The sequence below is a fragment of the Tamandua tetradactyla genome, chromosome 15 (assembly GCF_023851605.1).
Source record: "Tamandua tetradactyla isolate mTamTet1 chromosome 15, mTamTet1.pri, whole genome shotgun sequence".
Classification (NCBI taxonomy): domain Eukaryota; kingdom Metazoa; phylum Chordata; class Mammalia; order Pilosa; family Myrmecophagidae; genus Tamandua; species Tamandua tetradactyla.
Window position 1 is genome coordinate 65,938,283 of NC_135341.1, and position 72,089 is coordinate 66,010,371.

General features: G+C 36.3%; 1 long non-coding RNA gene across 1 annotated transcript; it reads left to right on the plus strand.

Moving 5' to 3' along the window:
- The first annotated feature begins 26,465 nt into the window (after positions 1 to 26,465).
- On the plus strand, positions 26,466 to 29,774 carry LOC143658025 (uncharacterized). The gene is made up of 4 exons (XR_013163075.1): positions 26,466 to 26,564; positions 28,167 to 28,265; positions 28,983 to 29,209; positions 29,327 to 29,774. It is a non-coding gene; the product is annotated as an uncharacterized LOC143658025 (long non-coding RNA).
- The last annotated feature ends 42,315 nt before the right edge of the window (positions 29,775 to 72,089 follow it).

Genomic DNA, 72,089 nt, shown 5'->3' on the forward strand with positions numbered 1-72,089 from the left:
CTGTCTTTAATATTTAGGACTCTTCGGAAATATCTGTTGATTCCTGTTTTTTCATTGATATTTAAGAGAGAGGTAGTATAATGCTGATTGAAAACTCTGTGTGTGACCATTAAGTTCTTGCCAAATGACTGCATCAGAACCAGGTTATTTTATTTAAGACATATTAATGGCCATATACCTTTTCCTTGGAATTAATCAGTTTGTCCAGAGATGGATCCTCATTTATTTTTTTGGTGATTACACATTTAACTGCTAGAATTCTGAAAGTATGGTTGGGGAAGTGAACCACATATCACAGTTGAGTTCACAGATCTTCAGAAATGCACCTTCTGTCTTATGCAATGCATCTGTATCCCTCTGTCCACAGTCCGTCTGGTTCAGCTTCTCAAAGAATAAAGTTCCTTCTTTCTTCCCAGGTGGGAAGGTCTCATCACTTGGCTTAGCTGGGAGAGGAGAACTTGCAGACTCTCATCGTTACTTATAGAAATCACAAAAAAAAAAATCTTGTTTTTAACTTAATCACTCATCCCTGCCTTTGAATGCTTCAAATAGTGGAAAATTTCTGAGGTTCTTACTGGTATCTACCTCCTACAACCCTTAGATTTTAGTATTCTATGCTCTGAATATCACTCCTGAACATCAGATGTCATTCCATCCTCAATTTCTCAGTTCCCCCAAACTGCTAGACATCTAACCTCTGCTCTTTTTCCCTCCTGTTTTCATCATCCTTGCTGGTTATATTTTTTGAAATCTTTTTACTGCCATTTTACTGGTATTTCAGAAAGTGATTGAAATAAACACATGTATTCAATTTGCCAAGTTTAACTGGAAATCATCTCTGTAATATTTGATTAAAGGAGTGAAATGGAAAATGTTTGGAAAAATTATTTTGGCAGCCATGTGTGAAAAATGGAATGGATTAGATCAGGTACCAAAGACAGGACATCAAGGAAGCCTTAAAACAATGCAAATAAAATGTAAGGCCATGAGAATAGGGGTTTGCTGATGAGAACAGTTCGAATCAGAAAGTCATATTTGGAGGAAGAGTAAAGTAGGATGTAATGACTTTTAAGATGCTGAATAGCCAGGAGTAAAGGGGGAAAAAATTGAAGTAAACTCTGTGATTTAGAGCTGGTTGAGTGCTCTTGATTGAAATCGGACTGCATTGGTGTCAAAATGAAGGCAGGCTTATGTGAATTGTTGAAAAGTTTAACTCTGGAAAGTAAAAGCACTAGGGCAGAAATTAAAGGCATAAGAGTTAAGAGTAGGATTTTACTTTTATTTTAAAGTAGGTGAAACCTGAGCATGAAACCAGTGAAGTGCTTGAAGGTTTGGAATAAGGGAGGAGGTAGATCTGTGTGGGAGGACTCCTAAGAAGGCAACACAGAGCTCTTCCCAAAGAGTGTATTGGTGCAGTGGGGGATGGTTTGCCTACAGGATTCTTTCTGAATTTGATGGGTGCATGCTTATAAAGGCTTGACATAAAAGCTGATGTAAACACTTGTCACCTTCTCACTTCTTCGGTGACTGGTCTCCTTTGGGTTTGCCCTAAAGGTTTTTCCAAACCATTTCACTGTGTCCCCTACCCTTAGCCCAGCAATTGACACTTACTGTTAAAATGATCAGAGCTGCCTAATTAAGTGCTCACAATTAGTTATAGATTATCTAACCTATATTTCTTACACATGAACTCTGGCCCTGTCTATACATTTTGACAGGACGTGTACTGGTTTTCCTTAATTCTTAATGAATCCAAATTCAGGAACTATGCAGTGTAGAACTCATCCCTAATCATGTTAGTTCGCACATTACTCTTATTTTTGACCGGATTGATGCCACAACCCTCACCTCTTCTGAGCAATTGAGTGATTCTTCTTACAGACCCACGTAGACCTTTATAGTCTGCGATCTACATATATTTGACACTTCATTTTGTGACTAGGCACTTCATTCATCTCTTAGGCTCTTGTTTTATTCTTTTAAAAACAACTTGGACACGTTTTCATAAAATCAGAGCATTTCTGATGTGGTTATAGTTGCATTCTGGCTGCTCTCAGCCTTCGCCATCAATCTTTTGCTCTTTTTCCTGATTCCTGTAAAAAAAATCCTGTATTTTCACTGTATTCTAACTTTAGAGGAGGATTTTTTTTCAAGGCTATGTCTCAGATGTTTCAGTGCAAGCAAGGTGTTTTGGTTAGTGTCATTCTTATTATTTTGAGATTCTTCACACTTTACAGAACACTGCTTTGTCAGCTGCGGTTGTGTGGATATTCACAAGAGCAGGATCGGCAAATTGGCATAAAAGAAATAAGGAAATAATAAATTCTGTAGGGATATTCTGGAAAACATGGGAGATCCAAATAGAAAATTACTATTGAGAGTCTTTTTTTTAAGAATAAAAAAATATTATCAATCTTAGAGAGAAAAGTTGGGCAGCAGGTATAGATTACCAAAAAGTGTTTATGGTACTGATGGGAAAAATATCAATAGCTTGTGATGGAGAGGTTGGAAAGAGGGACTGAAGGGAAAACACATTTCAACCAAGGAACTGATTATGGAAAAATACATAAATAAAATACAAGAGAGTGTGCTTTGTCATTTGAACCGAATAGATTATTAATACAGATAGGGAGTAGCTGACTCAGTCTAATAGAAATGGGGTGAAATGGCTAGCATATTGATTCATATGCTATTGCTGTCTTTTTCCTTTAGAATTTCTAAGACGTGAATTTGTTTTAATTGACAGGTAGTTACAACTACAGAATATTGAATTCTGGAGTGTTCGCATAAGGGCTAGTAAAGGGAAGTATTAATATATTATTTGCTGAATTTGGGAGAAACTATATATGATATGGTAAGAGAACAAACCAAGAAATTTCTGGGGCATATGTTAAATGTGTATAATTGAAGAAACTTCAGATTAAGATTTAATGACCAGCCTCTCAGGGAATAATCATTTTCCAAATTTTCTATCAATCAAGAAATCTTGAATTATTTTTTTCTGAATAGGCATAATATTTTGAAAAATGGTTCCTATAGAGCAAAATATGTTAGGAAATAGTAATTCATTTCTCTTCTCTTTATGTCTAATCCATAGACAAAAGGTCATCAGTCAGTTTCTGATGACCTTGAGGAAACCTGACTAATCTCTTTGGGTTAATGTATTACAGTCAATGGCAGTTTTAATCAGTCTGTATATTCCCATCTTGAAAATATTTAGCAATTTTCATTAAGTTCTCTGAAATATTGAAAAGGTGTTCTTGGACCCTTATACTTCTCTTTAAAGCCATCTGGTTATCTGAGAGCCAGGCTCAGATTCATGGCCTTTCCTGTTATACTGAATAGGAACATGCTTTGGAAATGATATGGAATTGAAATGAAAATAATCTCTCCTTCTTCTGCATTTCTGATTGTTCTTACAGTCAATTAGAAAATTTTAAAAGAGGTTTTACAAACAGAAGCTTGGAAGAAATCCAAGTCGTTGGCTGTACTGTCTCTGAGATCACAGTAGCTGTTTTCTTTCTTAACCTAATTCCAAGAGTGTATGGGCTCTGACAGGGCTTTTGAAGCCCTCGGCTCTTATTACAAGGTTTATTTTGATAATGCATCCTGTTAAACTAGAAGTACCAAAGAGAAGAGGTGGAGAAATTTTTTTTCTTTTAATAATAAAATGCCTCTGCTGGATATGTTGATTGAAGAAAATTATAGGAAAGCCAATGGGTCAGAAATAAGCACAAAAGGAATCTTTGAAAATAAAACATCAAATATAATTTGAAAGGGAACTTGATTGTCAGATAAAGAAAGTATGCAGAAATGATGTGATGAACAGAGATACTTGCTATAAGTGGACCTCTGGAATGTCTTATTTTACCCTTGCTATGATACAGTAACAGGTATGTGGGTCTGTATATGCTTGTGTAAGTGTGTGTGTATGTGTTTAAAGTTACAAAATAAGTGGATACAACAGGCTTGATTTTATCCTAAGGAAAAAAAATAACATCAGGATATGATTCCTTTCAAGTGAAAAATTATTTACAAAATAATAACAAGATATGATTCCTTTGAAGGGAAATTTTTTTTTTAAGCCAGCAAAAGGATATAAGAAATCTTCGGAGATTAAACTTAATACAAGTACCTGCAAAAGAAATAAACTTGTGACACTTAAAATTGAGTTTATTTTGCCATTAAAGAATGTATGGTTCTCCCTAATTAAATTCTAGTAGTTAGTGTAAGCCAGTTTGTACAGTTGTTTATAACTTTTGCTTTTGTGGCCAAGATTTCATTTCCCACCTGGACCAGTTAGCTTTAACATATGGACTACTTTAGTACACAGCTTGGTAGCATGGCTTCATGCTTACAGCCAGACATGAGTTCTGGGTAATGCCAATGAGAGTCTAGATGGGCTGCCACTACTGGACAAGGAAACCCATCTCTGCCCTGCTGAAGTGCCTTGCCACCTTGAAGCTCTGGAGTGTAGACAATGATCCTGTCATATATTTAAGAATATAATGTCCTGTCTTTGGATAATGATACAGATAAAATTGCATTGCAATCTATACATTGTTTAGCCCTGTTAAAAAATTACTTTCAACATACTATATATATAACTTGTGGCAGAAGCAGTCAGTGCTAAGCCTTGATAATAAGCTGCTCTGCAGGAGATGCCCTGCTGCTTGCTAATGCAGTTAGTTTGGCATTTGCAACTGTCACTGAGAATCCACATCATCCATCTATCTATCTTTCATAAAATCAGGACTTGATAATGAGTCACTAACCTCCACTAAGGATTAAAGGCCTTATAAACTTTCTAAGAAATTAATGTAAGCATACACAAAGATGTATCTTATCAAATACCAGAGAATTGTCAGTTTCTGAAAAGTCTAATTTTAACTAGTCCTCAACATCTGCGTGATTACAATTTGAGCTATTGTGAAGATGTGTATTTCTAGAATTTAAGAAGAGTCTGTCTTCAATGTGCTATTTAAAATGCCTGCCACAGTTGCTGATAACTTTGTGAAGAGGCTCGCTGTTTGAGTGGCTTCTCAGCTCTTTGACCTTCTCTAATCTTGGCAACATCTGTACTGCACCTCTTCGATTTAGATTGGGATAGCTTTGGAAAGCTTCAATGTTACATACGTAGGGACCCTGGATTGAGTAGATAACTAAGGACCTTACACCACCCCTCTATTGCATGCCATTCTCACATTGGGTAAATATGCTTTTTCCCTAATGGATTCATCCACTCCTGTTTTTCCAGGCGGAATACACCCTCTCAAACAGGAGCTCTCCGTGCCTTTTTTAAAATCCCACCCTGGGTGGCACCCAGGTGTGTAAAGACCATTCATTCAGTGATTGTGTTTTCTGCAGTAATGCCCAAGTGTCATTACATCACATTAATGTTCTTGTGATGAAGCCTCTATATTTCTGGAAGAAAAAAAAAAAGACAAGGAAGAGGTAGAGAAAAAAATAGCTATCTCTTATATTTGTTTTACACTTTATAGCACCTGTGTTTGATTTTTTGGGTCTTCTCAACAGCTATATGAAATAAACAGACAATTGTTATTGGCCTTATTTAACTTGGTAAAAAAACCAAGACTCAGAGACCACCTATATTAGTAAGAAATGAAAGCAAGAACTTAAAATCCATTTCTCCTTTCATGATATCCCCATAAACCATCTTGCCAAAGGTTGCTTTCTTAGGAAGCTTTCTTTTTCTGACTTTAAATAGGATACCTGCCTTTACCACTGACAGGTAAGTGTAATCGCTTTAAGAGGGGTGTTCTAGTTTGCTAGCTGCCGGAATGCACCACACCAGAGATGGATTGGCTTTTAATCAAAGGGGACTTATTTTGTTAGTTCTTCAGAGGAAAGGCAGCTAAGTTTCCACTGAGGTTCTTTCTTACGTGGGAAGGCTCAGGGTAATCTCTGCTGGCCTCTCCAGGCCTCTGGATTCCAACAACTTTCCCCAGGGTGATTCCTTTCTGCATGTCCAAAGGCCTGGGCTGAGCTGTGAGGGCTGAGATGAGGTATGCAGAGCTGCTTGGGCTATGCTACATTGCCCTCTCTCATTTAAGCACCAGCCAATTAAGTCAAACGTCATTAATTGTAGCAGGCACACCTCCTAGCCGACTGCAGATATAATTAGCAACTGATGAGGTTTATGTACCATTGGATCATGTCCACAGCAACAGAACTAGGTGCCTTCACCTGGCCCAGTTGACAACTGACTCTAACTACCACAAGGGGAGGGGAGAATGATTTGGGTTTAGAAACCATTGGTCATAATTTCCTATGAGGGATCATGCAAGGCTGAGAAGATGAGGACTGCAATTATGCCTCTGTAGGAATTATAACATTTTCAAGTGTTAATTATCTCAGTGTTCCTGAGGCCCTGAGTTATAGAGCTTGGCACATTTGAAGCTGTAGAGTGTAGACAGTAAACCTAACATATATTTAAGAGTGCGAGGTCTTGTCTTTGGGTTGTGGTGCAGATAAAATCACATTGCAATTTGTACATTCTTTAGATGGTTATGAAGTTACTTCCCACAGGGCATAATTTTCTCTTTGCAGCAGAAAAATATCTATGATAATTTCTTAGGCTCCCAAACTGGACTAGATGTGATTTACAGGAAGGAAGGAGAGACTTGGAAAAGATAGTACATATTTATGCACCCATAGTAAATAAATGCTTAGCAAATAAAAAAAGGCATTCAAATAATAACAATAAGGAGGCCACAGATTTAAGGCATCTGCTTGGATGTCCCAGCATGTTTTTTTTTCTATGCTCTATGGCGGGGGTTACGTTTCATTCTTTTTCTATGTGAGTTTCCCCTCATTGCAGCACCATTTGTTGATTTTTTTTATGTGTTTGTTTGTTTTGTTTGTTTGTTTGGAAAGTGCATGGGCCGGGAATCGAATCTGGGTCTCCTGCATGGCAGATGAGAATTCTACCACTGAACTACCCCCACACTTCTTATTCTAGCATGTTTATAACAAAATACTACAGACTCTGTACCATGACTTCCAGCATGTGTTAAGATGCTAGTTGGGACATGAAAACAGAGTCCTTCAATGAAACTTAGTCCAATAAAATGTCACCTGCTACATGAGCATTTCATATGGGATGTATACCTATTCAAGGACATGATATTTACTCATCTCTGGCATCTTAAAGCCAGGAGAACTTCATGCTTTTTGTTGCACAGTTTGCTTTTTTATTTTTGTAGGCTGAAGGCTTACCACATATCAAGCATGTGAGCTTAATATCCATAAAAGAGGAAACCATCTCTGAGATAATGATAAATGCACACTCATGTTTAGGTATAATCCTGAAATGATACATTGGGTCGTATGTAGACATAAGTCATCATTAATATGTCATTTTTTTATCCTTTGTGCTATGTCACCATTGTCACCCACCTCCTCATCTCTCACCTGGTATCTTCAGCTATATTAGTAGAATGTTCGAAGGATTCAAAATGGACTTCAGATAACCATCCCAAGCACATGTAACCTGCACATCATCAGCAGAGAGAATGCAGCATTTAAATCAAATTGATTTTTTATAAATCATGAGTGACTCAGTGGTAACTAGTGAAAAATAGGGAATGAATATAACTAGAATCTTTATCTTTTATTAAGATGGGTAGCATAATTCTTTTCTAGAAATGTTTTTTTTTTTTTGAAGATAACAACCCTGTAGTGACTTAAACACTATCTGCCAGATAAACAAACAGGTAGTGTAATATTTATTATTGTTACCTTAGTAATGGTAATCATTTGTAAAAAAAAAAAAAAAGGCATGTTCTCTCCTTAGTTACTACTCCATTTCCTTACACTTACACAAGACAGTGCTTTGCAAAATCCTTTCATTGTATTATTTCATTTAATCTAAAGGGGATGTTTTTCCATCTCTCAAAAAAAAAACAACAATAACAACAAAACCTTTCCATTTAAAAGTAAATAAATACAAAGCTCTGTAAATGAGAGTATGAGAACTTGTGTAAACAAACCTCTGCTTTCCAGCCACCGCTGGGTGTGCGTTACCCTAACAGGTCACTCCTGGAGATTTATTGGGCCTTCGCCACCTGTGTGACAAAGACCATCATCACACCTGGTCAGCTTCCTGCAGACAAAAAGGGGGTCCAAGCACAGCACCACAATCAGTGGTAGAACGTATTTCAGACTTTGGCATGGGTTCTAATTTCACAATTTTAGGTGTTTACTTCTAGCTGCTCTAAAATACTGGAGACTAAAAGAGATATCAATTTAATGATTCAGTATTCATATTCATTTGTTAAATCCTTTCTTTTATGTATAATTCCACTATCCCTTTGATCTTTCCATACCTCTCCCTGGGGTTGTTTGGACTATGGCAATTCTAAATTTTTGCTACTGGAAGAGCCTATCACTAATATGGGGTAGGGAGATGGAACTATGTGATGTTCTGGAGAGGCTGAGCTAGGTTTCAGGATTTATCTGATCTAGGGACCCATCTGTAGGTTGTAGGTTTCTGGCAAATTGCTCTAGTGCCTGGATTCCTTGTGGAATCTTATAAATTGCCCTAAGTGTTCTTTAGGATTGGCTGGAATGGTCCTGGTTGGGGGTTGGCAGATTATGGCAAGGTCTACCTGAAGACCAGATTATGGTTGCTCTACCTTTGTGTAAGAGCCACCTCCAGAGTAGCCTCTCGACTCTATTTGAACTCTCTCTGCCACTGATACTTTATTAATTGCACTTCTTTCCCCCCATTTGGTCAGCATGTAATTGTCGATCCCATGATGCCAGGTCTGGATTCATTCCTGGAAGTCCTTTCCCACATTGCCAGGGAGACTTACACCTGATTAACAGAATTTGATTTGGGGTAGAGGAAGATTCATCCTTGAAAAACTTGACTCAAATACTGAAAATATACTTGTTCTCATCTAACTTTAATCTTTCTTTCCAGTCCTGTCTCCTCTAAGCAGCCCTGTTGAATGTTAATGAGCTTATATTTTATTCAACCTCAGTCAGTCATTTGGGGGTAATTAATCTGCGTTTTACACATCCTGTCTCTATTTTAATGAGTAAACTTTGAGCAAAGCAGGCTTCCACCACTGGGTATTTGCTTCTGCTTGTAGAGGCAAATGAGCAGTGTGTATTTGGTTCCTGTTTTGCTGTCCTTGTTATTGGATTCAGTAGTAAAGAGGAATGTGGAAATCATTAATCAGAGTGTAAAGACTGGTTTTCATGGTAACTGCAAAACACAGAGACACCCAAACCCATCCACAAAAGAAAAACAGAGCCAGTCATTTTGCTCAACTGACATGTATATGCTAATCATTCTACAACACAGGGATAGTCAAATAGAAAACAGTCAGCAAACCACATTTGCTCTTTTAGGAAAGACCAGCATAAGTATTAAATGTAAAAGCAGAAGCAGATTCTTTTTCCATCTCCATTAGTTATGTTCCCCTTGTTACTTTTTTACTTTGCGTGAGAATTTAGGCACCCTTAAATTTTGTCTCATAACATGGTGTGTCCAAGGTATCGCACGTTCCTGGTAGATGCGATTTTAGTTTATTAAGATTTTCCCATATCTGCCTTTAAATTCACATCCATAAGGGCAGTTACTACCATTTTTTATCAGCCTGTCCTAAAATAATTATTTTAAAAATTAATACTCAGCCTCCTCTAAATTCATTTTCTCAGTGTCTTTTAATAGTCTCTGCCAAATGGCTTTGAGAACTATTTTAATCTGAAGTTTAGAGTATTACCTGTTAGCCTTTATAAAATGCTTAGAAAAATGTCTCCAAACCTGCTATCATATTTGTTATGACTGAAGGAACCCTTCATTTAAATTAAAATAGGGTTTTTTGAACCAGGAAACATGTTTTTCTTTATTCTTTTGTTCCAAAGACTATACTAATAGATCTATAAATGAAGGAGGTTGTTTCAAGTGCATTACATTTGTCTATAACTTTATTACCAGGTATAGAAATCATATGGAAACCAAGTGGATTTATTAAAAGCACCTGAATAGGGGCATAATGATGTGCATAATTTAATAATAGCCAAGATTATATCAGATCTGAGAGTTAAAAAAAAAGTCTATATCATGGAGAAAGGTTCAGATAGAAATTATATAAAGGGATGGTAAAGAAAAAAAGACTTGCTTGTGGTCAGGCAGAGGACCCAAAACAATTGGTGTGAATCAAGAGAAGGAGTTTTCTTGGGTTGCCCAAGTTGTGAGAAGAAAAGAGAGTGTGGAGCCCAAGGAGGGTGATGAGAAGAGTGAGAAGATCTGGTTTTCAAAATGGGCTATGGCCCTCACTTCTTGTATGGTATGGACAAACCATTTAACTTTAGTGGCCTTCAGTAAATGTCATCAGTGGAGAGAGAAGATTTGACTTGGTGACCTCCAATATCCATTCCAGCACTAAAATTTGTATCGCGTTACTCTCGCTGCTGGAACCTGGCATCCCTCTTCCTGCCCCCCCTTCCCTGGGCCTCAGTTGCACTTTGCATGTTACCACTTGAGTTATGTTTTTCACACCACCACCACTTTGCGTGATTTATGAAGTGTTGTTTTTAAGGAGAATTTTGGTATTTAAATGACCTAATTTCCCAGAGAATGTGCTATTTAAGATATTGGCATCAACAAAATTACAGAATCATAGAATATTAGCGTGTAAATGACCCTTAGAGGAAACTGTTGTTTATGAAATTTTTTTAAAAATTTTGATCAACACTTACTCAAATGTGATACAAGCTCTAAAATAGAAATAGCTAAACAAGTAATTACTGAGTCGAAAATGGAAATGTCAATTTATGTGCAGTTGAACTAATTGATTGTTAGTGGAGGGTAGCCAGTCATAATTGCCAGCAGCTCCACTTTTAACATAAGACCTGTCCTACGCTGTCAGAGAACATAATTAAGCAAACAGTTTCAACACGTTTAACACTGACCTCATCAAAGTGAAACATTGAAATTCATGTTTCTACCACTTCATTCATCTTCATAATCATCACAACCTTACTATATAACTGTCTTGGGTTGGGTTTCTCTGGAAATAGACTTTAAGGTGGAGATTTGTGTGCAGAAAGTTTATTGGAAATGGTCTTGTGAGCAATCCTATAAGAGAGTGAGGCAAGCAGTATTGAACAAAAGGAGAAGGTGGGCATCAGTATAGCCACAGGAGTGGTTTCAGCCCATCCCGTGGGCATCCCTGGACCTGCTTTTCTTTTTTCCATGAAGGCTATGACTTCATACTCTCTCACTGACCAGCATTGGATGTTGAAGGAATAGGCAACTCTCTTAGGCTGAAAACAGTTCTCTGAATGTGACTTAAACCTAGGGCTATAAAGCTCCAGTGGCAGAGGGTGGCATGAGTACCTCAGCCTTGAAGGAGAGACCCCTTTTCAGGCACTGGGCTATGCCCCTTCTATGGTGTATCTTGTAAAATCATAGCAATAACTCTGAGTTAGCTATTACAATTATCCCTTTATTACTAAGAGGAAATGGAGGCTTAGAGAATTTAAGTAACTTGTTTAAGGTTATACAGCAGGTAATAGGGTGTGACAGATTCCAACTTAGTTCACTGACTGCAGCCTGAGCTCCTCCTCTTTCTAGCTTTTAAGGATTTGGCCATCCAGATAATGTCCCCTTGAAATTATCATGATGTCTTTAACTAGATAATGGCCTTGCAGTGCAGTTTAAATTCATGTCAATAGTGCTATATAGTTCCACTTAAACTTAAAAGAAATATGGAAATCTTTTTATCCATATTAAAATGGATATGATATGGCACATTATTTATACTATCCCATAAGATGTTAGGTCATATCTAATACTCAGCTTACATACACGCTTTGTGGAAATTTGCTGCTTCTGTAGAGCTCCATAACCTGTGATTATCAGCATCTACAAGTATAGACTTTGGGAGGTAAGGTTTGGGTAGATTGGTGGAGAGTTGGTGTCGAGTGTATGTACTGTCTATCTCTTATTTTTATAAACAAGTCTCAGACAATGTAACATAATAAAACATCTTGATTAATAATAATAGCTATTGGATGTAATATATTAATGCAAATTTAAAAGGATAATTGTGAGAGCCAGTTTTCAAAAAGTTGAAACCAACCCAATTTTCCTTTTAATTATAAGTAAAATTATACTATGGAACAGCCTATTTTTCAACTGTAATCTTCCTACAAAAATATCTTTATATATTGTGTGTTAATGTGCCTTCTACACAATTCATTTTCAGGCATTCAAACATATGGCTAAATTACACAGAAAATTATCTTAACTTCTAAATAAGTAATTTACGAGATCTTTGGCCAAGAGAGATAAAACCATAAAAAGGAGTAGTAGTTGTAGATAATTTTATTATTTTTCCATATTCTCTGCCCACTGGTAATTGAGGATTTTGTTTAGGTTTCTTGCATGATGAGAAAAGGTTATATTTCTTAAGTATTCTCAATCTCTCCATTTTAGGCTCCACTTGACCTATTGTATTAGTATTTCTCTTGATGGCATGTGGCAGAACCCCAACTCAATCTGGCTTAAACAAAAATGGAATTTATTGATCCGGGTAATTAAAAAGTCAGTTATAAGGCTTGCCATGGGTCAGAAGGCCAGGCTACTCTCAAGCTCCTGCCCTCTTTTTCACTTCCATTTTGTCTTTTGTCGAATTCTCAGAATTGACCTCCTGTCTGAGGCTGGATGGCTGCAGTACTTCTGGCCTGTTCCTCCCATGTTTAAGAATCGGAACAGACACCTGCCTCTCTCCCAATAGGCCAGCAAAAGCCTCATTTTATTTTCCTCAATGGCTCTGAACATATCACTGTGGCCAGGTGAGGCCTGAACCAAGTGTGCATCCCTGGAAACAGGAAGGGATTCAGTACCAACTAGGCTCCTTTATGTCTCCATGGGAAGGGTCAGGGCAGAACATCCCCAGAATGTTATTGGGAATTTTTTCCCTCAAAAGAATATGAGGAATGTTATATAGCCAAAAGCCAGCAAATACCCACTGCTGTTACTTAAATCTGTAAACTTTTCTTCTCAGAAAGCAGTTGCCAACAAATTTACAGCCTAAATCATGTGATATTCTGCATGCCCTCGGGGTCTGAGATAAAAATACAACCAGACCACAAATAATAATACATTCCAACAATAACGTGATGCTTCATGAGAAGAAACCTACATAAGTCCTAAAAGCAGGTGCAAGTTATATGCAAAGCCCATCTAACTATTCATGATCATGAGTTTCCATGGACCTTGAGAGACTGTATTATTAGGACGAAAAACTTCCCTTCAAGTTCACTGTGAGTTGATAATTTTGCAAACTGTCTTTTAATGTTCCTGGAAAGATAAGGAATAGCCCTATCATTTTGGAAAGAACTGGTCGGTGGCAACTTGTCAAGGTTACTCCTGTGAAATGGGAAAGTCATGTTTAAACATGAGTGCATTATTTTCAATGTTTGATTTTGTCGTGATTTTTAATAGCTTTTGTGATTGTTCCTGGAGGGATGGAAAATGTATATAGCAGATGACTCTTTCCATTAACCTTGCCAGAATATAATCTTAGAATCTAACTACAAGTATTAGAATGAACGGATTTCTTTTCTAGGCAAGGGTTCAGAATTCGTACATCTAACTCATCTAAAGCTTACAAGGGTGATTATAATTGGTGGGTTAGAAAAAAATAATTCTAAACCTTGTTATAGAGTTCTGCATCAAACCAGCTTATGTAAATTTCATGTTCACACATTGAAGACAACTTTCTGGTAAAACATTTGCTTATTTATTGAACACATTACTGACTGTATACCACTGATGGGGTTAAATACTTTCCTCCACTTGCAGTATTGAAATTTTCTCTCTTGCCCAGATGGGTGTAAAAGCAGTTGCTTCAGGGAAGTAATGGTGAGGAGGGTACATTAGTTACCTAGGGCTGCTATAACAAAGTATCACAAACTGGCTGGCTTAAGAACTGGGTCTTCTCTCATAGTTCTGGAGCTTAGATGTCTGAAATCAAGGTGTTGGCAGGTCCATACGCCCTCTGAAAATTCTAGGGAAAAATTCTTTCCTGCTTTTTCCTTGTTTCTGGTGGCCCTAGGCATTCCTTGGCTGTAGCATTAACTCCAGGTTCTGCCTCCACCTTCACATGATCATCTCCTTCCTGTGTTTATCTGCTTCACAGTGTATTCTCCTCTCTGTGCCTATCCTGTGTCTCTTCTCTTCTCTTGTTGTGTGGGACAAGCCCCATCCTAATTCAGTATGACCTCCTTTTTATTTGATTGCATCTGCAAAGACCCTATTTCCAAATAAGGTCTCATCACAAGTACTAGGGGTTTGAGCTTGAACGTATCTTTTGGGGGACACAATTCAACCCATAATGAGGTGGTTAAGAAGAGGTATGGACCTAAAATAACCCACTCTGGTTGAGAAATGTTGAAGGGACAGATCCCGATGTAGGTAAATGACAGATGTCCCACTGGGAAAGTATACACTGTGCTGAAATAGGCAGTCAGTGCTCTCCAGGTAAATAGTTGGTATCCAGTTCAGCCTAAGAAAGATAGGTGCAGCTAGGGGTAATAAAGGTCCCTGCAGGCAATCAGAGGGAACACATAAATGATGGACTTAAATGCACACATTTCTCTGGGATCCATGCAGGCACAAGACTTTAGACCCTGAAGGTTACTGGGAGCTTGTCAGAACCTCCCATCCTAGGGACTGCAGTTCTGGGGAATTTATCTAGCCAGGGACTCAGAGCAGGGAAATAAGACAGAAATCCAACAATCAGAAGAGAATATTATTGGAAACTTAGTCCCAAGAATTAAGCAAAGGTCAGGCTTATTTCCCGTAGTGTGAAGCAAGCAACTTCAGCATCACCTGAACAAGCTTATTGGAAATGCAAACTCATGGGCCTGGTTATGATCAACTGAAGAGGAATCTGCATTTAAACAGTCTCTAGGTATTTCATATTTGTATTTAAGGATAGAGAAGGTCTAGGACCCATGACGAGGGCTTAGATGGTTCAGTAGTTTGCTGTAGTGCTGGGGCCTTAAAAATTGGACTTTAGGAGAAGTAGGCTCTGTTGAGCTCTCTTTCTGTGTTATTCCATGTACTCAGTTCTTTTCCTGTATCTTTTCATTTTATCTTTACTCCAACTCTGTGAGTTGGGTATTTTTCTCATTTATAAATCAAGAAATTGAGTTTCAAAATAGTTAAATAACTTACTCAAGATTAGACTGCTTATAAGTGATCTAGTCTGAATTCCAAAAATCTTTTTATCATGGAAGAATCCAAGAATTCACAAAAGTAGAGAGAGAAAACTCTGTGTCCCTGTCTCTGAGCTTTAATAATTATCAGCAATTTCCATTCACATTTCATCTTTCCCTATCACAATGTATATACGTTCTTTCTTTTGTTCTTTTTTTGGAACCTGGATTTAATGCAGGCCTGGATGGCTCCATTGTGCTGTACCCACCATATTATCCATTTTCTTGAATCGCTCTGATGGTTACAAGGATTGTCACAGACCTTGATATAGAACAGGGCCCAGAGTCATATAAATGGAGCCAAAGGGGGAGAGGAAGCTTATAGAGCCTGAGAAGAAGACAGATCTGAAGATAGTTATTGATAAAGGAGTCCTTAGCCAATGTATCTTTGTATGAGTAATAGATCTCTTGCTTCCAGAAGTAATTAATTCTCCAGCTGATAAATATTTATGAGCATTTACAGTATATTGGGCACTGTGCTGAGTAACTGGTTTACAAAGCCTTACATGATCTAGCCTTTGCTTATCTCTCTAGCTCACCTGATCCTACCACTCCCTTCCTCCTTCACCAGGTCTCGTTCATGTTAGTGGTCATTTCCTCAGTAGGCCCTTTGGAACTTTAGTTCATTACCCATGGTGACTCCCCTGCCTGGAATTTTTCACTTTACCATCCTACCATGCTTTGCTAATTTCAATTTCTTTATTAAACCCCAATATAAATCTTACTCAGAACAGCCTTTCTACCCCTATTTCCCTCCTCCTACTGCTGCCCTTCCCCCAAATAGACTGAATTATATTTCATGATATGAGCTTACCATACTCAGTAATTAACATGACCTGGAATCTGAGCTCCAAGGGGACAGTGACTGGGCTTGTCTTATTCATTCCAATTGCCATGGCCTACACAAGGCTGGCCCTCAAAGGGCTATGACAGACAAAGTGAATGCGTGCATAAGTATTCCCAAGCTTTCCTTCATTCATCCACAAAAGGAGATTCTGACATTGCTGGCTCACTTTCTTCCTCTCTTTTACTTTCCAAAGAGGACTGACATTGCCAAAGCATCTCTTAGGAACTTTTGTGATACAGAATATGTGGACAATTGATGGGCTTCCTAGAGAAGTGGAGGAGCTGTGAAGTATGAGAAGAACTAAAAATTGCTGCAAATTATCGATTGCATATGAAATTGACAATTCTAAATGCTTACTTGCTGTATTATTTCATTTAATTCTCATGGTAATCCTGTGGGTAAGTATAATGATAAAGTTGATTGTATCATTACTGATAAAATGGTAACATACCTTTAGCCTCTGCCCTCAGGTTGACAAGCTGTGTTAGTTAGATTCAGTTGTCAACTTGGCCAGGTGAGCATACCTAGTTCTGTTGCTGCGGACACAAGCCAATGGTACGTGAACCTCATCTGTTGCTAATTACATCTGCAGTCGTTTAAGAGGCGTGTCTGCTGCAATGAGTGACGTTTGACTTAATTGGCTGGTGCTTAAATGAGAGAACGCATGTAGCACAGCCTAGCAGCTTGGCATTCCTCATCTCAGCACTAGCAGCTCAGCCCAGGCCTTTGGAGATGCAGAAAGCAGTCACCCCTGCAGTCTGCTGGTCTTCTCTCCAGGCCCCTGGGAAAGTTGTTGGAACGCAGGGGCCTGGAGAGAAGACCAGCTGAGACCATCTTGTACCTTCCACGTAAGAAAGAACCTCAGTGGAAAGTTAGCTGCCTTTCCTCTGAAGAACCAACAAAATAAATCCCTTTTATTAAAAGCCGATCTGTCTCTGGTGTGTTGCATCCCGGCAGCTAGCAAGCTAGAACACAAGCCTTTTCTGGTAAAGCCTGATATTCAAGTGAAAGAGCTGTGTGGAAAAATAGCCGAAAAGGCCTTGTGAACAAAATAATAGAGAGAGTAGAGTTTGCTCAGATATGATAAAAATTCTGCATGGACTCAGCTAGCCTTGTGCAGTACTCAGAATATTGAATATAAAACAGGATGCCCGCTATGCACTGAGATCCTGTAATGGGATGGAGGTTTTTATATAATTTAGGAAGTGGCAGAGTACTGCAAAACAGATGATTTATTTCCAACTCAAATCTAAGCAGGAAGCACCATGGTTCTTCAATTCTAGAAGCATCTTTCTTTGCCTTTAAGCATTCCTAATATTAGAATTCACCTCACATTGTTTGAAAATTTACCCTGACAGTGTTTCTTCCCTCATCCCTCGCAAAAAACACTATTACTAAATTGATGGTGGATCATATAATTTAAGACATCTTAGAGTGTAAAAATGTGAGAAATTTTTCTAATCAAATGTGCAAAAAAAAACACTCAGGTTAGATGAGAATAGGCAGAACCACAGTTATTTCTGGGCTTAGCAAAGCATCAACCAGTATTTTTATCTTTCCTAAGAACTCAAACTCAGCACTTCTGATCTCAAGTCAAAAAAAACATAGAAATACATATGATAGACAAGATGTATTCTCTTAGACATCTGGTTAAAGGTGTGCACAAGTTCTATAGAAAATAAATGGAAACTAATTTCAAACCTCTTTTTTATAGTTTATTTTATATAATGATATGCATAGTTACCTGCCTCACAGCTCTTACTACAAAGGATAGATTGTTCCTTTTCGATGTATCCTATTGCCATCTTTAGAATGTTTTTCTTGTAATATAGCATTATATTTTATATGTGGATCATATTTGATATTTTCTGACCTGTCTTCTTCTTGGCAGTTTGTTAACAGTGGTGCCTAGAATTGGGAATCTCAAGTAAATTGTATTTTCTTATCGTACTTTGTCTTCAGAATGGTGTTGAGTGAGTTGCTGTAGCACATTGTGGGGACACAGGTTTAGGGCGCAACAGAAACTTTCAGCAAATGATCCCTTTGTTACTTGCACAGAATAAAGAATCCAGAAAGGGCAGATAAGCATGAAGAGTCCAACAGAGGAGGGGAAGAAGTCCTATCACAGCTGGTCTCCTGGGGTGGCCCAGAACTTCTCTGGGTTGGGGTCGGTAGATGGCAGCTCCATGTGCCCCACTTCATGTCAGAGAAGAGAGAAGAGACCAATCTTTACTGTTTGTGGCTTTTATCTACCTCGGGGGAGGGGCCCTGCCACTGAGAATTCCTACTTTGATAAACATCTGGGGCTATTTGTTCCCAGTTTCCAGGTTTAAGGTCTGCCCAGGTCTTTTCATTAGTCTTAACATCTCTCTCAGTTTGTGGAATGGCACTTAGTAGTAAAGGAGGTGGGGGTTGCTGTAGTCGGGGGGGGGGGGGGGGGGGGGGAGGATAGCTGCTTGTTGTGTGTTTATGACTTCCCCAGAGAATCTTGGAGGGGTAGAAGAGGTCTAGGTGATGGCTGCATTATGGGTATCTCTGATTTCCTTAACAAATAGTGTGTCACTAGCTTCTTTTATTCCCTTCAGATAAAGTACTTCTGTTGGAATTATTGTCCACTATAATTATAAAACATGTGAAACTTCTGGATAAACTCAGATACCACACTAATCCCAGATTACCAATTTACTACAGGTATGCTGAGATGGATGGGAATTTGTGCATATTCTACAAGTTGCTGCTGGGTTTTGACTTGTTGTTAAGACATCTGGTGAAGTTCTGAATAAATTTCTCTTTATGTGGAGCAGAGGGACCAAACTTGATTGTGACTCAGGAAGATGAAGCCTCCTTTAGAGATGATAAGGGTAAAGCATCATATGTCAGAGTTACCGAATGCATCCTCTTGACTTTGAAGTCTATCAAACCCAAATTAGCTGCCCTCTTCACCAAGTCTTTTACATCTCTCAGGAATGGCTTAATACAATCTATGGTGTTACAAGCATCTGGTAATTCTTATCATAGGATATTCATATCAATCCAATGTGAAGTTATCTTCTGATGCAATATTCCTTGGCTTCTTGTCTCAAATTTTTAACAAAAAATGAAAAGATGCATGTTGTTTTTTCCTAAGAGTTAATGATAGTAAGTCCTTGCTTGGTCTTTTGTTCACAAGGCTAAAATTTCCTAAGTCAGTTATAGGGTACTACTTACCAGAATGTGTTTCTCAAACATAGATCATGTTTGAGCCATCTCCAGGTGTCTTCTTTCTCACTTCAACTGATTGCTCCCAGAACAGAATAGTTTTCCTTCTGAGAATTCTTATCCTTGAACAAAAGATATTATTGCCACTGAAATTTTTTGTCTGTGTAGAAGAGGACAGGGTTTGGAGTTACGTGACATGGATTCCAGCACTAATTCCTCCGCTGATTTGCATGGCCTTGAACAAGTCTCTTAACTTCTTTTGGAAGCAGTTTTCTCAATGGCAACTGGGATTTGTTGATCCCTTTGTGGCTACTTAACAAAGATGGTTCAAGGATGCAATTAAGTGGGAGATATGAAAGTGCTTTGGAAAAGTTAAAATCCCTATACAAATGTAAGCTATTATTAATAAAAAGAAGTTTTAAAAACTCAGAACATTTGCCTAACCTTCATTTCTCCAAGGCTAAGAATGCATTTTTAAATTGCATTTGCACTTTATGTCACAGGATCTTTTTAATCATCACATTAAAGGCTTTCATTAGCACTGTCACTATTAATTTTATAACAGTATGCTATACCAGGTCAGCCTTTAAAATTTTTCACAGCTCCCTTTTGACTAAAGAGCACTGGAGGAGTTTTATAATGCATCCTTCCCTATTTGCAGGGCATGGACTAAAGCATGTCAGGCAGCCATACACTTCATTCATTAAAAGACATATGTACCTAATACATACTCATTATTTAATTAATGGGATAAGTTATGTGTGAATATTAAATTTGGGGACTTATCCTTTTATGCACATCTTAGGACTAGGTCATCATATCACGTTTGGAGGGTTGGGCTAAGTGATTTCTGAACCAGTAAGTAGCTAGTACCTGTAAAAGTTTGGTATTATTATCATTGGGGTGTCTTTCCTGAAATCTTTTGCCTTTATTCAAGCTCTTTCCTTTCCTTCCCTGCCTTTAAAAAAAAAAAAAGATGTATGATTGGCATATGAGATTCATCCTTCCTAGTATAAAGTGTTGTATCTCTGCCTGTTATCTCATGCAGTTCACTGCTATCCATGGCCTTATCTCAAGAAATCTGGAACCAAACACAAGCCCTCTGTTTTTGTTCCTTCCTGAATGCAGCCATACCAGGAGGAATTATCTATTTACTCACAGTTGATTCTGATTCATTCTTGTCCTTCACCAAAGTTTTTAAACAGAATTTGCTCTTGGTATGGTTGAAGCATCATTTTATAACCAAATGAAACATTATCAGAGGTTGAAGTGAAGGAACGATCTGTATTCCTTGAAATATATGGAAAGGGTTTTTTATCTTTTCACATGTACTACTTCAAACCTATTCAGAGCTGATAAACCTGGAGACATGCTTTGATCTTTGTTATTCTAATCTACTGAAGACTTTCTACCTTAAAACATTTGCTGCCCTGGCTGTCACAATCGGAGCACATTGTATTTTAAAATTAATCATCTGAAATGAGTGATAAGGCCTCTATGTCAATTGCAATTCATTACATTATGCTGTGGCCACAATAAGCCCCAAAGTTTCTGTGACCACACACCAAATAAGCTTACTTCTCTCTAATGGTATATGTCTGCTAATGGGGTTTTGCTCATTTTTATTGCACAGGAGATGAGAATGACGCAGAGTTTCCATTTCATGAGTGCCTTATGATCACTGTGATGTGTGAAGGGAACAGGACAGTTCTGTGCTGGCTTTTAAAACTTATTTTCAGAATTGATATAGGTTACTCATTTACATTTCATTGGCGAAACAAGCCACATGGCCATCTTACTTCAAAGGGATCAAGGAAGTACACTCCCACCATGTGTCTAGAAAGAAGATGAACTAAAAAGTCTATGAAGAGCCTTCTTAGGAGGCATGATGAAAACAAAGAATGAAACAAAGTTGTACAGATGAGTCATTGATTTAAAATCTTAGCCATTTGTAATGATATAAATTCATTTGAATATATTTAAAAAAATACAATCAAAATGGCACTCTCACTTTTGGAAAAGAAATTCAATTTTAAGATGAAGTCTTGTCCCATAGTACTCTTTTTTTTCAATATTTTTTTTCTTATCTCATGCTTTGCTTAGGCAAGAATTCTTCTTGCCCTTTCAAGATTGGCTCCTTTCAATTACATGATGATGGCGCTCCTTACTCTCTGTTCTAGTCCATTATTGGGCACTCAACTGGGTGTAACTCAACTGGGAAAGTGACAAATTAACATTAAGCTTCCATTACATATCTTTATTTTCTCATTGACTCACAAGCAGCAGTGAGCCAGAAATAAAAATCACAGCTATAAGAACCGTGGAGGTCTACCTGGAGGTGGTTAAAGCTATGGCATGTAACGAGGCAACATCCAATCCACAGAGAGATACACACTGGGCCAGTTTAACAGAAAGAAGTGTAAGAGACAACAGTTAACCAGGAAACAATATTTTGTCGTCCCTAAAATTCCACTTTATTAAAATATATTGTAAAGAGAAAAACTTGGTATTTATTAAAATACATTGTAAAGAACAAAACTTGGTAATTAATACAAATGTTTTCTTCTTTGAAAACCTAGCTATGCAGGTAAACTCTACATGGTATCCAGACACTTAACCTTGGCTTAATTAAAAGGAGCTTTGGCTAAGACTATTCATGATATTCTTTTTCCTCTTGCTGAAAGTCACAGGGCAACTTTATATCCACACATTGCAGTAAAGCCTCATTTTAATGATTCCTTTAGAGAATCACTATCTTCCCAGAGGAAATGAGGAGGCTATCACTGTCTAATCCTCTTTTCTCTAAAGTGAACAAACTTCAGCTATTTATCAGGAAAATACTCATCAGTTAACTACGTTATAGTCACAATCTTTACTGACTCAATTCAGGAGACATTTATTGAGCATCTACTTTGCACACTAGAGTTTTAATACCTTAATTCATTTTATCACTTTGTCAAATATTAATTAGAACATTGTTACTTTACTGATTAAAAAATCTTTTTCCAGATTTGGAATTAGAATGTAAGTCTTCTTTCCTTTGTTAATTCAGCATTCTTACTGCTTAGTGCTGCAGCAGTAGATTTAGTCCTAGTCTTAGGAACTCTGCAGTCTACCAGGAGGAAAAGCCAGATAGAGAAATGATTATAGATTCATAATATGTGTATGTTGAAAGCAATGATAATTACTCAGTGTATCTAGATGTTGTTTTTGGTGCTGTTTTTAAATCTATCCTCCTCACAACAATTGTAGAAGACTGATACTATAGTATCCTCAGATTTATAGATAAGGAAACTGAAATTTAAAGATGTTAAATAAATTGCCCAAAATCCACATCTACTAAATAACAGACCAAGGACTGGATCCTAGGTCTGACTCCAAATTCAGGGTCTTAGCTAGTCTGCTAAACTGCTTTGATAAAAATTTATCAAATTTGGATAAATTCAGGGTCTTAGCTAGTCTGCTAAACTGCTTTGATAAGCAGTTTTATGGTTTTTTAGGAAAAAAACCATAAAAGGTGGGTACAAATAAAAACTATAAGGTGCTTCGAGTTAAAAAGAATAATTTTTAATCACTCTTTCTCTCTTTGCACTCTCTTCCCACCAGACTCTGGTATGGTTTTTCTTCCAACACTATCCCTGCATTATTACTAATTTTTTCATTTCTGTTGGTTATTGTCTGTCTCTGCCACCCTCCTCCCTACTAGAATTTAAGCTCCATGCAGGCAGGGATTTTTGTCCATTTTATTCACTGTGAATATTGAATATTTAGAATAGTGCCTGGAACATAGTAAGGGCTTCATAAATATTTGTCAAACTTAATACATCAGTACCCTGAACTGGGAGAATGTTTTCTGGCATATCAGAATTTCCAGCTGATCATGGGATTTTTAGGTTTACAAATCAGAACAAAGGTATAAGATGTGTGAGAACTCTGTCCAAGGTGAGCAACCTTCAAAATCTATATGTGACCAAGACTGTATTATATATGTACGTGTCAGGTACTGGTGGTAGCTGAGACAGTATCCTTATGTGATGGAAGAGAAAAGCTGTTCAGTTTATATTTTCTTTTATATGATTTAACTTTTGAATAATATTTTCCTTCTTTTAGAGACAATGAGAGGTAGTTTGAGGAAGTTTTGCTTTGCTCTTGCCTTCTTGATCTGTCCTTTGTACCGTGGCCCTCAATGATTTGCTAACAAATCATTTCTTCTCTTTTTGTTTCTTGTTAATGTCAGAGGCTCTGGCTTTCGCTCTTAGTGACTGGATACTTTGTAAAGACCTTGCTTGGCTGAATGAGTGTTGATAGAGTGTTGTGATTTTTCACCTGGATTTCTGTATAGGGAAAACTAGAGATTGCCCCTAACTTCTGCTTAGATTTCAGCACCATGGAACCAAACATGGCAAAGGGTTTCTGGAAGAAAGCATCCATTTTGAGAATAGAAACTAGCTAGGTCTTATAAAATAAAGCCTGAAATGCATTTTGTTTCTTCTAAGAATAGATCTCTTATCTCTGAAATAGGTAAGATACTGGAAGTCTCCATGGCACCATAAAGACAATCTTGAGGTTCATAGACTGTCAAATGCCCGTAGTGTGCTTCTGTTCTTTGTCTCTTATTGTCTATTTGGTGAAGGGACTTGGAGTGAGGTGGTTACTTTTTAGCGTAGGGTTTGGTACATTATGCCTATAATTTCCTCAGTGATGACAGTCCAAGACAGAAGGGATCATCAAATCAGATTACCAAATCAAGGAAGCTTTACGAGAAATGGCAACCTAACAGAGAGCCAAAATTGGGTGAACACTTAGGAACCAAGTATCAGGGAATTCTGGTCCAGGGAACTGATAGGTGAGCACAGAGAAGTTCTGAGGCAAAGGCAAAGAACACTTTTTTGTGTCTCCTATACAAGCTTTTTGTGTATGTCAGGGTATATAAATGACCTAAATGTAACAAATAGTACCTTGATATCTGTGATGGATGGGTTCAGGTGCCACCTTGGCCAGGTGATTGTGCCTGTGGTAGTTAGATTCATTTGTCAACTTGGCTAGGTGAAGGTGCCTAATTATATTGCTGTGGACATGAGCCAATGGCATGTGAACCTCATCTGTTGCTGATTACATCTACAGTCGGCTAGGAGGCGTGCCTGCTGCAATGAATGCTGTTTGACTTAATTGGCTGTTGCTTAAATGAGAGACTCAATGTAGCACAGCCCAAGCAGCTCAGCATACTTCATCTCAGCACTCGCAGCTCAGCCCAGGCCTTTGGAGATGCAGAGAGAAAGTTATTTCAGGTAAAGCTGTTGGAACCCAGAGGCCTGGAGAGAAGGCCAGCAGAGACCATCCTGTGCCTTCCCACGTAAGAAGGAACTTCAGTTGAAAGTTAGCTGCCTTTCCCCTGAAGAACTAATGAAATAAATCCCCCTTTATTAAAAGCCAATCTGTCTCTGGTGTGTTGCATTCCGGCAGCTAGCAAACTGGAACAGTGCCCAATTATCTGGTCAGGAAAGCACTGGCCTAATTACTGCAAGAATATTTTGTGGTTGTTTGATAAACCAGAAGGCTGAATTATTAATTCATCAGTCAGTTGATGGCAGCTGTGGCTGATCACATCTATGATCAACTAAGGGGGTGCTTCCCCCACAAGCTAATCAACTAAGGGGGTGCCCCCCCCACACACACACAAGCAATGAGCTGAATTTGATCCGATCCGTTGAAGGCTTTTAAGGGAGAAGAGTTTTCAACTGTTTCTTCAGCTGGTGAGCCTGTCCTGTGTAGTTCATTGAGACCCTTCATTGTAGCTGCCAGCCTCGCAGCCTGCCCTATAGATTTTGCACCCTTGTATCCCCACGGTTGCATGAAACACTTTTATAACTCTCAGAGTGAGTTATAAAAGGAGAAACACTTTACAGAGTTCTCCTGTTGGATTGGTTTCTCTAGAGAACTTTGACTAACACAATATCAGAGAGGAAACTTGTCCTGCTTACTAGAAAGGCAGTCAAGACAGACATACTATTGTCACGTCCCCCTGGAAAACCCCTGAGATATTGTATTTTAACCAAACCCAAACTTCTATTCATATTTCCTTCCACTATTGAGAGTAAGTATTGTAATGGGCTTACCAGTCCACACATGTAGGAGTAAGGGCTCAGCTCTATTACATCAAAGCTACATGTCTTGGTATTATTAATTTTTTGACTGAATGTCAAAAAATATGCTATTGGGCCTTCCTCAGGATGATACAGGCAATAAACAACTTACAAAACCTAAAGAATCTTTGCAAAAAATAGATTCAGCTACACAATGATATAGAATAGGCTCTAATTATTGCTACCTAGCAGACATAAGGCGATGTAACCCAGAAGTAGTGAACTCTGATAGCTGGACACCTTTGACCCTGATACACAAGGCAGAGCTGCTTAAGGAAGCTGGATCACTCTTCACTGGATTATTTACAGTGTTACATTAGGTCCTGCAGTATCTCATCTGGCTCTCACTGATACAGCGTGTAGGAGAATTGACATAGTAGCCAAACCCGTATTCTCACCTGCCCAGTGGCATTGTCTTTGGTTTCAGTACTCAGTGCTATGTTTGGCAAAATGTGGGTACAGCCCAAGATGGCCATAGGTTTCCTCTTAAGTGCTAGGTTAATTGATTTGCAGTGTGTCTGTGAACTCTGTTTTAGGTTCAGAATGTGCTGTGATGGAGTAGCAGGATTGGCCAAGCTTGGACAGGCTGTAGCCTCTAAGACTAACTTCAGAAGTCAGAGAACAACTGGAACATGCCTTCTGACCTTGAACATAGTTTATCTGGGGCCTGTCATTAATTAAGTTGCAGAACATTACTTGGAAAAAGGGAAATGAGAAGTTATAAATTTCTTGGCTATATTACTTTACAAAATTTTGACCATTGGCCTTTAACGTTTTTCCTCTTTTTAGTATTTTTTTTCCTATTCAGTATCTTAAGTGGTTTGCAAACAAACCATCCTTCTCACTTCCTATTGTCGAGTTCTGTAAGTTTGCTTCCTATATTAGAGGATGCATTTTTCTTTTGGTTTATGCAACTTACCTTCTTCGACTTTCAAGGGGATACAGATTCGTTTCTAACACAAAGGTATGTAATAACTAAATCTGTGTTATCTGTATCCTTTCTTTACAGAATCTAATAGAAATGTGTCATATTTTCTCCTGATGTCACCAGATAAAGCCTGGACTAGCGTTGGGGACACAGTGACAAGCAGGCTACTATTACGACAGGATAAGTATGGCAGTGGCTTCTGGATCCCTCTCCAGAATGCTATCTTTTAGCTCATAGACCCTCATTCTTTAAGTATAGTTTGATTGTTGATCTAAATATGAAATCATCACAGTACATCCTGTGGGCCAAATCCTCCCCATTGTCTGTTCTTGTAGGCCCAAGGGCTATGAATGCTTCTTACATTTTGATTATTTGATTACCAATTAAGTAGTTTCGCTTCTTGGTCCACAAAGCCTTAACTATTTACTATCTGCCTTTTTATAGAAAAAATTTGGTAATCTGATTTGAGTGCATGGATAAATAAATTATAATAGAACATTTAATCAACCTTGAGGCACATCTAACTACTGTTTTTCTTCACACATAAGCAGGCTTGTGTGATTTACTGCCTGTGAAAAATATTTCTGTGTACATATAAATTACATCAAAGAATTTAAAAATCATACTGGAAAATCAATGGGCAGTCTGAAAATTTCACACATGTGAATATCATTTTTGTTATTTGATTATGCCTGAGAGATTAATCATCAATGCAGGTAGCATGGTAAAACAGCGTAGGTGTCACATGGTGGTGGTAGGAAATGCATTCTCTCAAGCTACCTCAAGGGTTTCTAGCTTCTGTAATATATTGTGTATTTGGGAGCAACCTCTATAGTGGGCTTCTCAAATATTAATGTGCATAAAGATCCCCTGGGGATTGCTAAAATGCAGATTTTAATGCAGTGGGTCTAGGGCTCATTCAGCTTGAGCTTAGAGAACTTTAGTACAGTCCTACTGACTCTCAATGGAGATTTTCCCACCTTTCCCTTGATGTGACTTTCCTGCACAGGTGTTGTTTTGCCCTTGAAAGCCAAGATCATAAAAACCACAAAACATCTGAATCTAGTTTTTGTTTTACTGATGACATTTTATGACTTTGGCATTCCATCAATCTGGAGTTGGTCTGGAAATTATAAACAACAATTGCTTCAAACTCTTTATGTCTACCTGGAGGCAAAGGTGACAGTCTGATTCTACCTGGTGAAATACAGATGCCATATATTAAGCAGCAACAGCACATGCAAACAGCACACAAATGCTGATGCGGGGTGGGGGGGAACAATCCATAGTAACCATAGATAACTCATATGTCATAACCTAAGCTAATTATTATTGGGTTTTATTAAAATTGATCCCATTTGTGCTTTGTAAGTATAGTGGTGCCCTGACTTTCCATGATATCAGATTATACAAAATCGTAAAGCATTGAGCTTTAATGTTATTCTGGCTTTTGAATCATGCATTATCAGTAATACAAGTGATTTATAAATAAGTAAATGGATTAAATGAACATATTGCTCTTGACTTCTTACTTGTTTTGATAAAGTCTGTCTTTTGATAAACCTGCTTGTAATACTTCTTTTATAGGTTTAATTTTTTTTTTGTACAAGGTGTCTTCCTCCTTCCCTTCCTTCATTCTTTGCCTTTTTTTTTTCCTTCTTTCTTTTCTGCAAGAGATTTCTTGGTATTTAAGGAAGAAAGATTTTGCTCTGTTGTATTTATGTAATTTTTAGTGACAGAGAAGAAAAATGCAGTCTTCTTTGCTTTGTTTTGTTTTGTTTTCCAGATTCACAGTCACATAAAGAAATGATTTGTGGAACAGAGATGGATATATCTATAAAACAAACCAAGAAAAAAGAATTTGATCTTATTATTAATGAAGCAGGTGGCACATCTTTTCAAAATCCCATTTTAGCTGGGCAGTGATTTGCAATGAAAGCTGACATGTTCATTTTGCCAACAACCCCAAGGCCTATTGAAAGTCATTGGGGAGAGGGGTTGGGGAGAAAGAAAATAGAAAAACCTCTTTAATAGGTTTAAGATTTTATTCCTATGTATTTGTTTTTTCCCCCTTTAGATAGTTAATTCTTAACTCTGTTTGGTAACCAGTGTGCCAAAAATAGAAATCAAGTAAAAAGAGGTTGTGTCGTTATTTGTAAGAATCTACCCAAAAAGTTAGAAAATAATTTTCACAGGAGTGGGAAAGTTTGGGATATTCATCTCTCTATGGTTATTCTATAAGACATTTCAATGAAAAACTTAAGTTTTCTTGGGGATAATCTGTTCCCAAGATTTCTGGGTTCAGCTATAAAATATCGTGCTGTCATAAAATGCTGAACATATTTAGTCTATTAATTATAAGTGTCCATCACACAGCCTTTCTACTTTGATTAAATTCATGTGACTAATCAGGGCCAAAACAGGAGATAACTGACCTTTAAAAGTAGTTTCATACTAGATCTGTCTGAGCTATAATTCTTTTCTCATTTTAACAGAACAGATTTTTAATACTTATGAATATTTTAGAGTTCTACTTAGATTTTCTTTTTTCTTTCCTTCAGTGTAAGAGCTATCATGAAATTGATTTTTTTTTCTTTTGTAGCAAGCCTGGCACATACACCTGCTGGAAAAATTTCTTTTCTTGCTGGAGGCAGTTCATACTGCAACTAATCCTAATTCGTCTGTAGGCAGGGATTGTTTGAAGCATTGGATTCATCCAAAGTGACTGTACAATAAGGATTTCTAGCTGATTATGGGCAGAAATGCTGAACTACTTTTCTAGTAGGACAGTTGCTTGAAGTCACACCTGAGGGTGAGAATGTTACTGACGTAAGTAATAGTCTGATTTCCAGAAAATAAATTGTGATTCTGTGGGGAAACTGCTGTATTTCCATGTTTTAGAAATATCAACAACACTCCGCAATGTTATCATATTCTTTTTAACAGTGATAAAGAATAAGTTCTGTCAAATGATATAAGAGCAAGGAGACAGGATCACTATTGGGGACAGAATCTGAAGGCATGTTCAGAGCCCAACCCCTGGACCTCTGGATGTGGACCCACCATACATAAGGTCTCTTCGAGATGTTACTTAAGGTAAGGTGTGGTGCGACTGCATCAGGTTGTGTTTTAATCTGGATTGTTGGAGTCCTTTATAAGCAGAATGAAAATCGGAGAGAGAGAGAAGCCATAGGGGCAGCCAGGAGCTGGAAGTTAATAGAAGGTGGAAGAGAAAAGGAGAAGACACCACCATGTACATTGCCATGGAATAGAAAAGCCAAGGAACTCTACTAATTGCCAGCCAATCAGAAGATACGGCCTGCAGCCTCTGAAACCATGAGTCAATATATTCCCGTTATAAAGCCAACCCATTGTATAGTGTTTATTTTGGTAGATAGGAAACTAAAACAGTCCCTTACCCTATTTTATGTGGTTGACTAAAATAAACATGTTTTCCTTGGGAAATATCATCATAGAGTTATTCAGTGTCAGCAAATTTGCTCTCGTTTATTTTTGTTTGGTTTATTTTTCTGGCACTTGAGAAGGAAGAGCGGAAAACTCAACAAATTCTAATTTTGTCTCTGTTCTAGTTTGCTAGATGCTGCAATGTGATATACCAGAAACAGGGCAGCTTTTAAAAGGGGGAATTTATTAAGTTGCAGATCCACAGTTCTAAGGCCTGTGAAAATGTCCCAACTAAAGCAAGGCTATAAAAATGTCCAATCTAAGGCATCCAGGGAAATATACCTTGGTTCAAGAAGGCTGATAACATTCAGGGTTTCTCTCTCAACTGGAAAGGCACATGGCAAACATGACGCTGCCTGCTAGCTTTCTCTCCCAGCCTCTTGTTTCATGAAGCGCCCCACTAGGGATGTTTTTCCCTCTTCATCTCCAAAGGTCTCTGCCTACACAAGCTCTGTAGCTCTTTCCAAAATGGTTCCCTCTTAAAGGGCTCCAGTAAGCAACCCCACCTTGAATGGGTAGAGACACCTCCATGGAAATCATCTAATCAAAAGTTACCACCCACAACTGGGCAGCTCACATCCCCATGGATAATTAAAAAACTCTTACCCAGCAATACTGAATGAGGATTAAAGGACATGGCTTTTCTGGGGTCCACAAATTCAAACCAGCAGTCTCTAATATAAGAAAGATCAGGTTGACTTGAAATCTGCGTAGAAGAGAAGGTTTATGCTCTTAACTGCCTAGGTTCTTTGAAGCCACAGTCAAGTCCCAAATGGCAAAAAGTAGAGTTTAGGGAGAGTAAAAGGCATATTCTCCATGTCAGGCAAAACCCAGCATTTGGTTAGAATGGAGTAGCACTGAGAGGTGCTCAAGTATACATGTTTGTGTTATTTTCTAGTATTCATTTAAATAGCACATCAAAGTTCAGTGCTTAGTAGAGTCCCATTTTAAAAGCAAAAAGTATAATTAAGAATGCATGTATTAAACTAATAGCTGGGGTTGGGGCTATCATTTTGGATCATAAGACTAGGACCCTGATGATTCTATCAACTGTCAACCATTTGCTTGAATTATAAAGGATCTGATTTCAGAAGCCTTCCAGATTTCAACTTACTAAGTGAGAGCAAATTAATGTGTTACATATAGTTTCATCATATGAATCACATTCAAAATTTCAAACTAAAGGTGTCCTGTATCTACGAATCTTATTTAATAATAAATTTAACCTTTTGTTTATATGATTTGATAATTTTCTCTAGAAATCAACACTTCTATTTTCTATGATATCTCCTAAGAAACAACTGTCATTTATAAAAGAAAAAAGATGTTGACAGAAATGTGTAGATAGGTCATTCATTTAGAATTATGTGTCTAGTAGTGCCAGAACCTGCATGTGAAATCTGAACTCATGTTATAGCCCAGAGTCTTGCCTCACCTTTGGTTTTATCATCACATGCTATCTCTGTAGTCACCATCTGATTCTCTGTTAATGGGTTGGAAATGTAGCATTTTTTTGTGGTCTTAATTATGCTACTGTGGGCTTTAACACAGATTGTTTCTTGTGTTCTATTGTTGTTTCTAGAGGTTAGCTCTGCCCCCTTAATATAATCCTAAATTCCTCTCAGTAAAAACTGCCTCCTACTCCTCTGTTTTCCTCATGTTACCCCAGGTACTTGTTAGATAATGTTGAATTATACTTTTGTTCACTTTCCATCTCAATATCACTCTTGCTCCTGAATACATCTGCTCCTAAATTAATTAGTTCACAGAATAAGAAAAATCTCTATAGTGGATATATCTAGGTCTGGCAGACTTTTACTCTATTACTTGCCATTTACACCCTTCTATTGAAGTGAGCTTCCTCACTCTTTTCTTATTTACAGATTTATGGTTTTCTATAAATTTTGCCTTGTGAATATGAAGCTTGCAGATCTCTAGAATCTTGACAGGCATGTTCCACAGATAAATATCATGAATGGCATTCAATGCTTTGGAAGATCATATGACATTGGAATCCCAGCTTAGATAAAAGGACACCATGTTGGATTCTCAGTTGTTTATTGGTTATTACAACCAAATTCTAATTGAAATATACTATTTATTAAGACTGTAATGCTGACCTTAGTAGAATCTCAGTGCCTAAAGGGAATTAATTCACCTACAGGGAACAATCACAAATCCTCAGCTTTTTCAGTGATTTAAAGTGGGGATTGGAGAAATAGAGAAACACCATCTTCATTGACAAGCAATTACCATTTCAATATTTTACCATTATTTTATAATAAGTTACATTTTCTTATTCTTTGTTACGTTCAATTTATTTAATTGTTTTTTCTTCTAAAGATGGTGTGTTATTTAACTGTTTAATATCTACTTGAATACTAAACTGATATGTTGCTCAAAGTGTAATTCCCTTTTTGTACTTGACATGAAATTTGATGGTTATGACCTGCTGTTCACATCCTGATGGAGTGCCACATTATTTTCTTCCAAACACAGTCTTTTCTTTTTCTTTCACCCTTTTACACACTATTGCCAGCTGATGTAACCACTTTGCAAAGGAGTCCATTACTTCTTTAGCTTTGTTCTTAAGTAGCTCAGAAATTAAGTTTTCTATGGCTTGCATTCTTCTTGAGGTCAACCTCCAAACACTTGAAGGAGAATCATCCACTCTTGTGACTCCATGAAGAAGCTTCTCCCCACTCAGAATAATAGTAACAAATCCATCAGAATAATATCACCACTTTTTAAGATGTTATTGAATTCCAGGCACTTGGTCAATTACAACTGAAGATAGCTTCTAACTACAGAACTAACATGAAGTATATAAACAGTATTAAGAAACCAAATCCTGCTGTATCTGAAAAGAAATAGTTGTTTGAAAAACAAAGAGCTCACACAAAATGACCCATACAATGTGAACCATTTTCAAAATAGACTCGATAAACTGGTTTGAAATATAGGCTTCAATATTTATGCATATGAAATGTTTCTCTGGGAAATTTTCAAAGAAGAAAATGAAAAATAAATGGTTAGAACTAGGTAATGAAGTGAATAACTTGGGATCAATGAATTTATTTATCCTAATTAGAAAATATAATTTCCATTTTTCATGATTGGGTAGTGTTTCAGTTGCCAGTGTTTCAACTGCCAGAATGCAATATATCAAAAGTGGGTTGGCTTTTACAATGAGGCTTTATTAGTTTACAATTGACAGTTCTAAGGCCATGAAACTGTTCCAATTAAAGCATCAGTAGGATGATACCTTCTCTGAAGAAAGGCCAAAGGCATCTGGGGTTCCTTTGTCACATGGGACAGCAGCTGCTGATCCTTCTCTTCTGGGTTTCATTGCTTTTGGGTTCTGGCTCTTTTCGTTTCTGTGGGTCCTTGCTTGTACCTCTGGGCATTTCTCTCTCTGTAAGCTCTCTTGCCTTTTCTGTCTTTTATACTTTCATAAAGGACTCCAGTAAAGGATTAAGACACTCTTGAATGGGCTGGGTCACATCTCAACTGAAACAATCTAATCAAAACGTCCCACCCAACAATAGGTCTGCACCCACAACAATGGATTAAAAGAACATGGCCTTTTATTTTAAAACCACACATACTCTTTGAGACCAATGGAAGAAAGGTTTATTTGATCTGGAACTGAAATTTTCTGTAGTGCATAATCTAATTCAACCCATCTGTGGAGCTCATTTGAACAATTAAAACAGGGAGCCCAGAATAAGAAAGATGTCCTTTAATCGTTTATAGATTATTGTAATTCCTGAATACATCCAAGAGTATATTAAGCAGATAATAAAAAAGTATTGACAAAGTCCCCTGAGGGATGGGAGAAAGAATATGGAACTATTAAACCTTACCATCAGGGAATCCCTGATACTGTGTCAAACTTCAGGGACACCCAAATCAATAGGCCATGCCCTCGATTATGAGGCTTATTCTTGTGAATCTTATGTAGGTAGTGAAAAAGCTTAGACTACCTACAGACATGCCTAAGAATTACTTCTGGAGGACCTCTTTTGTTGCTCAGATGTGGCCTCACTCTCTAAGCCCAAATCTGCAAGTGAAATCATTGTCCTCCCCTCTACATGGGACATGACATCCAGGGGTGAAAGTCTCTCTGGTGACGTGGGAGATGACTCCCAGGATCAATCCAGACCTGGCACCATGGGAACAACAATTCCGTCCTGACCAGAAGGGGAAAAGAAGTGTAATTAATAAAGTATCAGTGGCAGAGAGAGTTCAAATAGACTCGAGGGGTTACTCTGGAGGTTGCTCTTAAATAAGCTTCAGATGGACCTTGCTACCTATTATAAACTGCCAACTCCCAACCAGGACCATTCCAGCCAATCCTAAAGAACACCTAAGGCAAAATATAAGGTTCCACAAGGGTTCCAGCACTAGAGTAACTTTCCAGAAACCTACAACCTCCAGATAAGTTCCTGGTCCAGATTAGTCCTGAAACCTAGCCCAGCCTCTCCAGAACATCAGATAGTTCCATCTCCCTACCCCATATTAGTGACAGGCCCTTCCAATATCGGAAATTTAGAAATGCGATAGCCCAAACACCCTTAAAGAGAGAGATGGGAAGATCAAAAGTGATGGTGGAGTTATACAGGGAAGATAGGATTTAACAAATGAATATGAATGCTGAATCATTAAATTGATACCTCTTTTAGTCTCCAGTGTTTTAGCGCAGCTAGGAGTAAAAACCTAAAATTGTGAAACTGGAACCCATGCCAAAGTCTGAAATATGTTCTACAACTAATTGTGGTGCTGCACTTTGAAATTTATAGCTTTTTTGTATATATGTTATTTTTCACAAAAAAAGAAGGATAAAAAGTTGATTGTGATGCTAAAAAATATTTAAGCCCTGTAGCCTCCGATATTCTGGAGTAGCTAGAAGGAAAAATATGAGAGGATTATATGGTAGCCCATGACAAACTCTGGGATCTGCCCTGTGACAACTTGTTGAAGGGTGCAAAACCATTGCTTTTTCATTTCTTTGCTTCGTATAAATGTTATATTAAAATACAATAAAAAAAGTTAAAAAAGAAAAACAAAAACAAAAAAAAAAAACATGGCCTTTTCTGGGATTCATAAAGCTCCAAACTACCACAGGCAGGGAAACTTTTTTTTTTTTTTTTTTGCCACCAATGAAGGGTTTAATGTCTTACGTTTGCATTAGGAGTCAGCTATTCTGAGAATATTGGATACTTTTAATGGGCTGGTATAGAATATATCCACTAGGCCTCCTGAGGAATCTTTGTTATTGTCATCACCTGCTATTTCTTCCTTCTTTTCCTATTATCTATTATTTTCTTTGTTTGGGGGCGGGGGGGCGGGGGGCAGCAGCCACCGGGAATCAAACCTGGGTCTCTGGCATGGCAGGTGAGAACTCTGCCTGCAGAGCCACTGTAGCCTGCCCTATTATTCTCTTTTAAATAAATGATTGTTCTTCTGCATATACTTTTGTGATACTAAAGGTGGGTGGTTTTCAGAATGAATTAGGTGTCAGAATTCCACATTGCAATGATTTTAGTTTTGGCTGACCAGTATTAGAAACTCCTTCCTATGCTACACATACATGAGATGGAAATTTCTTGAGAATTTTTGAATATCTGAATATGTCTTTAGATTGCCTACACATTGGTGATAGTTTGTTTCAACTGGAAATAATATTCTCTAAGAATTCTGAAGATATTTATCCGTTATTTTCCAGGTTTTAGTGTAGTTGAACCAGTTGTGATTCCCATCGTTCATCTGAGATAATTTTTTTTCCTGTCTGGAAGTTTTTATTTTGAGAGCACTTAGTGGATATTTTTAGTAAGGCCCATCATACTCTTCAAATCAGGAAGTTTTCTTGAAGTGTTTTTTATTAATCTCCTCTTCCCTTAAATTTTCTCTCTTCTCTCTTCCTAAAATTGCTATTATTCAATTGTTGGACATCCTGGCATATTACTCTAATTTTATTATTTTTCCCTGTTATTCCTTATCTTTGACTTTTTTGTCCAACCTACTGGGAGATTTCTCTTTGATTGAATATTTAGTTTCTGCTGAACTTTAAATTTCCAAAATCTCTTTTCATATTTTTGTTTAAATGTTTTTCTCCCTGCAAAATTTTTATTTCACCAAAGCTTCACATTTTTTAAATTATTTTTTCCTCTGCCTTTTATATTATGTGTTTTCTCGAACATGTAGTGAATTTGCCTGTATGTTTGTATTTAAGAGTGGCTAATGTTGATTAGAAGTTCTGTGAGTGCATGGAACTTGTCAACTCTGAGTGTCAGACTGGCAGGAGTTTCACTGGGAAGATGTTCAGTATTTTTGTGTGTTTTCTTTTAAGCCATTGTGTCCCTATGGAAGGATCTTCTATTCCCCTGCCTAACAGTTCTAAGTTTGCCTGCTAGAGTTATTGGATCTCAGTGGAGATCTCAGCATTCAGTTCATACATTCCTAGTTTAGCTTTTTATTTCTCACCCTTAATGGTACCTGACACTTCTTACTACAGAAACCATATATGATATTTCCCATGGAAAATAAACCTCTGGGATTCTGCTGGTTTGAGAGACATACCTGGCTACACGGGGGGAGAGGGGCTTAGGCCCAAACTCTTTCTTAACTCCACTTTAATCTTCACCTCCACTTCCTGAGGTACAGGTTTCACCAGTTTCTTAATCAACTGGAGATGTATAGTGTGATCTGTGTTGTTTTCTGGCCTCCCCTTCTGTGGGCTTTGTATGCAGCTTTATCCAGTCTGGGCTAGTGACCAATTATACATTTGCACTCTGGCTCCCCAAATGTGGTTGCTTTCATTTCTTTTCATGATTTTCTTTGACCATGTGGTTTTTTGCCATGTATGTATATTTCCCTGTTACTTTAGAGATGTTTTAGGTACAGTTATAGCTAAATGAATGTATGCATGTGAATATGTTCAATCTATGATCTTTAATTGAAAGAATTGCTGTCTGTTTTTCTAAGCCTGTTTATCAAGTTTTCCCCAATTTTGGAAGCCAACCAATTTCCAACCAGTGAAGTTATTTTCTGTTTAAGTCAACCAGAGCTTGTTTTTGTAGTTGGCAAATGAAAACCTTCCTTGACTGCTATGAAAATTCTTCCATTTTCAGGTTATGATAAGTACAATTTCACTCATTATTGGCAGGGCTTAAATTCCTAGAATACAAGTACTCTAGAGTATAAATGTCATTTAGTAAAATATGTGTTTGTGTTTGTGTTGAGATTTAAGTGTTAGAGTTCTTCAAATACAGTTTTGTAGGGCAATATTGTACTGATTTCTGTTTCTGTTCCTATCACTACACTGACAGTCAAATAAATTAACAACAAAAAGTGAGCTATGTCATCAAGATTAAAAAAAGGATTTTAAAGCAGTAATTATCATTTCCATGGAAAACAATGAAACAACAAGCTACTGTAGACTAAACTTTGACTTCTTTCAAGAAATTAATAACATGAGAGAAAAATTCTCTAAAAACATTTGAATTATTAATTATATTATTAATTATATTTTATAATATATAACAAATAAATGTTATATAATTATAAATAATATATTATATTAATATATAATAAATATGTTATAGAGTTATATGTATTAATAATTATTACTATTAAATTTATAGTGGAAAATCTCAGTATAAATGGCAATGGTAGAACAGCCATCTTATACTAACTTAAGAATTATAATAATCAGTGAGTAAAATTATGAGAAATGTTTACATCATAAGACATGGATGAAAAACATGCATTAAGTGCACCCTGTCATTGAAATAATTTTTGAAAGTTTCTGTCAGCTCTGTAGCTTTCAAGAGATTTCAGTAATGGTAATAATAGCTCTGTCCTAGGAGATGTTGAGATGTCTTTCATCTTATTTTTCTTAATTTAAGAATCCATGCTCTCAGCAATTGCAACCTTCTTTAAGAGACAATTGTAGATTAAAATTCTGAGATCTTTAGGCCATAAGTATTTGCCAATACATGGATTTTTTGTTTTGCAGGAGAGTTGATCTCTCTCTCTCTCTGTAATGCTTGTCAGCCTACTTTCCACCTATATACCCATAAAAATGCAAGCACAGTTTTAAGTCTCCTATTTCACATCCTTCTTCAAATAGCTAGTCATCACTAATTTGCAGGAATTCAGAAGCTGCCACAGCCTAATTTTTATGGTTAAATATAACAAGTATAAGTTGATAACATTATGTCTATAAGGTTAAATGAAATTTTTTCATAAATTTCCTGAATAACTCCATCTCATACCGCTTATTGCTTTAGAGCAAGTAGAAAGCCTAAAAATGAGTCTGGTCTAAGCCTATAAGACAGAATTCTGATGCAGTTATCTGATTTTATCTTTCTTATTTGGCCATAAATGTATGGCTCAATTAGTCTGTGTAGGGCAGAAGCTCAATCGATATATTGAGAACCTATTCAATTGTTGGAAACACTTGGGGAGAAAAATAAACTATATCAGAAGGGCAATGAGTGAATGGATTGAAAGTGGGTGAATGAAGCTGATGCGTCTGTGCGTAACATCAGGCCTGGGAGGTACAATGGCCTACCTTACCCCACTCCCATGGCAAGGATGGGACTGCTGGTGTTGAGGCTAAGGGCTATGAGCTGATGATTGGTATCAGCCTCAGTTTGGGTCCAGTCTACAGGCACTTTTAGCATTCCCTATGGCACATAGGTGGAGAAAGAGTCAAAGGGCTACATCTTTCACTGTACCTGTTGCCTCTTCCTCTTTCCTATTACTTTTCTAAGAGACTCTGGTTTGGAATTCCAGCAGTAATTATGAGCTCTATAACTCTGAGCAAGTTACTCCACTTCTCTACGTTTCCTTATCTGTGAAGTCGGGTAACAAATATTGCCTCATAGAAGTTGTGAGAACGCAACTGTTTATTAAATCTATCATCCATCAGTTAGTTATCTATCTTATAATATCTATCTAATTATAACTACATTTATCTAGCAATCTCTATCTTTATATAATTATTTCTATATCTGTATATAGTAAGTGCTCAGTTAATGGTATTTAATAGTAGATAATCAGTGTTTGATGTAACTGTATAAATGATACTTGTTCTATCACTCCATTTTTGGAAAACTTATTGAATTGGCTTCTACCTTGAAAAAATAGAAACCTGGAGTTTATTTCAAAATGCTTTAGGGATATTCTCCTTGATTTCAGAAAGTATTGACACCTTTCTGTTACATTAGCAGAGTGCACCAGAAAGAGAAAAACGTGAACACTTGGAGGTTTAAAACAGACCTTCCATATTTCCATATTACCAGAAAAGTGCTTGAATATATGCTTCTGGAAACTTCTGAACTTAAAATTTAGTAGCAATAAAAACATATCTCATTTGCTTTGTGAAGTTTAATCCTAATCTCTTTTGAGTCCTCTCTCAGTGTTGAGTTCTCTAAATGCTTCAGCTATTTGTTCTTGGCATTACTTAAATGTTATGTATGGATTATGAGTCCCAGTTCTGTTGTCCAGTAGCTTAAATTTGAATTCTGGCTCTCCAGTCATTCAATGTGACCTTGAGCATTTCATTTAACATCCCTTTACTCAGCTTTTTAATCTATAAAATGGGGTAAACAATAATACCTAACTCATAAGCTTATTTTAAATATTAAATAAGTTTATATTAATGCTTAGAATATAGGAAGTATTAACTATACTTATTATTAGTTTAAACTTACTTATCTAGAAGGTTTTCATTGTGACAAAGAAAAATTAAACTTTAGTCTTGCATATAGTATATATAGTTATGCATATATTTTGTACCATATTTACAATTTGCAATAAATGATATATATTAATTTACAAAAATGAAATTGGACTTTTTTGGATATTGGATACAGGAGCTCTTTGAATAGGAGAGAAAAATGCATTTCTCTTATGTATTTTTGAATAAAAATTGAACAGATTCTGGAATTGCCTAGATCTTGTAGGATAAGCAGTATCTGATAAAAACTTGTGTGATGTCTTTGACTAAACCATTTTTAGTTATTCCATCTGTAAGGCTAATACATTGTCCTATTGTATGATTCAACACATACTTGATGAAACAAACAAAGCCCTCATACACAGTGTCTATAAATATCAGTAAGTGCTGGATCAACATCCAATGTAGCTGATATCTCATATTATTGCTAAATATAATGCAATTAGTGAGACAATGTCAAATGAGAAGCCCAAACAGTGACAGAATTAATGTTTCTTATCATCAATATAAGAAAAATTTATTTATTCAACATTAACACCGAAACTAATAAAATAGTTTTTGCTTTTTTGTTTCCTTCCTTTCAAACAAAAGTGTCTCTAGTCATTTTATATTCAGGATGTGAATTCTTGTACCTCAAAAAATCCATTAGAGTTCAGAGTTGATTTTTTTGAGAACAGAACTGTCCACCTGATAATAGAATTTGGATCAGGAATACTTTTACGATGTCAGGCAAATTATTTTGTTCCGCTATGCTACTTTCTCTGTTCTTCTATCTTGCCTTTTTACCAATGTGAATAAATATCAAGGTGTATCTGTGAAGCAGATGGATGCTCCTTGTTCTGTATCCTTTTGGAAGCTTCTGTCCAGTGCCTGGAACTGTCAGCAGCTACGTATCTCTACAAGTCATCATTTAAAATATTATTATCAAGTGTAAAACATCTATAATCAAGGAATGAGACAAAGAAAATAATTATTTCAAACTTGTTTTATTGAAAGAAAAGAATACAATGGTGTACTTAGTAGATGCAATAACTTAGGAAGCAAGTTCTTATATTTTGTTTGCTGCACATTGTTTTTATGAAAGGCATTGAAAGGAAATTATGTGAACACTGTGCATATGGATGCACCAGCTATTACTTATTTTTAGAACAATGCTAGTAGAGGAAAGTCATAAAAACAAAAGTCCCCTCAAATCTTGTAACAATAGATATAAAAACCTAGGTAATGAAATAATCTGATTTCAAAGACTCAGTCTGAGAGAAGAGGATTTTCTTAATTGTTGTTTTCTTTGAGAGTCATTCACATTTAGTATCAAAGTTGGAATAGCTTGTGTGATGTTAGCACCTGATTCATTTTAAATTTCTCATGGTCTTAATGTTATTAATTTTTAATTCAAATGTGTAGCAGAAATTCAGATGAGATTTAAACATGAAAGTAAGAGAATAGCCAAATAATTAAACTGAGTAAACAGCAAACCAAAGCATCCAATAAGACTGTTTAGAATTCATTATATCCAATAAATAGGACATTGAGTGACAGAGAAATGTGGCCCTGCCTTCAAATAAGAAGTGCCTGGGTCTAGAGAGTTCACATAAAGGCATCTCGTCTGAAGATTAAAATGGTGGTGGGATCTGATGTGTCCTCAGAGGCAGGGGCCAGGAATGCAGATCTGTCTTCACCTATGGCTGAAAGATAGGTAAAAACTGAAGTTGAGCTCCACTTGCAGAATTTCTTCAGGGAAGAAGTTTAAAATCTATCATTGTAAATAGTTTGAATTTGGCCATCCTATTAGTATTTGCAGGCCTTTTTCATTAGCCTTTTTTTTTTCTTTTTGACGTGGGCAGGCTCTGGGAATCAAACCCACGTTTCCAGCATGGCAGGCAAGAATTCTGCCACTGAGCCACTGTTACCTGCCCTTCATTAGCCTTTTTAAAAGTTCCATTTTAGCTTACTCAACATACACCTGCTGGGCAATATTCCACCTGGCTAGGGATTCAAGGATCAGGCACACATGTCTTTTGATGGTCCTCTCATTGAGCTCTATACACGGATTTCTTTCATTCATTTATTGATCCATTGATTAGCCAACTGATTCACTCTTTCATAAACAAATCTACTAAGTTAGAGATATCAACCATGAGGTCTTACGCCATTTAATTTCTCCGAACATATTTTCTTACCAACTTTGTAAACACCATAGTGATTACCACTCAGGGTCATAGAGAATTAAAGTGAAACAGTATTTGTAATTTTGTCTCTGGATTATTTCTATGACATCTGTAGTATAGAATATCTTCGTTTCTTTCTTGCTTTATTACAGTAGACATCTGATACTTTCTCTTCCTATTTATGTTCCCATCTACATAAAATTTCCTTCTGTCTGTATTCAGTGTCTACACTTCTTCTAGAGCTGATTGGGGTAGGCGTTGTAGAAACAGGCCAGTAGGGGCCAAGAGAGAAAGAAAGAGTTCATCTGTGGCGGGAGACAAGGGACCCTACACAGGGCTCAGAGGAAAACTTTGCAGATCCAAGATCCTACTCCTGTTGCCAGGAATGTGTAATGAAGCCCTCCAAGCCCTCCTCCATTTACCTCACTCCACTCCTCTTCTTACAGGCTCCATTAAGGTAAGAAAAATGGAGCCAGGGGAAGCTTTGAAAATGACATCATTTTCCTGAAAGGAACTTTTTAAGCTAAGAGGAGACTATTTAACTGGACTGAGACAGAAATGTCATTAATTGGCAAGCTGATCTTTCCCTCCTATTTAGTAAAGTGCTGAACAAAAGACAAAATCAGTTAAGGAAAAGTAAAGAAATACATTTTATCTTCACTCTGAATGCATCTTACATAAATTAGCAACCCTTAAATAGAGATTCCTCCTGAAATTATGGTCCTGTGTCTTCCAGGTGGGGGTATTTTACTAAAAATCTCTTCTGGTTGATGACTGACATTTTCTTGTCACTCTCAACTTTTAATAAATGTCTTTTAAAAAAATAAATTATTGAGTGGTGCATGGTGGCTCAGTGGCCAAATTCTTGCCTGCCATGCCAGAGACCTGGGTTCGATTCCTGGAGCCTGCCCATGCAAAAAAATTTAAAAATTAAAAAAAAAAGATAAATTATTTGTAAACTTAGAACCTGATAGCATGAGAAGAGTTACCCCCTGACATTTGATACAAAATATCATAGAACAAGCATATTGGGGAATATGAACCTGCCTGGCTTTTGGCTTATCTGCATAAGAAGACTGCAGTAAACAATTACAAGGTCTTTGGAGAAATGAAACATAGCCCAAGAGTTTATAATTGACCAAAGTCATTCAAATATAAAAAAAAACAACAATTTTGATCATGTATTAAACCTTCCCCAATAAACTACTAGATGTTAAATTTCACACAACCAAGAGATGAATGAAGAGACTATGGTAAAAGGACTTAAGTTGGGCAATGAATCCATTCAACTAGGTGTAACTTCAGTGTCAATGTGGGAATTAGGATAGCAGAAAATAATTATAAATACTAGGTATCATTCTAGTTAATCCCTTTAGCTCTGTTTCCTGCCTTTTTCTAACCAAACTCAAAGTTCTTTCCATACTGAAATTCTTGAAATTGGTTGTAATGTTTTTTCCCATGGAGTGTTTACACAAACTCTTCACTTTGCCTAGGACAAGCTAACTCCAGGCCTACCAATTATCCAACTCTACCTAGATACTCATTCATCTCTTGCCCAATCTAATTCATCCTAAGGACTCAGGATGAAATCTTCCCCATTTCTTTTCTGTTATGTGCTCATATAGAAGTCTGGAGTAGTGTCATCACGTTTATCAAACTGCAGTATAAATTCTCACCTCCTGCTTCTAATCATCCTACCCTATCACTGCACCCTTACAAGACTATTAGTTCTGGACTTGGGATTTTATTTTTAAATCCTTGGCATCTTTCACAGTGCCTAATATATAGTTGACATTCAATAAGTGAATCAATGATACATACCATAATATGGATATGGTTTTAATTTTTTCTTTTTGCCTCTCCTTTTCTTCCAGTCATATCTAGTTTTTTGAGTCTGTATCTATAGCTGTACCTAAATATAATCCATATCTATCTATCTATCTATCTATCTATCTATCTATCTATCTATCTATCAATCTATGTATCTATCTATAATCGGCATACTCTGAAAAATATTTTAATTAAAAAATATGTATTGCTTTGTTGTGTAAGTAACACAATTCCCTATCTGTTCTGTCTTGTGTATATCAAAGTTTTAGGTAAAACCAATGAAAACTGATTTTGGTCATTGAACTATGTCATTTTAAGTGATGGTTTTATACCATTGAAAAGATTAATTTTAACACATTTGCAAAGCAAACCATTAAGTTGATTTATTATGAAAGAGCAAACTTACTTAATTTGACCAGACACCATGCTGTCAGTAATTTGACAGTAATGATGTTGTTTTCCCCCTAGTGACTGAGATTAACAATATCAATTTGCTAAATTAATGCTTGTATGGATATTGTCAATGAATAATTGAATGACTTCCTTCAATTTATAAAACAGATTCTCACGCTCAGACTACTAAACTGAAGAATTGAGTTTGGCCAAATAAGTTACAATTAATTCACTTATTCCTTTACTAAATAAGTACCATTTTATTACATATGGAATAAGCATTACATGTTAGTGATCAAAGTAAGAAATGAAATCATATTATAGAATATATTTTCTGTATTCGTTTGGCAAGCTGCTGGAATGCAATATACCAGAAATGGAATGGCTTTTAAAAAGGGAATTTAGTAAGCTACAAGTTTACAGTTCTAAGGAAGTGAAAGTATCCAAATTAAGGTACCAATATGAAGTTACCTTCACTCAAGAAAGGTTGATAGCTTTTCTGAACATCTCTATAGCTGATAAGGCAGATGGCTGCCATCTGCTGGTCCCTTGCTCCTGGCTCTGTTGCTTTCAGCCTCTGTTCCTGTGGGGGTTCCTCACTTTGCTTCTCTGGGGCTGGCTTTAATCTCTTGGTTTCCCTTGGCTCTCTCCAGGTTCTGGCTATTTCTCTGAGTTCTTGCTTAGCATCTCTGTCTCTATCTCCAAATGTCTACATCAGCTGTCTTCTCTGTTGGTTCTGAAACAGCTTCCCTCCAAGAGTTCACATCTGCTCTGAGGTTTCTTCAAAATGTTTCCCCTTTTAAAAGACTCTGGTAAACTAATCAAGACCCACCTTGAATGGACAGAGTCACTTCTCCATCTAATCAAAAGGTCACATCCATAATTGGGTGTGTCATATCTCCATGGAGATAATCTTATCAGAAGTTTCCACACTACAACATTGACTCAAGATTAAAAGAAGCAACTGTTCCCACAAGATTGGATCAAGATTAAAACATGGCTTTTCTGGGATATATAATATTTTCAAACCAGTACATTATCTAAAAGCTCCTTTAGGAAGCAACAATTCCCTTTCCATAACAGCTGTTACAAAAGTTTTACCTAAAGAAATCCCTAGCATTATTATATCTTGATTTACTAAAGTTCATCTTCATGAATTCCTTCAGAGACAATGCAGTGATATGGTTAAAATGTATTTTATCATCATTTGACGTCTAGAAACATGATATAAATATGCAAAACTAGTATCAGTCTTTCAGGGACATTCCATTTTTATTTTACTTCCTTTAAAATTAGAGATAAAATTACAGATAATACTTATTTTAACCCTCCTAGCCAATTTTTCTTTCATGACTGAAAAAACCACAAGCTTTAAATACTTTCATTCAAAGCAAACGGAACAATTTGCTTCAAATTGGAAGTATAATTTTCCATCCAAATATTCTTATATAAACCAAATGCATTGAAAGTTTGTGTAAGAGTCCTGTTCTTTAGCTTGACATTTCTTTGTCATATCTGGAAAAGGATATTAGACAATCATGTATATCATCGGTTTAATCAAAGGTTTAACAAAATTCGTGTATACTGAATTTGGTTTCATTTTGAAAAAGTATACTGAAGACTAAATTTTTTTAATGGAGATGAATAAGCTTTTAAAAACTAATATCCTTGAACTTTCCTCTCTTTTTGTAATTTGAATTAAGACCCAGAGATTACATATTGTGAATTATGCTAATCAAGGTCTGAAAGAAACACATAACCTAGGTCATGACTCTCCCATGATAAGCGTGAGTGGTGTGGATAAATGAACGAGTAATCTTGTAATGACCAGCATTTGATGAAACAGATCTAAAGGTGGTAATGTGATATTTTTAATGAACTAAATAGTCAAGATTCCAGCACGGATAGGTGCGCCTTGATTTTTAGACTTTCTGAATAAATCTAATAGAATAACCCAAAAGTGATAGGGAGTAACTGTATAGATGTGAATACCTGTGAATGTTCATGCCTGTATGTGAGTGTCAATAAACATTCTATAAATAATACACTGGGTTTGTTTATCTATTTGTGCATGCATGCATTTTTTTTTTTTTTACATTGTGTATAATGGAGAAGCTTTTGTTTAGCAGATACTCAAAAATAGATTTGCATATGGTTGGAAGGTGTCATGATCAGGGACATGTGTCAACTTGGCCAAGTTGTGGTACCTGTTTATCTGGTTGGGCAAGTGCTGGCCTGTCTGTTGCAATGAGGACATTTGATAGAATTAGATCATGATCACGTCAGCTGCATCCACAGCTGATTCCATTTGTAATCAGCCAAAGGGGAGAGTCTTCTGCAATGAGTGATGCTTAATCTAATCACGGAAGGCCTTTTAAGGAGGACTCAGAGAAGACAGGTTCCATTCCTGCTTTGGCTGGTGAGCCTCTCCTGTGGAGTTCATCCAGACCATCCATTGAAGTTGTCGGCTTCACAGCCTGCCCTGTGGATTTTGGACTCTGCATTCCTGCGGTCACGTGAGACACTTTTATAAATTTTATATTTACAAGTGTTCCCTGTTGATTCTGTTTCTCTAGAGAACCCTAACTAATACAGAAGGCATACTTTGATAAATCATTGAGGTAGAAGGTGACAGCCCACTGGACATTCACCAATAGATTGTATCGATGCTGTCTTCCAAGGAAAGAGAAACATTTCATTAATTGGAGGGCACTGGTTTTTTAGACACTGATATGAATGTGGCATGAAAATTTGAAGTGAGACCCCAAACGCTAGAATAACAGAGAAGGAGTAATTCAGGTGGCTGGGCTGTTGAAGAAAAAACTTTGGAGGCCTGCCTTATCTTATGATAAGTACTGTGGTGAGTTTGGTATGGGATTTTCTCTGTTTCAGTAACCTCTCTCCGATGTCTCTTTATGAACTGTTTGGTAAATTGTTCATTATTCAGTAACGAATTCTGAGTGAGTGGATTTTATGGAAGGTTTGTGAAGTACTGCATGGAGGTTAATAAATTAAAACAAAAAACAGAATGTTAGTGGATCTTTTGGGTATTGGTTTTATATGGGAAAATATTCTTTTACTGAACACAGGATTTTATCCACACAACCTATCTTAGAAGTGACTTGTGGGAAAGTATTTTTCTACCAGTAAGTCTAGTTTGGGGGTATATTCCATTTTCTTCTGTTCTTGTTACTTGTAATATATATATATTATAATATATATAATATAAAATTATTTTTACTTGTAATATATGTTGTTAATATATAAAATATATAATATACTTGTAATATATATTATTAATATAATATATAATATATAAAATATATTATATATTTTAAAATTATATATTGTATAATATATATAAATTTAAAATTATATATGCATATGTGTGTGTATGTGTATTTATATATATATACTTAAACTTATAAAATTTCTGTAACACATGTATGCATCACACCTTAATTCTCTTACTCTTTTAGCTGAGACAGCTCATGTTCTGTGCACAAAAAACCCTATCCTTTTTTTTTTTGACTCCTTCAGATTTGCTCCTTTGGATGGGCCAAAGAAAGCAGAAAGACAGTTGTAATTTTACTCTCCACAGCATATGAAAACATGTACTAAATGGAACCAGTGCTACACCTTAAGTATTTCTTCCTCCAACAATGTATCTTTGAGTTTTATTTTCTAAAAACCTGCTGCCATTTTGATTGAGATTGCATTGACTCTATAAACCAATTAAAGGAAAATTTGTAACTTAACAATATTGAGTTCTCTAACTCACGAACAAGGTTTAACTTTCCTTCTATTTTAGGTATTCTTTAAGTTTTATCAGCAGTGTTTTATAGTTTCAGTGCATGAATCTTCATATCCTTTGTCATATTTATCCATTCAATACTTTATGTTTTATTGATAATGCTTTGTTTTTGATACTCTTATTTCTAATTTCTACTGTATAAAAATACAATTAATTTTTATATTGCTCTTGTATCTACTAGCCTTGTTTGTTGATTCCATAAGATTTTCTATTTAGATAATCATGTTGTTTGTGAATAAAGATCGTTTTACTTCTTCTTTTCCCATATGAATGACTTCTATTTCTTTTTCTGAAACCCTGGCTAAAACTGCGAGTGCAGTATAGAATAGAACAGCAATTCTTTGCTTGTTCCTGATGTTAGCAGAGAGCCTATAATTTTATAGGAACCCTTTGTCAGATTGAGAAAGTTCCCTTCTATTTCTGGTTTGCTGAGAATTTTTATGAGGAATGGAATTTGGATCTTGCCAAGGACTTTTTCTGTTCTATTGAGATGATTATGTATATTTTTTTCCTTTCTTGTTTGTTAATATGGTTAATTACATTGATTGATTTCCAAATGTTATACTTAATATGCGTTCCTGGGATAGGCACCACCTGGTTATGACATACTATCATTTCTTGTGTGTTGTTGCACTCATGCCAAACATTTTGCTTAGAATTTTTACATTTATGTTTAGAAAGCGTGATTGCTAGCTTCTGGTGTCCACTGGGCCAAGAGATGATGCTCAGTGGTCTGGTCAAGCAAGCACTGGTCTGACTTTTGCTGCAAGGATATTTTATGGCTGCTTGATAAACCAGAAGGCTGGTGTATTAAATCATCAGTCAGTCAGTTAATTGCATCTGTGGCTGATTAAATCTGCGAACAACTAAGGCCAATGGGATGATCCAATCATTTGGAGATATTTTTATTATGAAAGAAGAGAGACCTTTTCACTGTTTCTTCAGCTGATGAGCCTCTCCTGTGGAGTTTGTTCAGACCTTTCACTGGAGCTGCCAGCTTCATAGCCTGCCTTACTGATTTTGGATTCTTCCATTCTCTCAGTTGTGTGAGACACCTTTATAAATCTCATATTTACAGATATCTCCTGTTGGTTCTGTTTCTCTAGAGAACCCTGACTAACACAGAAGGGATATGGGTGTCTAGTTTGTGTTTTTTTGTAATATCCTTATATTTGGTATCAGAATAATGTTAACCTAATAGAATGGGTAAGGAAATATCCCCTCCTATTCAATGTTCTGGAAGAATTTATATAGAGTTGGTAACATTTTTTATGTTATATAATTGGTAGACTACATAAGGACAGCCATCTTGGTCTGGAAATATAGGGCAATTTGGATCATTTCTTATTTTTCTTGAGAGAACATTGGTAATTTGTGTTTTTCAAATAATTTGACCATTTCATCTAAATTGTCAAATTTGTAGGTATAAGTTTATTAATATACTAATTATTACCCTTTTAATGTCTTTAGAATATCTAGTGATGTCACTTGTTTCATTTCTAATATTGATAATTTGTATCCCCTTTCTCTGTTTTTCCTGGTCAGTCTGCCCAGATGTTTGTCAGTGTTCTTGACCTTAAAGATTTAGATTTAGGGTTCATTGATTTTCTCTGTTGCTTTACTGTTTTCTATTTCATTTGTTTTCACTCTGGTCTTTATTATTTTCTTTGTTCTGATCACTTGGGCTATCTATGTACTCTTTTATTTTCTTTTCTAGATCCTTTTGGTATAAAATGGACATTGATCTGAGACTTTTCTTCCTTATTAACACAGGGGTTTAGTGCTATAAACCCTTGGAAGTATCCTTGTAAGTATCCCACAAACAGGTATCCCTCAAATGGTATCCCACTAAATTCTGAGATGTTTTAATATCATTCAGCTAAAAGTACTTTCTAGTTTCCCTTTTGATTAATTTTTCACTTGTGGGTTTCTTGGAAGTATATTATTTAGTTTTCAAATATTTGGGGATTTTTCCAGACAAATTTCTCTTATTGTCTCTAATACATCTCTTATCTAATACATTCCATTTTGCTTAAAGTAAATACATTGTTTGATTTGAATTGCTTTAAATTTATTGAAATTTGTTTTAGGGATCAGAATACGTTGATAGATATTCCATGTACACTTGAAAAAAATTTGCATTCTACTCTTTTGGGTAAGAGTTTATTAAAAATCAGTTAGGTCAAGTTGGATAATAATGTTGTTCAACTATATCTTTGCTGATTTTCTTTCTACTTTCTACTTGTTCTATCAATAATTGAGTGGAGTGTATTGTAATTTCTGAATATAATTGTGAATTTGTCTATTCTTGTGGTTAAATAAATTTTCCTTCTAGTATTTTGAAGCTCTGTTATTAGGTACATGCATATTTAGAATTGCTATGGCCTCCTGATGAATTTTCCTCTTTTGATGAATTTTCCTCTATATCAAATGAAATAGGCTTCTTTATCCCTAATAATATTCATTGCTCCAGAATCTACTTTGTCTAATATTAACGTAGCCACTCCAGTTTGCTTTTGACTACCTGGGGTGTCAGATTATTTATTATTATTATTATTTTTGTTTTAGTACTTCAAAGTTGTTTTATCACTTTCTTTTTCTTTGTATTGTATCTGAAATCTACTGTCATCCTTGTTTTTCTTTTTCTATGCATACAGTGTTTTCCTCTGGCTTCTTTCAAAGTTTTCTCTTTCTCACTGCTTTTGAAACATTTGCTTTGATATGTTCTCTTCATGTTTCTTGTGATTTTGATTTATTTTATCTATTAGATCTGCAAGCTTATAATTTTAATCAATTTGGAAAATTTTTAGCCACTGTTTCCTCAAATATGTTTTTCTGTCCTTCTTTCTCTCCTATTCTTTGGGGATTTCCAATTGAAAGGAAAGTGAAGGAGGGTGGAGGAGGAGAATGGTCGAAAAGAGAGAATGGACAAACCTCAATGGCTCAAGGCAAGCTTTATTAGAGAGTTTGAGAGGAATGGCCCGAGGCGCAGTCAAGCCTGGAGGACCGACTGAACCAAGAGCCCTGCTAAGGGGAGGGAGCATATTTATAGAGCAGGGTTTGTTGAAATCTAGAAAAATGAAAAACAAAAGAACAATGTCTTTCTGGTTACCTGCCTGTGGTTAAACGTTTGGTATGCTTCTGAGATTGTTAGGAATAGGCAGTTGGGGCTCTCCAGTTTGCCGGCGAAGTTCAATCAGCCACCACAGATTAGGTCAGTTTCTTGCTTTCTGTTAGTTATATCACTGATTACACACATGTTAGACTGCTCAAAGTTCTTCCACAGCTCAATAATGCTGTTATGAATTATTTTAAAATTCTCTTTTCCCTCACAGTTCAATTTGGAGATTTTATTACCATATTTTCAAGTTCACCATTTCTTTCTTCCTTAATTTTTAATGTGCTATTAATCCCATCCTTCCAATGTATTTTTTTTTCACTTCATATATTGCCATTTTCATGTCTAGTAGTTTAATTTTTCTTGGTATCTGTGCTAGTTTGAAAGGATGTATGTCCCCTAGAAGAGCCATGTTTTAATCTAAATCCCATTTCATAAAGGCAGAATAATCCCTATTCAATACTGTATGTTTGAAACTGTAATCAGATCATCTCCCTGAGATGGGATTTAATCAAGAGTGGTTGTTAAGGTGGATTAGGTGACGACATGTTTCCACCCATTTGGGTGGGTCTTGATAAGTTTCTGGAGTCCTATAAAAGAGGAAACATTTTGGAGAATAAGAGAGATTCAGAGAGAGCAGAGCAGAATGACATAGCCACTAGAAGCAGAGTCCACCAGCCAGCGACCTTTGGAGATGATGAAAGAACATGCCTCCTGGGGAGTTTCATGAAACAGGAAGCCAGGAGAGAAAGCTAGCAGATGACACCGTGCTCGCCAGGTGCCCTTCCAGATGAGAGAGGAACCCTGACCATGTTCACCATGTGCCTTTCTAGATGAGAGAGAAACTCTGACTATATTCGCCATGTGCCCTTCCACTTGAGAAAGAAACCCTGAACTTCATCGGCCTTCTTGAACCAAGATATCTTTCCCTGGATGGCTTAGATTGGACATTTCTATAGATTTGCTTTAATTGGGACATTTTCTAGGCCTTAGAACTGTAAACTACCAACTTATTAAATTCCACTTTTTAAAAACCATTCCATTTCTGGTATGTTGCATTCCGGCAGCTAGCAAACTAGAACAATATCTTCTATGACTCTACTTAATATTTTGAACATATGAAATATAATGATAAGTTTAAATGCCCTTGTATGTCCATTCTAACATCTGTCAGGATACTGAGTTACTTTTATTTTATTATTTTTCTCATAATGGGCCTTGTTTTCCTGCTTCTTTGCATGCCTGACAACCTTTGATTGGATGGCATACATTGTAAATTTTACCTTGTAGGGTGTTGAATAATTCTGTATTCCTACAAGTGTACCTGTGTTTTTTTATGGGGTGCACTTAAATTACTTAGAAATAGTATGATCCTTTCATATCATGATTGTATGATTGGTTAGATAGGTGTGGAGCAATGTTCTGTCTAAGGAATTGTTATTTCCCACAACTGAGATAAGACCTTCCTGTGTAGACTATTTCAGTGCCCCATGAAGGATGTTTTTCTAATCTGGCTGGTAGAAACATGCACTATTGCTGGGCCTGTGTGAGTACCAGGCACTGTTCCCTTTAATGCTTTCAGATGGTTCGTTTCCCTTTCCTGAGTAATTTCTTCACGCATATGCATTGATTGGTCCTCTGACGAATACTCAAGGAGGAATGTTTTCTGGAAGTCTGTTTTTGTGTAGCTCTCTCCACTCTGGAACTACTTGCCTCTACTTTCCAAGACTGTCCCCTCCATCTCCTTAACTTAATCATATCTCCAACCTCTGCCTGGGTTCCTCCTCCTTGTGCCACAGCCTTAAAACTCTGTCAAGTTTAAGCAATCATAGGACTTCCCTTCTTACTCATTTTTCAGGGATCACTGTCCTTTATTAACTGAGTTTCAGTGTCTTGAAAACCATTATTTCATGTATTTTCTCTCTTTAGTTTTTGTTGTTTCAGATGATAGTGTAAATCCAGTGCCTTTTAATCCATATTTGTTGGAAACAGAAGTCTACTTTTGGGTTTTCTATTTCAGATATTCTATGGGGGTGGAGGTAATTTGCAAAGTAGACCTCCTTACAAAATTGGCCAGGTGACATGAGGGCTCCTAATATTAATGTGATTGTGTATGCCTATTAGCTTTTTTCTTTTTTTTTTGGCAGGCACCGGGAATCGAACCCGGGTCTCCGGCGTGGCAGGAGAGAACTCCGCCTACTGAGCAACTATGGCAGTTAACTTTTAATATCTGTTCTCCCTCTGTGAATCCATTATTAGATTGGATTATACCCAAACCTACCCATATCGTAATTTACTGACCTCATGAAGGGCTTACAGAGGAAAGGGGGTTTCTTCCTTACTCTATGGTGTAGAGAAAATAGTTTCACCTCTTTTGTTCTTTCTGAGCAAATCATCAGGAACGTTGCTTACTACCAGTCAATCAATAATAAAACGTTCTATTTTAGTTCAAAAGAAATTACTGAATGAAGAATCTTGGTTGAATCAAATATCTCTTCTCAGTCCTATTTATTTTATCCTTGGGATAGTTTACTTTTTATGTAACCTTGGCCCCTGGGGATAAAGTACTATATTGAATTGGTCCCAATCTAGGACCCAGTCTTCAGTTAATAATGAAACCAACAGGAATTTAAATCAATGCCTAATTTATCCTCTTCCAGATTTTGCTGTTTTTAGTTAACAACAAAGCAACACTGTGGGCATTTTTTTTCTTTCACTTTATTACCTATATTCTTTTGCCGCATATTTCTAGCCATGGTTATTTTCCTGATTTTTCTCATTTCAACAGCATGGTGCATTTGTCTGCCCACTCACACTAAATGCAAATTGGTGTACAATCCTAAGGAGCAGGGCCACACCCTATGCTCTATCAATTGACTTTCTATTATCCTAATACACCTACATTAGAGGACTTCCTGCTTCCAAATTATAAAAGCCTTCCCCAATTTCATGTTATAACGTAAATGTTCTTAACAGTTTTTGTGAATATTTTACATTTCATTGTTTCCTATTAGTAATTCAGGCTGCAGAAAATTTTATTCCTTACTATTTAAGTTATTTGGGTTTATTTCTTATGTGTGCAAAGAAACTTGCTTGCACAGATTTAAATTACATTTTCTTTTCCATGTATCTAATTTAAAACCCTGGAACTTTATACCACATTCAACATACCATATGTTACCTGTACTTTAAAAGTATGTTTCATAATTTTCTTGCTTTTCAATGCGTGCGCTTTTTGCCTAGGAATTTTATTCTGACAGAATTGTGATAAAGGAAACTATGTGGACATTTGTTTCTATAAATAATTTAAAAACTGACTTGTCTTTGAGATTCTTAATATATGTAAAAATCCTATATCAATAATAGATTTCTAAAAACATCTGCTTTTTATTTCATCAAAATTCTCTCCTTCAGATCCTTTTTTTTTTCTTATAATGAGATCAAGATCCCAGGAAAACTACCAAAGACTTTTTAATGAGAGGCAAGATTCAGATATCCTCAAAGGGGAAATGTAAAACAGTTTTAGCTATTAAAAGATAATATCAAAGAGCGCACAAGTGCATAACCTGAAAAATGGATCAATTAGGAATCTATTGTGTCCTGGGGAGCAGGAACACTTGAATTAAACAAATGAGACCATGGCTATTAATAATACTAAATGAAGACAACCAAAGCTGTGATGCATTTTCATTCCTATTGCAATACCCTAGAAATTACTAGTCTATAAGGTTAAAATGTCCATTTCCTCAGGACCACATGAATTCTCTAAAAGTAGCTTTGGTCACAAAAGGATTTCGTCCTTTTTGAAAATTTTCTTGGTCTATTCAAAGCTCCTGCCTCTCTCTGGCATAGCATAGATTATTTATTGATGTTTGCTGGAGAAGAACAGAACACTCTCTTCTTTTAAATTTTGTAATCAGAATGTGGTATTAATATGTCAAAAATAAATATAATATAGTATAAACATATATACACATATTTTAAGAAATTTATCAGCTTACAGTGAGTCGTTACTGATACTGGCATCGGCAAATCCTATCAACTCTATTTTCGAAATAGATTGATGACCTGGCCCCTTTTCATCATTACTCATATCATCCTAGTCCAAGCCACTGTCACCTCTCCCCTGGATTGCACCAGGAGTCTTCAGCCTAGGCTCTCTGCTTTGTCCTCTGTCCTTTAGATTCTATTTTCAGCAGAGAGGCCAGATGATATCCTGTAATTTTTCTCTCTGCTCAAAGCCCTGCATGGTTCCCATTTTACACAGAGAAAAAGCAAAAGTTACTTACGATGACCTGAAAATCTTTACAAATCCAGCCTCAGGTTACCCTCTGTGGCTTCTTCTAAAACTTCGTTCCCAGCCTCATTTAGCTCCAGCCACACTAGTTCCTTGTTCTTCTGTAGTACCTCACGCTCCTATCTGGGGGCCCTGGAACTAGCTTTTCCTTCTACCTGGGATACTTTTACTGCAAATCTCCTCATGGCTACCGATTTGACCTCCTCCTTCTGAATCTTTGCTCAAATGTCACATTCCAAATGGGGTCTTTGCTGGGCACCTTATTTAAAATTGTCTAATTGCGCCCCTCTCCAGCACCTTAAATTCTATCTCCAGCACTGCTTTTTTTTTTTTTTAGCCATAGTAAATAATGGATAGTTTATTCATAGTTGTTAAATGAATGAATAAGTAAATGCATTAATTTCTTTATTTCAGTTCCACTTGAAATCAATGATTAGTGTATGGGAGGTTAGCCAGGACAAAAGATTTACTTTATAATCATGGGACAGATACTTCTTTCTGTAAATCTAGTTTGTACATAAAGTGAGAAATCCCTTTATTTTGCTTCTTTAGCACTACATTTAAGCCAATAGATTTATAAGCAATGAATGCTTTTAAGTTAGATCAGATATGCCCAGTACTTGTGCAGTGTTGGTAAATTTATTGACTGTACTGGGGTAGGTGGGGGGTAACTGATAAAAGATATACCACACTTTGTAGCTGGTTTTACATTTATCTGCCCTTGAACTGGCACATATGATTGAAATGCCTTTCCAATCTGGGCAAGCCATAGAAATTCTTAATATGACAAAGCCTCAATAGCTACTTACTGCTTTTGTGTAGAAATATTGGATGCAGTAGTTCCAAGGGGAAGAGGGATGGATTATAGAAAGAATAGTACTGACGTGTTAGCACTATTTAACTGATTATCAGTATTAGGAACATGCCTAAAACTTTATTTGAATATTATTTAATTGAATTGATTTCCATTGTTTGAATGAATCATTCTAGAAATGTGTCTTGATGTGAAGTGAAGCAAATGACTGCACTTCATAAAATAATTTTAAATGAAACATTACATTTTCTCATATAGAACACTGAAAATATCTATCTATTCAGAAAGTTAGAAACATTTCCACATGTAGAAACATTGTTTGACATTGAGGGTAAGTGAATTCTCAAACAGTTTGTCCTACCAGGATTATAAATGCACATATTTATTTTTCACTATCCACATTTGGGAAGGAGGGGTGGGGGACTTGAGAGCCATTGCCAAGATGTTCTCCAATCCTATTTTTGCAATTGCTTTGTTTTTTTCTCTAATTCAGAACCGTAGTGTGAAGTAATATACAATAAGAAAATTATATGTGCAAGTGATTTTTAAAAACACCCAGATATAGTAGCATCTAATTCTAGCTATGGAAATATTACTGTGTGTGAACAAACATAATCTTACTTTATCATCATAAGTATTATTACTAGAGCATCTGGATGTCATTACAAATGTATTTGGAGCACTCCGGGCTTAAGCTTTAAAGGTCACCTTAACAGTAACACCTCAGTGCCTCACACTTCCTGTTCCCATCTGTTTGACTAGTAGGAATTCTAGTGTTTTTAATACTTTTCCCACTGATTTCTTCAATAATTATTTATTCAGACACTTAATTTATATATCATCTAGAATTCTGACATATGTAACTAAATGTCCTCTAAGCAATAGGTCCTTGGCCCCATATAAGGTCACTTCTAGATCAGTACTTTCTGTGATGATGGAAAGTTCTGTCTTTGTGCTGTTCACTATTGGAGCCACTGGCCACATGTGGCTTTTGAGCATTTGATATATGGCTAATGTAACTAAGGAACTGAGCTTTTATTTTTATTTAATTTTAAATAAATTTAAATTTAATGGTCATATATAGCTAGGAACTGCTATATTGAACCAGTCCAGGGTGTTGCTACTTTTGCAGGGTTAATAGGCCCCACAAGGAATTTGGAATGGAGTTCTCTCTCCTTCAACTATGACTTCTGCTGGATTTTGGCTATTATCTGTCTCCCTTTAAGTTCCTCTGTACCACTAATCATTATGCTAACTGCAGGTCCTTGCTTGCCCCAATGTCAGTCAGCACCTGAATTGTCTGCTCTGAAGACACAGTGTTGCGAATGCCTCCTTAACTCTTGATAATCTTGAAGAATTTGGAGTCTAAAATCCTTCCTGCCATTTCTTAGTATTTATTATAGCTTTTGTCTCCCCAAGGCTGTGGGCCTTATCAGTCCATTTAGACAGATCAGTATGTTACACTGCTGCAACTTCTTTAGAAAATATTGCCACCATGTTACTTTACCATCATGTTCAGGAAACCAGTGGGATAATTCACATGCTCAGTTTTATTGTACATTTTATTACAAGTTTTATTAGAGATATTCACAGGGTATTACCTGAAGCCTTCTGCCCTTGATGCTAACTCCTAAGGGCCAGATTATATTCCTTTATCTATACTTGCTGTATCACTGTATAAATACCTTCATCCAAGAAGAGTTGGGTCTAGATGGGAGACCTATCTTGACACTAAATGTTTATCATTAGATTCCTTCTTTCCTTCCCTCTTCCAATATCTTGGTAGTAGGGTATCAGGGGTTTGCAGGAAGAAGACATAAACTTTTGGGTTTTGTGGGGGAAGTTCACTAGATGTTGGGGTCTTTTGGGCCTTAACTGAGCCCTCTAGGTTAACTTGTGCTGTCATGTAAGAGCTTTTCTGGAAAGAATCTGTCTATAAAGTTTCAGTGCTTACCTCTTTTTTAATAGAGAAAAATTAATATAACAGAAAACAAAACATGGTAATTTAAAAAATCATTTTGTTTCATCAAATTCCATCAAAGGATAGCCTCATAACATTGTTACTTGCACTCTTATAAGAGTAAAACTTTTTCATTTCCAATATACTTTCCAAAGGTACACACACATTTTAGTTCAGAAAGATGGTTTCAGGACTGTTACATTCACCTTCACAATATACTTGGAATTGCTTCCCTTAGAAACCCACCTTTCTCTAGTTAATAGTTGATGTACTTAATGCTAATGAAACCCATTGCAACATACAAGAATAACAAAACTGGTATACAAAAGAGGCCAAGTGATTCACTCAGTTACTCAGTCAAAAGGCTGGTTCTCCCAACCCCTGCTCTATGCCTCTTTTCAATATACCTGTTTCCTTTCTTAATAAAAAGCAGTGATATATTTTCTATTTTTAAAATCACTAGTTTTAAAAAAAATGATTTTTAGTTGTTAAATATAATGTGTATACAAAGAAAACAAAAAAAATCAATGATTTTCAAATACATTTTAATAAGTAATAGAGTAAAGATTTCAGAGTTTGTTATGGGTCACCATTCCACTATTTCACACTTTTCCTTCTAGCTGCTCCAAAACACTGGAGGCTAGAAGAAATTTTTTTTCTTTTTTGTGAAAAATAACATATACACTAAAAAGCTATAAATTTCAAGGCACAGCACAACAATTAGTTGTAGAACAGATTTCACAGCTTGGTATGGGTTACAATTTCACCATTTTGGGTTTTTACTTCTAGCTGCTCTAAGGTACTTGAGACTAAAAGAAATATCAATAAAATGATTCAGCAGTCATACTCATTTGTTAAACCCTACCTTCTCTGTATAACTTTACCATCACTTTTGATCTTTCTCCCACTCTTTAGGGGTATTTGAGCTATCGCCATTCTAACTTCTTCATGTTGGAAGGGGCTGTCAATAATATGAGATACGGGAATAGAACTAGTTGATGTTCTGGAGAGGCTGGTTCCTCCAGCCTCCGGTTCAGGGGCACATCTGGAGGTTATAGATTTCTGGAAAGTTACCCTAGTGTATGGAACCTTTGTAGAATCTTATATAATGCCCTAGGTGTTCTTTAGGATTGGCATGATTGGTTTTGGCAAATTATGATAGGTAGCAATGTCTAACTGAAGCTTGCATAAGAGTGACCTCCAGAGAAGGCTCTCGACTGTATTTGAACTCTCTCAGCCACTGATACCTTATTTGTTATACTTCTTTCCCCTCTTTTGGTCAGGATGGCATTGTGATCCCATGGTGCCAGGGCCAGACTCATTCCTGTGAGTCATCTCCAATGCTGCCAGGGATATTTTCATCTCTGAATGTCATGCCCCACATAGCAGGGAGAGCAATGATTTCACTTGCAGAATTGGGCTTAGAAGGAGAAAGAGGCCACATCTGAGCAACAGAAGAGGCCCTCCAGAAGTAGTGCTTAAGCATACCTTTAGGTAGGCTAAGCGTCTCTGCTACATACATAAGCTTCACAAGAGCAAGCCTCAAAATCAAGGGCTTGGCCTTTGGATTTGGGTGTCCCTAATCTTTGCCATAGTATGAGGGGTTTCCCTGGTGTAAAATCAGTAGCTTTTTGAGCATGGTCTATCATTGATCTGATTATTGTTTTAGATTAACAATAGCTTTTGTTTAAATTATATAAGCAATTTTTCCTAATTGAAAATGTTTAAAATAAAGATAAAAATTTATATTTGGGGGCCCTAATGGACTTTTTCTCCTGAACATGAGCCTCCATACTGGATATCATTGCCATGTGAGTTCCTTCATTTACTTCTAAGACTCCTTCAGGAAAGTTTTGACAATTTGGCAGGAAATCTTTCCCTTTTTTTAAAATAATGAAGTCTTATTTTTTTCATTTTTTTATTGAAAATTAAAAAATAAAGGTAGGGCGGTCCACAGCGGCTCAGCAGGCAGAGTTCTCGCCTGCCATGCCAGAGACCTGGGTTCAATTCCCGGTGCCTGCCCATGCAAAAAATAATAGTAAAATAAAAATAAATAAATAGGCGGGCCGCGGTGGCTCAGCGGGCAAGAGTGCTTGCCTGCCATGCCGGAGGACCCCGGTTCGATTCCCGGCCCCAGCCCATGTAAAAAACAAACAAACAAACAAAATATAATAAAACAAGAAAATGTTTAAAGATGTTTCCCTTTCTTCCTTCCTTCCATCCTTCCTTCCTTCTCTGTCTTTCCTTCCCTTCCTCCCTCTCTCTTTAAAAAAAAAAAAATAAATAAATAAATAAATAAATAAATAAAGAAAGGTAAAAATAAAAAGTGCCCAATTCAATGGATGTCACAAGTCAAATAGTCAAAAAACAACCTGAGAATCCCTTGCCCATGGCATCAGAGTATAATTGTTACATTTGTTCTGTTATTTATTTTCATTTTATTAAGAGATATTGGCTTATTAGGCCTACAAGAGGCAAATTCAGATAAAATTCTGTTACTGAATTATCTTTCCTCATTTCCTGTATAATCATTGATGGCACAGAGTATGAGCCCATAGCGGCGGCAGAACTTTGCTTTCCCACTCTTGTCTACTTTTCACCCTTGCAATCTTGGAGGACAATGACTGCTTCCTCTTTTTGCTCATTTACAAACCTTCTGGTTGATGGGGTGAACTGTGCTGATTTGTCTTCTAAGCCCTAAGGTGTAGGCAATGGAGTGAAGAAAAGAGGTAATGGAGAGTGTCCTTAAAACTGGCAAGAGAGTTTTCCTTCCTCCTGCCACCATCTCCATCACCCCGATCAGTTGAGCATCATTACGTGCATATTTACCTCGGGGAAGTTGATGCTGAAGTAGCAGAAATATTGGCAGTGAAGGCAGGTAGCTTCTCATGCCATAAAAATGTATTTTAAAATAACGATCTAGCATTAGCCTATGGCTAAACTATGTGTGGGTGTATAGGCTCACATGGAGTATATAAAATCACAATAACATTGAGGAGAAAGGCGGGGTGTAATAATGGAAAAAGCATTAGAACAGGTGCCAGCTTTGCCTCTGATTACTGATGTGACCTTAGGAAAAATCACTGTATTTCTCTGCACCACCATATTTTATACCATCAAGTATAGTTAATAATGCTGGGTCTGGCTGGCTCACAGCACTTATATGAAGATCAATTGTGGAAGTACTTTAAAAACTATAGAACACTGCAGAAAAGTTTTATCATTATTATGAAGCTAATTACAGCCACATGTGGGATAGCCCATCTAGAGAACAAAGAGATATTGAGTGTGCATTCATCCTTTATTTAAAATAATATTTTATTTTAAAGAAACATAAATTTAATAAGATAGATTCTTCCAGGGAATAAATTACATCTTGGGCATTTTGGAAGCTACATAAATTTGAATAGTAATTTTCTAGATGAGGTTCTAGTGTCCTACTGAACATGATGCAGCATATGAACTGGTCAACTCATGCTGAAGTTATAATTTATGAATGAGACAATCTAGTGCAATAATTCAAACTCTTACAGTCAATTACTCAGCAAAATGAAAGTGGTATTTTGGGGGTTTAAAATCTGTATTAGTCGTTAATGGGGCACAAAAGGATGTTTGTACCTTGTAAGAGCAACATTATCCTCAAGGAAATGGCTTGCATTATTTAAAAAAAAATAAACAGATGAGGAAAGGTCAACTAAATTAACGTTGAAATACAGAAAAATGAAGTAATAATCAAGATGAGGTGAGTCTTGTCAAATAAAGCTTTTGAGGGTTGTCTTTTTAAAAATATTATATAATTTGATCTGTGCCTGTTGCTGCAAAACAAATTTACTTGTACATGAGAATTTCTGTATAATTTATGTGATTTTTAACATCTCTCTAGTCATTTTCTAAATACCAAATTAGCAGAAAATCTAGGCGCAAGCTATATAACTATGAATTCCTTGATGAAAGTAAGGATGTGTATGAGTAACTGTATATGAGTTACTTTTAAATTGTAAAAAATCTTTCCACAATGAGGCCTGAGGTTAATAAATATATCACAAAGATAAAGTTACTTCCTGAAAGTTAGCCACTTTTAGCTCTGTTATGCTTTTGTAAGCCTAAACTTGCATACTTCCCAAGAAGCTTCTGCCTGAAATGAAAATTTTTGCAGGAACTATAAGTAGAGCAGTCTAACTTAATAGTTCTTAAGATATATCTGTTCTCCCGAGGGTCAAGCAATGAGTGTAAAGCAGTGAGAGTGGCAGGACTTACAGTTTATAACAGTCAGTTCTCTTAGTATACTCAGTACAACACAGTTGGAAACTAAGTGCAAAATCCGATTCTTCCCCATGTTACTTCTTTTTATAGAAGGACACACAATCACATTCACACTGCCACTTACGAAACTAATTGCATTTTGCTATGTTCTAAACGTGTTTTCAAAATGGTATTTTAGCATTCTAAAATAGCCTGGATTTCTGACCCATAGAAACTGAGATGATAAATATTGTGTTAAGCCACCAAATTGAGGTGATTTGTCTATTTGCAATAGGTGTCTATTAACAGATATTAAGGAACATCCTATGATACCTCATGCAGGATGAATTCTGATTACTATTTTAGGTGACTTTCATAAATTATGTGTACTATTTAAATGGGTGCACTACTCCTTAATACTCTTTTCAATTTCCAGTGCAGGTCCAACCTGAAGATAATGTTTTTAGTTAACAATTTTTGGATATGCTACATATAGTATGGCTAAGGCAGTATGATAAATGCATCCTCAAAAAAAAATCTCATTTCTCATATTATTTTTAGGCGGATAACTTATGCCAATTTTATAAATGGCCCCAACTCTTCAGGTTCTATGGCATTGACTTCTGCATATTTTGTCTTCTATTTCCTTTAACCATGCCACCATGTAGAATTATTCTGCCTACTTTAGACATAAAAAATGAAGGCCAGAGATTTAAGTCTTTTATCAAACTCGTACATTTATAATTAACTAAATAAGGATTTAAACCCAGTTATGACTACTTCTAAAGCCCATAAAATAATTTTGCTGCTCAAAGACATTAGGTTATTGTGGCCATAAAGCCCACCTTAGCAAAAACACAGTGTTCAGGATGGAGAAAATCCCTGGGAAATGTGCTAATAAATTTTTGTGTGTTACTGATTTAAGAGTGCCTTTTTTTTTTGATTATAGGCTCAAATTTGTCCTCTGTTTTCTTCCTAGTACTTACATATGAGTTCAAGTGATGGAACCATGCTGGATTCCTTGTCTAACTTAAGTACTCAGTTCATCCAAGAGTAATTTAGGAAATCTGTTGACAGTCTCCTTCAGTCAGGCTGCTTTAATGGTAGAATACTTTATATGCTGATGTTTTTCCAGGTGTTAAGTAATTTGTTTTTCTCCCAAGAGATATTTGTGCTCCCTCTTGCTATAAAGACTGAAATGTTCCCTGTGAGAAAGTTCTGTCTCTTATCCACAGGATGACATGCAGCCATATCAACGTCTTGGTCACGAACACATTCAAGAACACACAGTGTGTCCAATAACTTAGATGAAGGCCCTTTTGAGAAAATATTATACAAACTGTTTAAATACAACATGCACCGACATCAAGTTTACACTTTGTATTATATATTCTGAGAGTCCTATATTTTCAGAATGTGTAAAATTCTGGGTTCTATTGCTGTGTAAATAATCTTATGATACAACATGATATAAAACTGCTGTTTTATAAGAAATTTTGAATTAATTTTCAAAGGTGTTGTCTCTTAAACTATCCTTCTTTGTCTAGAATATACTTTTTTTTTTATCTTTTAGAAACTGTAAGAAGGCATGGGGCTGTTGTATCTAGTAGATACAATAAAAGACACAATTCCAATATTCTGATCGTCATTTTCCTTCCTTCAGTTATGAGGCACATTTTAGATTATCTTTTTGCAAGCTTGTCTATTGCATAAGTGTGGTATAAGCTACTTTAAAAATTTATCTGGCATATAAACATACAGCCTTACTGCCTTGTGCTTTTACGGAACATTATAAATGTATTTATTTCAGTCAAGATGCATCACTGGAGAGTTGCATTGTAATTTCCACATGCAAAATGAGTTTGCAGTTTATCATTTATGTGTCTCCTAAATTTCAGGACTTATACAGATGGTATAGATGTATATTAATAAGTTAAGATCAGACTAAAGGGCACAAAGTCTTAATATTAATCATAAGGAGTTCTTCATATTCAAACATAACTGCAATGAACTCAGCTCTCTGTTCTTGAATCTGCCCACTGTTCTTTAATATTTGCAAATATAAAAGGCCCTTTCATGTAAAATAAGCTTTCTATTTTATCTATTACACATTGGTGTCTCATGGGACAGATAAGAATTCTAAAAGATAAAAGAGTACAAATGTACAAAAAATGTAAAATTTAGATGAGGTGCTAAAAATTTAAGTAGGCATGTTATAAATATTTGCTTATTCTGGAACAAATTTTTAATATAATTTAGTATTCTAAGAGTTAAATCAGAATATAAATATGAATTCATCATCTTTGTAAATATTTTCAAGCTATGTTACTAAATGGGCCAAAAGAGGTGTCATTTTTTAAGACTTTTTTATTGTGTAATATAACATATGTACAAAGCAAAGAAAGTAAAAAGCAGTTATTTTCAAACCACTCTTTACCTAATAATTACAGGACACATCCCAGAGTTTGTCATGGGCTACGATTCCATCATTTCAGATTTTTCTCTCTAGCTTCTCTAGATCTTTGGAGGCTAGAAGGAATACGTATTTTTTATCATCACAATAGACTTTTTTTCTTTTTTGTGAAAAAATAACATATATCCAAAAAGGCAATAAATTTCAAAGTACAGCATAACAGTTAGATGTAGAACAGATTTCGCAGTTTGGTATGAGTTACAATTCCACAATTTTAGGTTTTTATTTCTAGCTGCTCTAAGATATTTGAGACTAAAAGAATTATCAATTTAATGATTCAGTAATCATTTATTTGTTAAACCCAACCTTCTCTGTATAACTTCACCATCACCTTTGATCTTTCTCCCACTCTGTAGGGATATTTGGGCTATGGCCATTCTAACTTTTTCATGCTGGAAGGGGCTGTTGATAACATGGGATAGAGGGATTGAATTAGTTGATGTTCTGGAGAAGCTGGCCCCTCTGGATTTCAAGACTTAACTGGTCCAGGAACCCATTTGGAGGTTGTAGGTTTCTGGAAAGTTACCCTGATACATGGAACCTCTGTAGAATCTTGTATATTATCCTAGGTGTTCTTTAGGGTTGGCTCTAATGGTTTTGGTTGCGGTTTGGCAAGTTATGATAGGTAGCAATGGCAAACTGAAGCTTGCGTAAAAGTGACCTCCAGAGTAGCCTCTTGACTCTATTTGAACTCTCTCAGGCACTGATACCTTATTTGTCATACTTCTTTCTCCCTTTTTGGTCAGGATGGCATTGTTGATCTCACAGTGCCAGGGCCAGGCTCATCCCTGGGAGTCATCTCCCATGCCACCAGGGAGACATTCACCCCAGGATGTCATGTCCTACATAGGGGAGAGAGCAATGATTTCATTGCAGAGTTGGACTTAGAGAGAGTGAGGCCACATCTGGGAAACAAAAGAGGTACTCCAGAAGTAATTCTTAGGCATATGTAGGTAGGCTAAGGTTCTTGGCTACATATATAAGGCTCTCAAGAGCAAGCCTCAAGATTGAGGGCTTGGCCTATTGATTTGGGTGTCCCTAATGTTTGACACAGTATCAGGGGTTTCCCTGGTGGCAAAGTTCAATAGTTCCATATTTTTTCTCCCATCCCTCAAGGGACTTTGCCAATACTTTTGGATTATCGACTTAATATATTCTGGGAGGTACCTGGCATTATATTAAGCTATACAGAATAAAGGCCCTCATTTTTATACTGGGCTCCCTTTGTTTGGATTGTTTAAATGAGCTATCCACACAGGTTGAGTTAGATTATATGCTACAGAAAAGTTAGGTTCTGGACAAAATAAACCTTTCTTCCTTTGGTCTCAAAGAGTAGATGAGGTTCTAAAACACAGACAATGTCTTCCTTACCCCTGTGTTATGCATTACCTTAATCTTTACCTGACTGGCTTTGTTCTTCTTTCTGAACACCAGGTTATACAGATATAAAACAGCCTCTCACAATGCAGAAATAATAATTACCACTCCAGACTTAATGTGATTGTTATAAGAGCTTGCAATCTAGGCCCCTGTTTTCTTTAAGCATTTTCTAAAGGTGACCATACAATAATTGCTCTTTTGTTCTGGCTTATTTTGCCTCACCAAATGTCCCACAGGTTCATTCACAGTGTTGCATGCCTCACAACTTCGTTCCTTTTTGTAGCAGCAAAATATTCAATCCTATGTATACACCATTGTTCGCCAATCTACTTCTCAGTCAGTGCATCCTTCAGCCACCTCCTCATTCATTAGGCATCATGTATAATGTCCAAAGTCAGCAGTCCATCAACACTCTCAATTTTAGATAATTTCATTGTTCTCAAGAGAAAGATAACTAATAAACATGCCCTCACCAGATTGAAAATCTAAACCTCCCCTTAACTCTTGTACCTCCCCACCCATTATTTACCCCTGGTGTTGCTGTGGTACTGCTGATATTTTCCTGTTAAACATAACCTATAGCATGCAATATCAGTTTTCCCCCTATACCCCAAACTTATATACTCTTTGTACAAGAATCATACCTTTGAAGTTGTGTATGCAAAAACTTATTTATATCTGTAATGTTAATCAATAAGACACATGGGTCTGTATAACTCTTTTCAATCATGTTCACCTTCAATATGGCAATTTTACTTACAGACCCACTAGTGAACCACCTTCACTTCTATCTATTCCCTTACATTTGAATTCAACCTCATTAGCTAACCATTCACCCATCTCTAGCTTCCAGGTATCTCTAGGTCCCTTATATTCTGTAGTATAAGCCCCTGATTTTACCTTTACCGTGGTCATAAAAGTGGATTCATACAGTATCTACCCTTTTGTGTCTGGCTTATTTCAACTCAGCAATATGTCCTTAAGGCTCATCCATCTTCTCATGTGCTTCAGGACATCATTTCATCTTACTGCTGCATAATATTCCATCGTATGTATATGCCACATTTTGTCAATCCACTCATCTTGATGGGTACTTGGATTGTTTCCATCTTTTGACCATTGAGAATAATGCTACTATGAACATGGGTGTGCCAATGTCTGTTTGTGTCACTGCTTTCAGCTCTTCTAGGTATATACCGAGTAGTACTGCTGCGGGGTCATAGGGCAACTTGATATTTAGTTTCCTAAGGAAACACAAACTGTCTTCCGTAGGGGCTGTACCATTATACATTCCCACCATCAGAGAAGTGTCTCAATTTCTCCACATACTCTCCAACATTTATAGTTTCCTGTTTGTTTAATAGCAGCCATTCTTATAGGTGTGAGGTAGAATCTTATTGTAGCCTTGATCTGAATTTCCCTACTAGCTAATGAAAGTGAGCAACTCTTCATATGCTTTTGAGCCATCTCTATTTGCTCTTCAGAAAAATGTCTATTCATGCTTTTGCCCATTTTATAATTGGGCTCTTTGTTCTTTTGCTGTTGAGTTGTATGATTTCTTTATGTATACAGGATATCAAATCTTTGTCTGCTGCATGATTTCCAAATATTTTCTCCCATTGAGTTGGCTGCCTGTTCATCTTTTTGACAACTTTTTTGAGGCACACGACATTTAATTTTTGAGGAGTTCCCATTTATCTATTTTTTCTTTTGTTGCTTGTGCTTTGGGTATAAAGTTTAGGAGACTGCCTCCTATTATTAGGTCTTGAAAATGGTTCCCTATATTTTCTTCTAGGAGCTTTTTGGTACTAGTTCTTATATTTAGGTGTTTGATCCACTTTGAGTTAATTTTTCTATAGGGTGTAAGGTAGGGATCCTTTTTCATTGTTTTGCCTATTGATATCCAGTTATCCCATGCCCATTATAAAAAAAAAAAAAAAAAACTATTTTGCCCCAGTTCAGTGGATTTGGGGGGCTTGTCAAAAATCAATTGCCCATGTATTTGATGGTCTATTTCTGCACTCTTGATTCAATTCCTTTTTCAATATTTCTGTCTTTGTGCCAGTACCATGCTGTTTTGACCACTGTGGCTTTATAATAAGTTTAAAATTTAGGAAGTGTTGATCCTTCCACTTTGTTCTTCTTTTACACAATGCTTTTAGCTATTTGGGGTCTCTTTCCGTTTGAGATGAATCTGGTAACAAACTTTTCCAATACTTCAAAGTAGATTGTTGGAAATTTGATTGGTAATGCATTGAATCTGTAGATTAATTGGTTATATAATTGACATTTTAACTATATTTGACCTTCCTATCCATGAGCAGGGAATGTCTTTCCACCTATTTAGATCTTCTTTGATTTCTTTTAACAATGTTTTATAGCTTTCTGTGTAAGTCCTTTACATCCCTAGTTAAGTTCATTCCTAGGTATTTGATTCTTTTAGTTATTATTTTGACTGGAACTGTTTCCTTAACTGACTCCTAAGTTAGGTCATTGCTTATGTATAGAAACATTGATTTTTGCACATTGATTTTATATCCTGCTACCTTGCTGAATTTGTTTCTTAGGTCAAGTAACTTTATTGTAGATTTATGAGGATTTTCCAAGTATAGTATCATGTCATCTGCAAATAATGAAAATTATACTTCTTCCTTTCCAATTTGGATGCCTTTTATTTCTTTGTCCTGCCTGATTGCTTTAGCTAGAACTTCTAGTACAATGTTGAATAATAGTGGTGATAGGGGACATCCTTGTCTTGTTCCAGATCTTAGGGGGTAAGCTTTTAGTCTCTCTTCATTGAGTACAATGCTGACTCTCAGTTTTTTATATATGCCCTTTATCATATTGAGCAAGTTACTTTTGATTCTTACCTTTTGAAGTGTTTTTATCTGAAAAGGATGTTGAATTTTGTTGAATGCTTTTTCAGTATCAGTCGAGATGATCATGTGATTCTTCCCTTTTGATTTGTTAATGTGCTCTATTACATTGACTGATTTTCTTCTGTTGAACCATCCTTGCATTCCTGGTTTAAACCCTACTTGGTAATGGTATATAATTTTCTTAAGATGTATAATTCTTTTAGTGTGTTGTTGGATTCGATTTGCTAGTATGCTGTTGAGAATTTTTGCACCTATGTTCATTAGGGAGATTGGCCTGTAGTTTTCCTTTCTTATAGCATCTTTACCTTGTTTTGATATTTAAGTGATTTTAGCTTCATAAAATGAGTTAGGTAGCATTCCTTTTTCCTCTATTTGTTTGGAAAAGTTTGAGCAGGATCAGTGTGAGTTCTTTATGGAATGTTTAATAAAATTCCCCCATGAAGCCATCTGGCACTGGACTTTTCCTTTTTTGGGAAGATTTTTGATGACTGATTGAATCTCTTTACTAGTGATTGGTTTTTTGAAATCTTATATGTCTTCCTGAGTCAGTGCAGCTTGCTTGTGTGTTTTGCAGGAATTTGTCCATTTCATCTAAGTTATCTAGTTTGTTGGTATATAGTTGGTCATAGTATCCTCTTATGATTTCTTTTATTTCTTCAGGGTCTGTGGTAATGACTCCACTCTCATTTCTGATTTTGTTTATTTTAATCCTCTTTCTTTTTTTCTTTGTCACTCTTGCTTATGGTCCATCTATTTTATTGATTTTCTCAAAGAATCAACTTTTGGTTTTATTGATTCTTTCTATTGTTCTTTTGTTCTCCCATTCATTTAAGTCTGCTTTAATCTTTGTTATTTCTTCTCTTCTATTTGCTTTGGCACTAGTTTGCTGTTCTTTCTCAAATTCCTCCAGGTGAGCAGTTAAGTCCTCAATCTTTCTACTTTCTTCTTATTTAGTATAGGCATTTAGGTCAAGGAGGTGTCATTTTTTAAAACAACCATTAATCATGTGGACAGTCTGATTTGCACTCAGATTTTGGCTCCTAGTATTATCCTTTACCAAAAAGGAACAAGGTTTTCTTGTGGAAGAGAATTCACATAAGACATGGCCTTTTTGGTTTGAGAGAGAGAGACAATAATTTTTTTTTAATGTGCATGTGCAGTATTCTTGAAATGACAAAAGAATCTGATTAGAGCAGGCCCCACAGATAAAATTATGTTTTGAGATTCATAAGGAGAACAATGATTCCTCAAAGTTATGAACCCCTAATAATACTCAAAATTGGCAAATAGTATGATATATTTCAAAGGCAAGACAGCCATAGTTTTACAATAAGTTATTATGAAAAGGATTTATATTAAACATTTCAGTTGTATACATACTACATTAAAATTGTGGTAAACATCCAAAGTCAAAATTTCCTTGCAAAAGTCCTTAGTTTTCCATTGCAACTCATTATTTTAAAGAATGTACTGTCTTAAAGAAAAGATTGTCCAAGACTAGGTTAAGCTCCAGTAGCCATGTCATCAAACCCCCCTATCATTACCATGTCTTCATTGGTCATGCACATTTTTGGCTTACCAATAAGACTGTTTTTCTCCTGGTTATAACTAATAACAAGATGATTTCTAGCAGAAATTGGAAGCTCTCACATTCGTCAGGAGAACCTCTTATCCATTGCTTCCTTTCAGTGTGCTTCTGAAAACTTTTGCTCCGTGTTTGCATCTGGACCAACAAGAGCTCCAAGTGTCTGCCTTTCTCTGATTGACTTAGATTCATTAGCAAACACTCCTAGATCTAAGGGTGGGGGTAGATTCCTCTGATTGCCTGGAACGTCTGGGGGCTGAATTCCTGAACAAAATCAGAGTTAAGAACAACGAAGAGTGGATAGATGTTTTGGTTTGCTAAAGCTGATGAAATGCAATATGCCAGAGACAGGCTGTCTTTTATAATGGGGATTTCTTAACATACAAGCTTACAGTTTTTAGGCTATGAAAAGGGTCCACAATAAAGCATCAATGTTATTTGATCCTTCTCTGAAGGTGGCTACTGGTGAGCTTGGACTTCTCTATCAGATAGCAAGGCACAAGGCACTGGTCCTTCTCTGCCAGGTTTTATTGCTTCCAGCTTCTGGAAAACCTTCCTCTAAGTTTCTCTGGTGTTTCGCTCTAAACTGCTCTGTTTTTCTGTATGTCCTTTATCCTCTTATAAAGGACTCCAGTAGGAGGATTAAGATCTGGGGACTTTCCATAACTGAAGTAACCTAATCAAAGTGTCCCATAGACAATAGGTCTACACCCCCAGAAATGGATTTAAAAAAACATGATCTTTTCTGGGGTACATCACAGCTTTAAACCAACACAACGGGCTACTAACTGTGGCCACTCTAAAGTGTGAAGTTCTATAATGCAGGTTTGGAGTATGAAAGGCTTGGGAAGCCAAATTAAATAACATTAAGTTGTGATAGAGTTTGAAGAATAAAGTGAAAATCATGGTAAAAGTTACAGAAATAATTGTGTAAGATGAAAACCTAAGAAAAATTGTGTGTATGATGCACAATTTATAGGCAAAAACATGAGCTTGGGAAAAACAACTGTAGTAAGGTCACTAACTCTTAGACGCCAGTTCTACTCAAATCATTCTGGGAAGTACCCAGGTTTCTGTGTCTCTTTTATAGTTCTCCAGTCAATAGCCCAGATTTGTAATTGTAACCTCGCCCTAAATTTTCTAGTGATCAGATTTGGTTTAGCTTGATACTGTAATGCTGATTCTGCTCTCCCTAAGTATTAAGCGACTTTTATCACCAGAGAAAGTATGAAAGTAAGGATAGAGATGATGAGTAAATGAGCCAAATTCATTCATTCAAGTATAATTATATTGATAATTTTTGGAAACACTTTATAATATTTGCCATGGGATTTTTCTGCTTCTTAAGGTGTCTTTAATTCCTAGAAAGCCATGATTTAAATTATTGGTGTTTTAAGTGCTTAGGAAAATTGTGATTTACATTTAAATTCTGTAATATAATTTAATCAACTAAATTTGATAAGGGTTACTTATGTTTAGGGAACATAAAAACTGTTAGATTAAAAAAACTGTTAGATTTATAATTAATCAAATAACAAGTGAA